This window comes from Microtus oregoni, unplaced genomic scaffold, assembly GCF_018167655.1.
Source record: "Microtus oregoni isolate MIOR12 unplaced genomic scaffold, Mior012 000006F_ref0000085, whole genome shotgun sequence".
In the NCBI taxonomy this organism is placed as follows: Eukaryota; Metazoa; Chordata; class Mammalia; order Rodentia; family Cricetidae; genus Microtus; species Microtus oregoni.
The window spans coordinates 47400219-47472307 of NW_024543065.1; the positions used below are offsets into that span (position 1 = coordinate 47400219).

Below are 72089 nucleotides of genomic sequence, written 5' to 3' on the forward strand. Positions count from 1 at the left end.
ATTAGGAGAGAACGATTGCAGACTTAATGATTTTCAACGATTGTTAGGAGACGTTTCCAGTCTACGATTGGCTTCAGGGATAACACCTGATCTAATAATTCATTTAAATAAAAACCTTAGATGGTAACAAAGACTTAAATAGTGCCATGAAATTAACAGCTGAAGCTAAAAAAATATTTGACTGTCATTGAAGAGAAATTATATTAGGCACATGAGGATAAGTTGAGTCCAAATTTTAACTGCATTCTAGTCATATTGCCTTCTAGAAATTTCCCTACAGGAATTTTAATACAGAGGAAAGGTATTATCTTAGAATGGATCTTTTCCCCACATAAACCAAGTAAAAAATTAAAAACTTATATGGAAAATGTCTCTGAATTAACTATAAAAGGAAACTGAGATTTTGTCAATTAGCAGAAATAGACCCAGCAGAGATTATAGTGTACTTTACTACTGATGAAATTATAAAGTCATGGAAAGACAATGAACCCTGGCAAAGAGCTTGTGTTAATTTTTAGGAGATATTAATAACAGTTTTCCCAAAAGTAATAGAATCAACCTTATTAAGAGAACTACTTGGAACCTTTACTGAATTGTACACAACACACCAATAACTGGAACCTGTACAATCTATACCGATGCAAATAAATCAGGAAAGGCAGGTTGAAAATCAGAATATATAATTAAGGTGAATCAAAGCCCTTATAATTCTGTCCAAAAAGCATAATTATATTCTATTCTCTTGGTACTAAGGGTTTTTGAAGAATGGCTAAATATAGCTACTGATTCGCAATATGCAGAAAGAGTCATCTTGCATATTGAAACTGCTGAATTTATATTGGATGATACAGAATTGATTTAATTATTGAGTTAGGTTCAAAATATAATTGGGAACAGGCTTAGTCCCATATACATAACATACATCCTATCCCATATGGGTCTGCCAGGTCCTCTAGCACAAGTTAATGCAGAACTTGACTGATTATTGTTTGGAAGTGTGCTGAAGGTCTTAGAATTTCATAAATAAAACATCATGTCAATAGCAAAGGTTTTTATAAAGAGTTTTCTATAACATGGTAACAAGCTAAGGAGATTATAAAGAAATGTCCTGCTTGCTCTTTCTATAACCAAACACCACTACCCACAGGGAGTAACCCAAAGCGTGCTCAAAAGAATAAAATCTGGCAGATGGATATGTTACAATTTGCTGATTTGGGAAAATTAAAATATATACACCACACCATTGACACTTATTCACATTTACAATGGGCAACTTCCTTGAGGTCAGAAAGAGCTGCTTCAGTAATCATGCACTTATTAGAATCTATGGCTACCACATCAACTCAAGTGTCGTCTGCATGACGTGACACACATCAGTATGTCAGACGGGAGGTACATGACCTATGGGACTAGGCTTCCTGGAGGTCAATGGCAGATGGCCCAGTATTGGCTGCCGATGAGGCATAGACAGGTTTCTAGATTAGCTGGCTATATGAGATATGGGCTTTGCACAATCTGTTTTAATAATGAGATTCTTTATATCTACAAAACAAGGATTGTCTCTTCAGGAACAGCTCTGGGATAGGGAAGCACAGTATGAGAATGTATAAGACTCCAACAAAACAGTTGTCATACATGGGGGTGTATGATGAGCAAGAGAATAGATGGATTCATGTTGATGGAGAAAGACTGTTATATTATATTTTGAATTTTATGGATAGGATTGCTAGATCCCGACTCCCATAGTGTCTGCTGCATAAGAAGTTACAAAAAAGTATATTTTGGCAGGTGCAGAGAGCTGTCAGGCATATTTGGTCACTAGATGACATAAAGAAAGGGTTAGCCTGGCAAAATTGGGATCTTGGGGGTGGGGTGGGATGGGGGTAAGGGGAGATGGGGAAAGAAAAATGAGAAGGGGAGGATGGGGGGAGCTTGGGAAAATAGGATGGTTGGGATAAAGGAAGGGTGGATATGGAAGCAGGGAAGTATATATCTTAATTAAGGGAGCCATCTTAGGGTTGGCAAGAGATTTGAACCTAGAGGGGCTCCAAGGTGCCCAGGGCGATGTCCCCAGTTAGTTCCTCGGGCAGCTGAGGATAAAGAACCTGAAATGGCCCGATCCTATAGCCATACTGATGAATATCTTGCATATCACCATAGAACCTTCATCTGGCGATGGATGGAGAAAGAGACAGAGACCCACATTGGAGCAATGGACTGAGCTCCCAAGGTCCAAATGAGGAACAGAAGGAGGGAGAACATGAGCAAGGAAGTCAGGACCACAAGGGGTACACCCACCCACTGAGACAGTGGGGCTGATCTATTGGGAGCTCACCAAGGCCAGCTGGACTCTGACTGAAAAAGCATGGGATAAAACCAGACTCTCTGAACATGGTGGACAATGAGGGCTGATGAGAAGCCAAGGACAATGGCACTGAGTTTTGATCCTACTTCATGTTCTGGCTTTGTGGGAGCCTAGCCAGTTTGGATGCTCACCTTCCTAGACCTGGATGGAGCGGGAGGACCTTGGACATTCCACAGGACAGGGAACCCTGACGGCTCTTTGGACTGGAGAGGGAGGGGGAGAGAAGTTGGGGGAGGGGGAGAGGAGTGGGAGAAGGGGGAGAGAAATGGGAGGCTGGGAGGAGGCAGAATTTTTTTCAATAAAAAAATTAAAAATTAAAAAAAAGAAAGGATTAGAAAGAGGAGCTCTCTATTCTTAGATAAGATGAAACCACTTGTCTGAGGTTTACATTCCCAGGGACAAGAGTTCCTCTTCAAAGGATTTGTTTTATGTCTAACACCTGTTCCTGATAATATGCTCTTCTTAGAAATCGCTGATGTGACTAAAAGAAGCTTTCATACTGTGCCAACAGATGATACATGACCTTCTGATTTGTTCTTTGTTTAAATACTATATAATGAAAACATGAATTTAGTAAAATTGCAGCAGATTCCAACCGCTCTTTTGTGTGTTGTGTCTGTCTGTCACTGCCGACTTTGTGCCTTCCTGAGTACCAAGCCCCTGCTTCTCCCATGGTCTAGGTGAGCCAGTCCATGGTAGGTGGTGCTTGAACAGGGACTTTTGGACAGGTAATTTCTCTCTTTTCTTTTCAAGGTAATGAGTAGGCTCTTGCCAGGACTCTGCAGTTCCACTGATAAAGGATCATCAGTTAATTGCAAGTAATCTTGAACTAAACCATGAGGTTCACTGAGTCAAAGCAGGAAAGAATGTTTTATTCAGTATTTAACATATGATGACAAGTAGAGGACTGAAAGTATCAGAGCAGTCTTTAGGGGATTTCTTCACCTTCATTAAGGTGAGGATTTGGTTCCCTGTGGGTGGTTCACTCACGTTACCAGATTGGATAACCTCTAATGCTGTCTTAGCATGGAGAAAATTACCCTCACCTGGAACCAAGGGAACTACCCTCTCAGGGGTAAAGCAAACGAATGAGGAATCTTCTTAGGATCTTATCTCACGCCTTGAAGAGGCTGTACAGAGAATGATGCCTCCTTCTGAAAGTACAGACATGCTCCTTAAACAATTGGCATGGAAAAATGCCAATGCTCTATGCCAGGACCTTATAAGGCCCATCAGAAAAACAGGAACCATGCAGGACTACATTAAAGCCTGTATAGACGCCTCACCAACCATAGTCCAAGGGATGGCCTGTGCTGCAGCAATGAAGGAACAGAAGTTCAGAGCCTATGTTAAGCAAACCTATGAAGGAGATCAAAAGAACCCCTCAGCTCCCACTTGTTATAAATGTGGGGAATCAGGTCATGTACAAAAGAATTGCCCTGCGGAAAGGAAGGAGGGCAAAAGATGCCCTCCCCCAGGTAATTGTCCAAGATGTCAAGAAGGGAGACATTGGAGAAATGAATGTAAATCCAAGTTACACAAGGATGGACTGCTCTTAGATACGAGTAAAAATGAAGAGAAATCAGAAAACTAGATCAGGGGCAGCCTCTCAGCCCCTTAACAAGAGAGGAGAAAGAACAAGAGTCTAAAAATCAGGGTTTGAATCCTGAAGCTCCAGAATTTACCATAAATGATCTGCCTAGGGCAACCTCAGAAAGTGCGGGCTTTAATCTTGCAGTTACTCAAGACATTATTTTATCATCATGGGAAGGAGTCGCCCTTATATCTATGCTGGTTAAAGGACCTCTCCCTTCAAGAACATTTGGACTTATAATAAGAAGAAGCTCTAACTATAGGAAGAATTTTGAAGTAATACCAGGAGTATTACAGTCTAGCTAAAATAAAAATCATGATAAGACCCTTAAAAGAGACTGTTCAACAACATAAGGGACAAAGAGTTGCCCAGATCCTATTGTTGCCCTATTTGAAGGTGTCAAATCCTGTTCTTGTTAAGAACAGAGGATCAGGTCAATTTGGATCCTGTGATGTCATTGCCTGGGTACAAGATATTAATTCTCAAAGACCTTTTAGAACTGTAAAGATAAATGGTAAACCTTTACAGGGCCTTTTAGATACTGGGGCTGATATAACATGTATAGCAGGGAAGGATTGGCCTTCTTCTTGGCCGAGTCAAAAGACAACCTGTTAGGATTAGGGATGGCTTCTAATGTAGCACAAGCCCAGAATTGTTGCGATTGCAACTAGGAGGTAAGACAGGGTTGATACAACCATATATTATCCCATCTTTACCTTTCTCTTTATGGGGAACAGATATCACTAAAGGAATGGAACTCCAATTAATAACCTCAGATAACCTTAATGAGCCGCATTTTTCATAGGAGCTACTGGGAGCTTTCTCTATGCAGATAAAATTAAATGGAAATCTGATGAGCCTGTATGGCTCAAACAATGGCCCTTACAGAAGAGAAAATACAGGCTGTTCAGCAATTAGTTCAAGAACAACTACCAACAGGACATATAAAGTTTGCCTTAAGTCAGCTCATACATTTTTCTCTCCTCATCATCTTTTAGTTCATTCTCTTTTTGTTTTTAATCATCTCAATATGGATGAAAAGAGAAATTCCCCTTCTATAAAACATTGGGGAGGTTTGTCTAGTGAACAATTTTGTATGGTAATGTGGAAAGACTTGCTTTCCGGAACCTGGAAAGGACTGGACCTTTTAATTTCCTCTGGAAGAGTATATGCATGTGTGTTTCCACAAGATGCAGACTCCCCAATCTGGATCCCAGATAGACTCATCCAACCAGTGCCTCTCAAAGCAGCAGATTGCAACCACTATCTTGTGTGTTGTATCTATTTGTCATCAGCCAACATCGTGCCTTCCAGAACACCAAGACTCTGCTTCTCCCACTGTCTGAATGGCTCCACTGAGCTGGTCCATGGCATGTGGCCATCATGGGTATACCTACACAAATAAAGACAAATAATGGTCCAGGATATGTATCTAAGAAAATGAAACAGTTTTGTCCTTATTATATTATACAGCATATTACAGGTTTACCAAACTATCCTACAAGTCAGGCAGTTATAGAAAGTTCAAATCAAACTATAAAGGATATGCTTAACAAACAGAAAGGGACAGAAAATATCCCCAGAAATAGATTGCAAAATGCTTTATTAACCTTGAATTTTTAACACTAATGAGAAAGGAACAACAGCAGCAGAGAGACATTGGATAATAGAAATATCTTTTGAATTAAATCTGCTGGTGTATTTCAAGGAAGTGTTGACCTCACAATCGAAACCAGGAGATGTGCTATGTTGGAGAAGGGGTTTTGATCGTTTGTTCACAGAAGAAGAAAAGCTATGTATATCATCAAAATTGGTAAAGATTCAATTTGAAAAAGAGAAACCTCTTGAAAAAGAGAAATGATGGCTTATCCACAGAGGTGACAACCATACTATTGGTAAGGAAACCTTATACGGGTTGGACAGGGCTCTCGTCTTGTCTTTGCAGGAAAATACTCATCTTCAGTAAGTCAAGAGACCCTAAACATTTAAATGCCTAAAGAAGAAAAGATAACTATCCAGATAGGATCACCAAGCAAAGAGAATTATGACTTACAAAGACAGATCATCTAAGGCTAAAAATCACTAAATAGATGAGAGAGAGAGAGAGAGAGAGAGAGAGAGAGAGAGAGAGAGAGAGAGACAGAGAGAGAGACAGAGAGAGAGAGACAGAGACAGAGAGAGAGACAGAGAGAGAGACAGAGAGACAGAGAGAGAGAGAGAGCAGCATGCATTCATATATGCATATATGGAGAGAGAATAATAGTCATGAATCACTTAAAAATCAAGTTGTATTTGGAGTTGGATGATGGCTCTATCCTTCTCTAAATCCAAGCATGTTGTTAAAAGAAAAATTCAGAGCTTCTCTCATGTCAGGTGTCATCTGGTATGGGATATAAAGAAGAAAGAATTTGAGAAAATTTTTACTTTTCTCCATACCTATTTATGTCTCTGTCATATCTTTGGTTGAATATATATCTATAAAAATAATGTTTAAGTCTTTCACAATGAAAAATAAATTTTCCTGCAGTAATCTTTGAAATTTCCAGGAAGAAGATGGGGCCCCACAACAACTACTCCACCTGATTGATACAACATCATGATACTGACAGCACTTTCTATAAGACTAGTTTGGGTACCAGATGCTCAAGAAGATTCCAACTTGGTTAGTTGAAACGGTGCACTTTCTTCCAATGTTCTGGCCAGAACTTCAAATAGGAACCTCAGAAAAATTCTATCGAATTCTCAGACTATTTGCAATTATACCAGACAGTAATCTTGAAACTTAACCATCATTTTACATTTACAGATCCCATAGAAAGAACATTGCCCCATGATAGCTGCAAATAATTCCAGGATACAATGTCCCCTCTCCCAACATAGTTGTCTTCAGGATTAGGGACAACAATTAGGGGATGATTATAACTGGTACAGGGTTGGGGGTTGGGGTGGAATTTATGTAGGCTCAAGGATCTCTTTGAAAAAAAAGGGAAATTAGATGGAATAATAGGTAGATTAGTGCGAGCTTATTCACACAAGTAATAATAGTGAGGAATAGAGTAAATACTTGTGAGACATTATTTTTTTTGATTTATTTATTTATTAAGGATTTCTGTCTCTTCCCCGCCACGGCCTCCCATTTCCCTCCCCCTCCCCCAACTAAGTCCCCCCCCTTCCTCAGCCCGAAAAGCAATCAGGGTTCCCTGTCCTGTGGGAAGTCCAAGGAACCCCCACCTCCATCCAGGTCTAGTAAGTTGAGCATCCAAACGGCCTAGGCTCCCACAAAGCCAGTGCGTGCAGTAGGATCAGAAACCCATTGCCATTGTTCTTGTGTTCTCAGTAGTTCTCAATGTCCGCTATGTTCAGAGAGTCCGGTTTTATCCCAGGCTTTTCAAGAACTGGCCAGCTGCCCTTGGTGAGTTCCCAGTAGAACATCCCATTGTCTCAGTATGTGGGTGCACCCCTTGTGGTCCTAGGTTCCTTGCTCGTGCTCTCTCTCCTTCTGCTCCTGATTTGCTTTGTCATGTGAGATATTATTTTTAGGCAATTCACATTGGTATAGATTTTTGCACATTGATACAAATTCAAATTATATTTGTTATATTGAATATGGCCCTATTTATGATTACAATATTTGTACACCTAGACAAAGTTATTTTGTCATATTGTATTCATGGCACTTCTACCTCTGCTTAAGACATTTTGTATATTGATATAATTTAGGGTATATTTATTATATTGCACTATACATTTCTACCTCTGACCAAGATACTTATACATTGTTTACATTTTGAGGACACTATCCTCATTTGTTGCACAGTTGTTTAAAGATTGTTTAATATTCTAATATAAAATCTTAGTCTTTAAGATATGTAGGTATTAAGAATTATAGGTCAAAAGTCATACATGTTTATCATACTTATAATCAGACTAATCAGTTTCTTTAGATACATAGAGATTATATTCTGCATAGATGATGTAATCTTAAACAACTTCCAAGAGCTGCAGAGTATGACATTTAAATAGCTTAGGGTTCTCTTGGTGTGAGACACAATTGCTCCTGGCAGAACCAATCTATTCCCAAGAGAATGTTGAACACTGAAGACACTCAACTTGGAGCTTGTCTTTTTCTTGCCAAAACTGGCCTTTGGGCAAGAAAATGCCCATGCCTCAACCACTGACAAAATGCATAGTGTCTGGACTGGACCAGCAGGATACAAGAAAAAAAGACTGTCAAATCTTGCCAAGACAGAATAAGATGGTTTTGAAAAATTTCCTGCCTCTGAAAACAGTCTGTCACTTACTCTAGGCCTTAGCCAAAGTTGGTTCCTCCAACATTGCAAGTGAGACTTTGAATGATTGCCCAGGCAGCCAGTTGTCTTTGTCATTTATTGCACATTTTGGAAGTTGTTTGAGTGCACTTCTGTTTACTCAAGTAACATTTTTTCCCTTCTCAGATCTTCGATGGGGTTGAAGACTAGATAGTCATAGTTACTTTCTTCTCATGACCTGGCCAAGCTATTTTTTTAAAAAAATTATTTATTTATTAAGGATTTCTGCCTCCTCCCCGCAACAGCTTCCCATTTCCCTCCCCCTCCCCTGATCAAGTCCCCCTCCCTCATCTGCTCGAAGAGCAATCAGGGTTCCCTGACCTATGGGAAGCCCAAGGACTGTCCACCTCTATCCAGGTCTCGTAAGGTGAGCATCCAAACTGCCTAGGCTCCCACAAAGCCAGTACGTGCAGTAGGATCAAAAACCCACTGCGATTGTTCTTGAATTCTCAGTATTCCTTATTGTCCGCTATGTTCAGCTAGTCCGGATTTATCCCATGCTTTTTCAGACCTAGGCCAGCTAGCCATAAATAAAGGACATTGAGCTTATAATTCATGTTCCTAGAGAAGCTAAATAAGAAGGTGAATCCAAAGACAAACACATAGGCATCCCCAAGCTATTTCTAATACAAGACTTAGACTACTTAGAATAGAATAATTATTGAAACATTTAGCATATGTTTCTTTTGTTTCTTGCCATATAATGTTTATGCTGGTTGTAATTATAATTTTTATACGTGATATTTGTTCTTATTTTATTTAGTTTTGTATTAGGCTTAGAACTCTCTTATTTAAACAAAAGGAGGAGGTCCTGTATTAGCCAGTAACCTTTAAGATACCAGCCCACTTGGGCATGGCTTCTTATACTATAAATGCTGATGTAAAGTAAGTGCTCACTCTCTCTTCTGGCGGACATATTTGGTTTTTGTACGCAGAGAATTCTGATCTGTGAGTCTACCCCCAAATAAATAGCCCTTTATTATACTCAATTCTGAGCTATTGTGGATTATTTTATAACTTCCATCATCAGCCTGGCCATTGACTGTATAGACATGTCTTCCTTGCAAATGAGATTTTTTTTTGTTATATTTCACTCTATAAATTGGGTTGGACACAAAATCACAGTGAATCCGTATCTTCTGCCTCCTTGGGGCTGAGGTTGGTCACCCAATTTGATGGGGAAGGGCCTGCTCATCATTAGAACTACCTGTCTCTCAGTCTTTCAGCAATGATGACCCCAACCAATCCATCTTCCAGAATCATTCATCGAGAATCTCACTCTGGTCCTGCAAGTCAATGGAATTCCAGGTATCCAGAGATGCCTCCTGGAGAAAGCTACATGCATAGGCCTGGTGGTAGCTTAGAGTCTGTTCACAGATTGGCCCCAAGCTAAATGGGTATTTAGTAGACAAGACTGGTGGCTGTGTGGGGAGCTGACCTGCAATTAATCAGTAACAACGAACCCTCAGTTCTCTTCCCAGGGTAAAGCTACTCCCGTTTTTATAAATACAGATTCACCAACTGACTTTTTACTTATTCAGGAAGTCTGTGTCAGTACAGACCAAGTCCCAGAAAGCTATCTTGACATCTACAAATGATGTGAATTAACTACACAGTCAGATGCAAACTTAACCAAGCAGTCCCAGGTGAGACTCATTGACAAAGCATTTGTTCACCTTCTTAAAAGATCAGTAGTTAAGCCCATTTAATGATTCTACACACCAGGTTGTTACAGCATGTCTGTATTGGCAGAAGTGGAGAAAGGAGTATCAGGACTTGAAGGCCAAGCCTGCCTACAACAAAGCAGCTCCAAAGACTGTCTGGGTTACGGGAGACCTTACCTTCAAAGAAAACAACAACAACATCAAGAAACAAGAGACAAAAATATTTATGTGAGTATCTCGGTGTTCAAATGAGAAGAATAATCCCACATTATTAACATTATCAAAGGCTACATAACAGTCAGACCTGGGTCTAAAGACCAGTAATGATAGCTACTTAGGAAGTTGCACCAGCAGAGATGCACCTTCAAAACAGCCTAGGCTACAGAGTGACTTGAGGTCAACCAGAATTGTGACCAAAATTGTCATTTGATAAAAGAAAGGGTGCAGATGTAAAATTTCTAAGTTGGATACCACTTACCATTTTTTCTACAGACAGGTATCTGGTTCAATCTCTAGTCTTGAGGAGACAAAGAGAAAGGAGAGAAAATGGCATAAGATTAAGTTATTATGTGAGGAAGTAATACCTTATGGCAATTGAGGGCACATATCTGGTGAGTGTGGAAATGAATCTTCAGGTCTCAACCTTGTTCTCATGAGTGAACCATACACCTCAGAGACACACCCAGTATGAGGGGAGTATGTGAAAACTTTTAAATTATATTTTATCTCACGTAAGTGTTGTGAATTCACAAGTAGATGACAGTGAAAATTTGCAGAATAATTTGTTCTGCTAATGCTGCCACCTGGTCAGTCTGTTTGGGTTACACAGAAAAGTAATTACTGGCTTTAGAGAAAAATATTTTATACAATATATTTTAATAACCTTGGCATATGGTTTACTTTTAATCATAAGATTCAAAAGACAGAAGCATTAGGAACTCTTTGACATTCTAGCTGCCATTGTCTACATTACACTTCCCTGAACAATTGGAGCTACACAGAAAAAAAAAGCCCCTAAATACTCACGTGTGCATTTAGGGACGTGTATATATGTAATTTCATTCTTCCAGTCTCCCAGTTCCACCCCACATTGTGTTCCCAGTTCTTCTCTACACTGTGGTCACGCAACTTTGGGGTTTTTCTCCTAATAAAAATAAGTAATTGGGTATTGCATTAATAAATTCCACACACATACACATGCAAAATCATATGGAGTACAGTTAAGCCAACTACTTTTAACTTGAACATTGTACCTACATTAAGCTATGATTGTTTTCTTCAGATTTAGCACCTTGTAAAGGTCAGGTAGTAGTAACACACACCTTTAACCCGAACACTGTAGAGGTAGGCTGATCTCTGAGTTCAAGGCCGGACTATTCTACAGAGTGAGTTCCAAGACAGCTGTTGGGGACAAACCTTAACAAAAATACCTCTTTCCAGGGTAAAGGCACAGGGATTTAGAAAATATTAGTAAAGAATATGAAAATACTAATGTAAATAATAAAATGGAGAAACATATAGAATAGCATCAGGATGGAGTTCAAGTGAGTACTGGAATTCACCCGTGTTTAATTTCCAATTGCTTAAAATAACCCTGACCTCAAATGGTAGGTGTAAGATTAAAACTACATTAACATTATACAAGAAAATGAGCAAACCAGTTGAGTTTGCAGGCTATATTCATAGTTAAACTTTCTGTTGCTAGAATAAATTAAGTCCTTCTCATACCCTAGACCAAAGCATTCTGTTGGCAAACCATTCCCTAGGTGGAATCCAAAGTTATCTCCTTAAGGGAACTGAAATTTGCTTGGATCCTTAGACTTTTGTTTGAGGTAGTAACATATATACTTCTATATGCTCGAAATACAAGCTCTGGCTATTAGCCACATCTGTTGACAAAAACCTTGAGAGAGGAGAACTCTCTGATCTAAATCTAGGTGGGATCTTTGTATGAAGTAGAAGCACCTTGAAGAACTAGAGGTAAGTTCAAACTCTCTGATCATTGGTCAGTGTGGAAACATGCTCACATTGTTGGGCCTCCACAGACAGTCAGAGTCACACAGAGAAATTCTGTCTCAGGGCAGAAAAACATTACATGGGATGTTAAGAGTAGAACTGATCTTCCAGGGGACCTGAGTTCAATTCTCCACACCGACGGCATCACACAGCGGTTGGCAACTAATGCCTGGAAATCAGGCTGACTTCCTAGAAAAAAAAACCACAAACAAAACACCAAAATATTAAAATTAACTTACCTTTCAAAGGTGGTGAAAATTGGCTGTAAGGAACTCCAATAAAAGTCCCTATTCACAGTTTGGATTTTGGTGGTACTGTGCTCTTTTTGTATCACAGGTTCCAGGCCTAGAGTGTGAAGACATTGGTGTGCTACATCGCCACAAGAAAAGTGTTGTCACAGAGAAAGATCTGACAGTAAGGTAACATTTAAAATAGAAAACAAAGTGGTGCATGCCTTTAATGCCAGAACTCAGGGAGACAGAGGCAGGTGGATGGTGTGGTATTTCCCTCTGTATGCATATTTATGTTTTATTACCATTGGTTAATGAATAAGGATGCTTCAACCAATGGCTTAGCAGAGTAAAGCCAGGTGGGAAATTCAAATAGAGATATAGAATGTAAGTAGGGAAACTCAGGGAGTTGCCACATAGATGCTAATAAAGAAAAACATGTGGGAACTTAACACAGTAAGCCACAGCCTCGTAGTAATATGCAGATTAATAGAAATGAATTAATTCACGATATAAGAGCTAGCTAGAAATATGTCTGAATCATTGGCCAAAACAGTGTTATAATTAATATGGCTTCTATATGATTTTTTGGGGCAGGCAGAACTTTGTGAATTGAGGCCAGCCTAGTCTATAGAATGAGTTCCATTCCAGTACAGCTAGAGATACACAGAGAAACCCTATCTTGAAAAAAACAATAAAGAACGAGCATCCATAAAAAAGTGTGGTAACACACAAAGCTTTAATCCTAGTACTAGGGAGGAAGAGGTGAGTGGATTTCTATGGGTTCTATGCCAGCATAGTCTACTTAAGAGTTCCATGAAAGCCAGGGATACAAAAAGAAAGCCAGTTTAATGAATAAAAGAAAGAAAATGTAAAGTCAAGTTTTAAACCTAGTATAGTACAGACTATATATACTGCACTTGGATTAACAGGCTGGGTGTGGTGGTTAACACTTGAATCCCAACACTCAGGAGGCAGAGCCTAGTAGATCATTCTGAAGGTCAATCCAGCCTGATCTATACAAAGATCTCTGTAACAGCCAGGTCTATTTGTAGAGAGATCTTATCTCAAGACAAACAATAGGCTGGGCAGTAGTGGCTCACACTTTTAATCCTAGTATTCCGCAGACAGAAGGAGGCAGGTCTCAAGTTCAAGTCCAGCCGTGTCTACCTGGTTTATAAGACAGTCAAGGCTAAACACAGAAAGTCTATCTCAAAAAATAGATATACACCATATTTAGCAAAAAGGCCAATGCAAATTAATACCATTTTGAGATTTTACCTTACCTAGTCAGAATGGCCAAGATCAATTTAAAAAAGACATCCTATGCTGGTAAAGATTCTAAAAATAGAATCTATTGTACTAGGGGGAAAAAACCCAGAAACTCTTCTAATTCCTCCCTAACACTCAGCAGCTAGTAGTACAGTATTAAGGGGAGAAAAAAGAGAGTTCAGTAAAATGGTCATCCATCCATGCTGAAATAGAGTTGGAATTAATGTCAGAAAATAACTGATATGCATGCAGTAGCAACTTTTGCTTTTTACCCTACTGTCTGGAAGGGGAAGGAAGGAGAGACAGTAGCTCTAGGAAAGCCCCACCCATATAAAATAAATAAAACCTCAGTGAGTGAACAATTAAGTCATAAGGTAAAAATTGTCTAAAGTACACGTGAGCATTGAATCTATTTACAAACCAAAACAAAAAATGATCAGTAGTATTTAAGATACAGGAGCACCCAACCATCAACCCCCACACATTCAGAAATCTGCTGAGCCTTGAATACATGGCTGCCTTGTCCTTAAAATCAAGATATTTTAGCTAGAACCAAGGGTTCTTGTTCCATGGGTAAGAGGGGCTGTGTGACAGCAGAAAGTAACTCTAAGTCTGCAAATCCCCTGAAGGGTTCAGGTTTCAAAGGTGTATTTCTAGAGCTGCTCAGAAGATGGTTCAGAAAGGCGAGCAACCTTCTGAACTGGTGCTAGAGCACCTGTTGCAACTGGAGCTTCAGCTAATGCTGGATCTTCAGTTACTGCATGGGGCAGTTGGAAATAGAGTTGTTTTAGGTTAATCAAGCTCTGGAGCTGCAGATGGGTCTTGAAAATCAGGCAGGTCCCTCTGGAGACAATACCTGGAACCCTCCCTGGTCTGATCACGATAGAGAAAAGTTTCCAGGCTGTGGTTCACTTTGGGAATAGAGCCCAGAGAGAATGTGCCTGGAGACATGGACTCTACACTGAGAGAGAAAGAGACACTTGAGCAACCACAGGAACAGATTGACCCAGCAGCTGTTTGTGAGCTTCCACTTATCTCTGGCAATCATTACAGAACATTCTGGAAATTCTTTTGTTTGTAATTATGCCTTGGTTCCAGAACTAGGTCTGCAAAACAAAAAAAGACAGTGGAAGACCTGAGTGTTCCAGACTTGGCCATAAGGTGAAGATATTCAATGGAAAAAAGAAAACATGGTTAAATCAGTACCTACACACACACACACACACACACACACACACACAGGTCTGGAGCTCTTGATGCCAAGAAGGAGGTAGGAAGGAAAGTTGAGTAGAACTTGACACCAAAACACTAGGGAAGCTCCAGCTAGAAAATTTGGGTGTTTCACTTGTATCTCTGATGTCTGGGTCCTTAATACTCTATTGAGACATTAATGTGGATCCATTAGTTACCCCATTGAAGAAGAAAACTACTACAGCCTCAGATGCACATTGTTCACTATCCCCAACTGTCCCAAGCTGCCTCAAGCACAGTAGATATGTTCAGGGTGGGACATTATAAATGTTCAGGTGACTTATGAAGGATATCTATTTCAACAACAGGAGAGAGGGACTAGAGACAGACCAGGGTCTGGTACTCCATCACTCAAACTTTCATACAATTTCCACATGTTTCTCCAGGCTAGAGTGTATGCAAGAATTAAAATATTTTTGCACAAGGAGCTTTTGTTCTTAGTTGTACACACTATGCTACTTTTACTCTTTCCTGGGACTTTTGAAAAAAATTTCCAAGTGCTCACCTCAGAATACATCATATACAAACAGAACTAAATGGACTCAGTATGTTATAATAACATGTGATTATATGCTTGTTTCAATAAATATTAATGAACACATAAATATGGGAAATAAAGGGATGGTTGTATGGGGAGAGGGCGAGGGTTGGAGTCATACATGCAGCTAATTAAATATCAGTTTCTGAAAAGACAACCACTATTTGAAAAAGAAATTGCTTGTTGCAACATTTTGTATGATCTCTGTAATTTTTTGCACATTGGAAACCACCTTGAAAGCTAAATTGAATTAGAAAGCATGATAAGTGAGTCCCATTTCTATGACCTAGCACTTATTATTGAGTTTCTGGTTTGGAGTCATGAACTCAGGCTCAGAAATGCTGGAGAATGATCTCTGTATGTGTTCACAATTGCTTAATAAAACAACATTTGACTTACTGTTGCAATATCTCTTTCTTCTCAGTAGTTAATTTTGGAATTCACTACGGGCTATTAATGATTTCCTTCGCTGTACTATAAATATTAGCTCTCAACATTAGCTAGAAGCTGCACAGGTGGCTAAAGGTGGAATCCTAACAGCACCCACAAAGAGCTCTTGGCCATGTCAGACTACCTTTGGTTTGAAGGAATACCTTTCCCTGGAGTAGGGACTGACAAAGGAATACTTGAAGAAATCGGTGATAAGTTTGTGGTTAGAGATGAAGACACAATCATACTGACTTACCCCAAATCAGGTAAGGACTGTTAGTGAGAATGATCTTGAACTGTATGAGGAAGGTTGGGACATTGATCATCATTAATTTAGGCAATGAGTAGAGTGTCCTGTATATCAGATGTTTAAAATGCTTTGTGGGTTAGGAGAGCTTTCTGTCAGCACATTTACACTCAGAGAAAGACTTTAGCCTGCTCTTTGAGGTCGCAGATCAGTTAAGGCAGGGTTATTTGGGGGTGGGGTGGGAGTGTGTGTGAAGGAAATGGTAGGAGGGGAGGGAGTGGGAATTTTGGTTGGTATTTTGTTAAAAAAAATCTAAAAATTATTTTTTTAAAAAAGGAAGAAAGAAAGAGAGCAATGTCAATGGATCCTAAGGCAGACTCTGGCATTGCTGTGTCTCTGTGTAGAAGAGTGACTGAAAAGTGAGAATCGTGAGAATCAAGAAAGGAAATAACATCAAGAGAAAAAAAGGCATGGATAAATAAATATGTGATGGAGAGTAAAACGTCATGTAGAGATTTACCATGGTTCTTGTTCAGGTTGTAGAAAGAGTCTCAAACTCAAGGAACCAAAAAGAAGCATCAAGACTTTTGGAGAAGGGATGTTTACTGAGTAGAGGAAGCATTGACCATTAGGAAAGTATTAGGTTGCTGACAAGGAATGTGCAATAACTTGGAAAGTGAAGGACAGTGGAATTCAGGATAAAGATTCAGACAATCGCCCAGGGAAGAAAGGTAGATCAATATCCACTGATAAATGAGCATGCAAACATGGATAGAGTGTGTGTGTTAAATAGACAAGAGGGCATTTATTTACCTTAAGGACAAGCAGTACTCACAGACACACTGCAGGATGGATGCATCTCAAGGGCATTGTATTAAAAGAAGGGAGCTCTTCTAGATCTTTTCGTGCAAGCTAGAACAGATTTTATAACTTCATCCCTGTGAAATATCTGGGATATTCAAATTCACTGCACCAGAATGTAGACTGATGATGGTCCAGGACTGCTGGGGATGTTCAGGAGGCAGGTGAAGTATACTGAGTGTAATCTCAGTTTTTCCAAGTGAAGCATTGGGGATGTGCTAGATCAATATACTTTGTGCTAACACCATGTAGACATTGTGAACACCACACGTCTGTGTACTTGGAAACAGCTGCACTGTAAATAGTGTAACTGTAAATTCTACTTGAGGCTTTTTTAACAAATAATGTTGAAATTAGTGACCATCAATTTTTCTTCTTGTTCAGGAACTAACTGGCTGATTGAGATTGTCTGCTTAATTCAGACCAAGGGGAATCCCAAGTGGATTCAATCTGTGCCCATCTGGGAACGCTCACCCTGGGTAGAGACTCAAATAGGATATTCAATTTTAATCAATCAGGAAGGACCACGCCTCATCAGCTCTCATCTTCCCTTCCATCTTTTCCCCAAGTCTTTCTTCAGTTCCAAGGCTAAGGTCAGTATCCAGTGATTGAGAAATGCTTAGTCAAATGCTCGTTGAACTTTTTCTAGCATGACTTTTTCTGGAGCTCTTGTTTAAATGGACTCTGATTTGTTTAGGTTGAGTTAGTAAAGCTGGGATTCTCATGCACTAGGTGATATTGATGTGTTCCCTCCTCAGACTAAATCAAAATACCATGATGTCAATCACCACACCGTGATCCTGGCAGAGATATGACAGAAAGTGGAACCACACATTAGAGCATCAATGAACTACCTACACAGGTCAAATAGAGTTAAAATTCTAGTGTACAGTAGATATTACCCTTTTGCTGTCACCAAAGTAATTAATTAATTAATTAGCTAATCTTGATTCTATAAATACCCTATGCACAGTGGGTGAAACTCCCAACACAGACTACCTCATAGATGAAACAACATGAACAGGCATTGAAACATGTAGATGTTCAACAGTTATGGCTCATCTGTATCCACTGTGTCTTGCTGGGTCTAGCTGTCCATTGAGATCCGTAACCACAGGAATCACCCATGTTCCTGATAGAAGAACTACAGAAAGGATCAGAAATATTCATAGCTTCTTGTTAGTAAGAAGGTTTACTGGAAGTCCCTCCACCACAGAACTTAATATTATTTTATGCTTAAACTGCAAAGACACTCGTAGAGGAACTATCTCTCCTAAAAATACCACAATTCAGTTATGACCATTCAAAAATATGTGTTTGTGTCTTATCTGAATTTGGAAAACTCTTGTCTGGAGAAATTGAGGCATGAAGAGATATATTCTAGAATAATTCCACAAATGCATTGGTTCAAAATATAAGTATCCTTTTATTAAATTTATTTACTTTTAACTTATTTCTTTTATTTTTGAGATTACAATTTAATTGTATACAACACTCTCCCAAAACCTTCCTCCACACTCATTTATATAGCTCTCATTTTCCAGATTTATGGTATCTTTTTCATTGATTTTTATTATATATGCATATTTATACATATCTACATATGTATAAATACTTAAGTATAATCAATCATCTCTCTCTGTACAATGTTCCTTGTCTGTATGTTTTCTCTGATGAGCATTCAGCATTATGTGACCAATAGTTATGCTTTTCACAAAGGAAATTGTTTTCTCTGACTCTCTTCATTACTTAGTTTCCTGTAAGTCTTTGTTTTCACCATTTTGTAATGGCACATTGGATTTAAGCTCTGCACCATGACTGTTTTGAGGGTTATATTAGGTAGTTATAGTTATAGAAACCAAAAAGTTTGTCATATCGCAGATTGATTGAGCACAGGACTCAGTATTCTGTGTAGATAAGTTACTCTTTCACAGCAGATGGATGATATTTCACACTGTGAGATATTGTTTTTTACAATTATAGAATCAGTGTTGGATTTTTATTATTGTTTTTGTTTTTTACAGTAATAGTGACCTCAGTCATTTGGCTGTTATGTATTTGTATATCAAATTAAAGTATGAAAGAGGATCTCAACTGTATCGTACTTAAGTATGGTTTTTCCAAATAAAATTAATAAATGATTTTGGAAATGTCATGATATTTGATTGACATTTCATATAAATCGTAACAGGTAAAAATGAAGAATGACTGTATTGACCCTCATATACATGTTTTTCCATTTTAGATGATCTATGTCATCAGAAATCCCAGAGATGTTCTTGTGTCTGGTTATTTTTTCTTTCATAAGACAAACCTTGTGAAGAATCCAGGTTCCCTGATAAAGTATTTTGAATGGTTCCTCAAAGGAAATGGTGAGCGGTCTATTAAATATAGCAGTTGCTATTGGCTCAAAGGCATTTCTTTCATTTTATTACCTTAAAAATTACCATCCCAAATTTCCACTTCCTCTCCTCCTCCCACTTCCCTTCCAGTCTTCCACACATTCTTCTCTCACCTTCTCCAATATTAAGAGAGGACAAGGCACCCTGACCTGTGGAAGGTCCAAGTCTCTCCCCACTACATCCAGCTTGATCGCTGTATACATGCAAAGAGAAAAGGATCCCAAAAAGCCAGTACATGCAGTAGAGACAAATCCCAGTGCCATTGTCCCCTCAGTCTGCCACAACTGTCAACCACATTCAGAGAAACTCGGTTGATCCCATGCTCATTCATTGCCCAGTCAGTTGGAGGTGGTGAGGTCTCATTAGCTCAGGCACATTGTCTTGGTGGGTGAACCCCTCGTGGTCTTGACTTCCTTGCTCATATTCTCCCTCATTCCACTCTTCAACTGGACCTTGGGTGCTCAGTCCGGTACTCTGATGCTGGTCTCTGTCTCTGTTTTCATCTGTTGTTGGACAAAAGTTCTATGGTGATATTAAAGATAATCATCAGTCTGACTACAGGGCAAGGACAGTAGAGACACCCTCTCTATTGCTAGGGTCTTAGTTGGGGTCATCCTTGTTGATTCCTGGGAAATTTTCTAGAGCCAGGTTTCTTGCTGACCCCAACATGGCTCCCTCAATCAAGATATCTCTTATCTGTCCTTCCTCCATCTCAACTATGCCATTCCCTCAAGCTCTCCCTAAAACCCCCCTTCTCTGCTCCTCTTCCCCTTTTTTCCTTCCCTCTACTTCTTTCCCTCATGCTCCCAAATGTTATCAGGCAATATTGCCTGCTTCCAATTTCCAGGAGGATCTATATATGTTGGTCCTTGGATTCACCTTATTACTTAGCTTCTCTAGGATCATGAACTATAGGCTCAAAGTCCTTTTGTTTATGGCTAGTATCCACTCATGAGTGAATATATACCATATTCATATTTTTGTCTCTGGGTTAACTCACTCAGGATAGTGTTTTCTATTTCCATCCATTTGCACACAAAATTCAAGATGTCATTGTTTTTTTTGTTTTTTACCACTGAGTAGTACTCTAATGTACAGATTGCCACACTTTCTTTATCTGTTCTTCCATTGAGGAGCATCTAGGTTGTTTCCAGGTTCTGGCTATTACATATAGTGTTGCTATGAACATAGTTCAACAAATGATTTTGTCGTAGAATTGAGTAACTTTTGGGTACATTCCCAAGAGTGGTATTGCTGGATCATGAGGTAGGTTGACTCCCAAATTTCTGAGAAAACAGCACACTGACTTCCAAAGTGGCTGTACAAGTTAGCATTCCCACCAGCAAAGAATGAGTGTCCCTGTTACTCCAAATACTCTCCAGAATAAGCTATCATTATTGGTTTTTTATTTCTGCCATTCTGACAGATGTAAGATGGTATGTCAGAGTTGTTTTGATTTGCATTTCCCTGATAGCTAAGGAAGTTGAACATGCCCTTAAGTATTTTTGGACCATTTGAAATTCTTCTATTGAGAATTCTGTTTAGTTCAGTACCCCATTGTTAACTGGGTTATTTAAATTTTTAATATCTAATTTCTTGAGTTCTTTATATATTTTGGAGCTCAGTCCTTTGTCTGATGAGGGGTTGGTGAAGATCTTCTCCCATTTATTAGGTTGCCTTTTTGTCTTATTGACTGTGACCTTTACTGTACAGAAGCTTCTCAGTTTTAGGAGGGCCCATTTATTCATTGTTGCTCTTATTGTGCTACTGGGGTTATACTTAGTAAGTGCTCTCCTGTGCCCATGCATTGAAAGATACTTCCCAATTTCTCGTCTATCAGATACAGGGTGGTCAGCTTTTAGTGAGGTTTTTAATCTATTTGAACTTGAGTTTTGTGTATGGTGATAGATATGGATCTATTTTCATTCTTCTACAGGTTGACACCCAGTTCTGCCTGAACCATCTGTTGAAGATGCTTTCTTTCTTCCATTGTATACTTTTAACTCCTTTGTCAAAAATCGGGTGTTCATAGTTGTGTGGATTAATATCCAGGTCTTCAATTCTATCCCATTGGTCAACGTCTCTGTTTTTATGCCAATACCAAGCTGTTTTGATTACTGTAGCTCTGTAATAGTGCTTGAAGTCAGGGATGGTAATGCCTCTGGAAGTTCCTTTATTGTACCGGATTGTTTTGGTTATCCTGGGCTTTTTGTTTTTCCATATGAAGTTGATTATTGTTCTCTCAAGGTCTGTGAAAAACTATGTTGGGATTTTGATGGGGATTGCATTGAATCTATAGATTGCCTTTGGTAGGATTGACATTTTTACTATGTTTATCCTTCCTATCCAAGAACATGGGAGATTTTTCCATTTTCTGGTATCTTCTTCACTGTCTTTCTTCAAACACTTAAAGTTCTTGTGAAATAGGTTTTTCACTTCCTTGGTTAGGGTTAACCCAGGATACTTTATGGTATATGGTATATGTGGCTATTGTGAAAGGTGAAGTTTCTCTGATTTCCCTCTCAGCATCTTCAGCCTTTGTGTATAGGAGGGTTACTGATATTTTTGAGTTGATCTTGTATCCTGCCGCATCACTGAAGGTATTTATCACCTGTAGGAGTTCTCTGGCAGAATTTTTGGGGTCACTATCATCTGCAAATAACAAATGTTTGACTTCCTCCTTTCCAATTTGAGTCTCCTTGGTCCCCTTATGTTGTCTAATTGCTCTTGCAAGAACTTCAAGAGATATGGAGAGCATGGACAGCCCTTATTTGGTCCTGATTTGAGTGGAATTGCTTTGAGGTTCTCTCCATTTAATTAGATGTTAGTAGTCAGCTTGCTGTATATTACTTTTATTATATTTAGATATGATCCTTGTATCTCTAATCTCTCCAATACCTTTATCATGAAGAGGTGTTAAATTTAGTCAAATGCTTTTTTGCCATCTAATAAAATGATCGTATGTTTTTTTTCTTTCAGTTTATTTCTATGACAGATTAATTTCTAGATTTTCATATGTTGTACCAGCACTATATCTCTGGAGTGAAGCTTACTTGATCATAATGGATTATTTTATTATGTGTACTTGGATTCGGTTTGCCAGTATTTTTACTAAGAACTTTTGCATGTTCATGAGTGAAATTGGTCTGTAATTCTCTCTCTGTTGAGACTTTGTGACGAGTTTGGGAATGACCCTTCTCTTTCTATTATGTGGAACACATTGAGGAGTATAGGTATTAGCTCTTCTTAAAGCCCAGGGCTCAAAGACATTTTAAAGACAAGATGAGATATAGTTTTGGCTGGTCTTGAACTCTCTATATAGTCAGGGGTGACCTTGAAGCTCTGTTCCTCCTGCATCTACCTCTTGAGTTCTAGCACTACAAGCAACTACAACCATGTTCTGTTTATTGAATACTGTGACTCAAAACCACAGTGTCATGCATGTTATCGAACTTGGCTACATCCCCAGCCTTTAGTATATTATTTAATCTTCAGATGGCTCCATCTTATTCCTCAAAACACAAACAATCTGTGGCTTCCAGACTCATAACCATCTTTATCCTGGTGATGTAGACTTTCTGTTTTAACACACTACTGCATAACAGGGTTCAGGAAGAGCTTGTCCCATGAAAACCCATTCTGGCATCATTTGGAGAGTCTGGTCTTTCCAGCAGGTATTATCTTATGTGGTGAATGAATTAGAAATGACCCACGTTTATAATGGCATTTGAACACTTGTTTTCCAGTTGATGGCAGTTTCAAATTTATGAGACACAACCTTCCAACACATCATTGAGTGTGGGATTTGAGAGGAAATAAATTCTTTTTTAATTTGCTCATTTACTTTATATCATGACCTCAGTTTCCCCTCTCTCTTCTCATCCCATTCCCTCTTTCTACCTATCTCCCAACTCTACCTCCCAATCCACTTCTCCTCTATTCAGAAAGTGACAGGCCTCAGCATGGGTGTCAACATAGAATGACATGGCATGCTGAGGTAGGACTAAACTTCTCACCTTATATTAAGGCTGAGCAAGGCAACCCATTATGAGGAATAGGTTCTTAAATGTCAGCCAAAGCAATAGGGACAGGCCCAACTTCTACAACTAGGAATCCAAGTAAATCAAGCTACACAGTGCCAAACATATAGTGGCCCTAGGTCAGATCCATGCAGTCTCTCTGTCAGTCCAGAGCCTGTGGCCTCCTATAATTCCATGTAAGTCATTTCTGTGGATTTCCTTGTGATAACCTTGACTCACCTGGCTCATCCAATCCATCTCTCTCTTCAGCTGGATTCCCGCAGTTAAGCCCAGTGTTTAACTGTAGGTCTCTGCATCTATTTCCATCCATCACTGGATGATGACTGATGACAAGGTGGGCTGTTATTGTCCTGATTACAAGAGGTGGCCAGTTCAGGCTGTTATCCACTGTAGCTAGTCCTTGATTTGAACATCCTTGTAGAAGCATGGGAGTTTTCCTAGCAGTAGGTCTATCTAACCCTAAAATACCCCCATCAAAATGTATCTCAAATACTCTCCCATTCCATACGTTCTCCCATTAAAATCCATCATGTTCCCACCCCTGCCAGCACCCAGTTAACTCAGGAAATTTCTTCTATTTTCCCCATTTAAGGGACATATCCCTTTTTGCACTCCTTGCTACCTTGCCTCTCTGGGGCTGTTGATTGTTGCATGGTTATCCTTTACTTTACAGATAATATTCACTTATGAGTACATACATACCATATTTGCCTTACTGAGTCTGGGTTTCCTCACTCAGGATGATTTTTTTAAATTCCATCAATTTCCTTTCAAATTTCCTGATGCCATTGTTTTTACCAGGTGAGTAACATTCCATTGAGAAATGGACCAAATGTTCTTTATCCATTCTTTGGTTGAGGGGCACCTAGGTTGTTTCCAGGTTCTGGCCGTTATGAAAATGCTGCTATGAACACTGGGTAGAGTACTGAAAAGGTGGGGCATTTCTGGGTCAGGTAAATCCTTGCACAAGAGAATCCCACAGGAATCTATATGGAAGCTCTAGCTTACACTCCTAGCATATCAGATATGCAGTCTGAACTGGCCATCTCCTATGACCAGACTGGTTCCTAGCCCGACAGTAATCAGAGTGACATCATCAGGTAACAAATGGGAACAGATGCAGATCCATAGCCAAACATTAGGTGGAGTTCAGAGAATCCTGCAGAAAATGATGAGATAGGATTGTAGGTGCCAGAAGGGTCAAGGAGACCAGAAGAAACCTCATAGAACCAACCTGGTCTCATAGAGCTCACAGACACTGAACTGAAAACCAGGGTGCCTAGAGGGGATTGACCAAGGCCCTCTTCATATATGTTACAGTTGCATAGAGTGGCCCTCTTATGGAAATGCTAACTTCTTATAGAATAAAATAGAAACGTCTTTGATTCTTTTGCTGGTTCTTGGTGTCCTACTCCTTTTACTGAGTCACCTTGTTCATCTTTAATACATGGGGAGATGCACAGTCTACTACAACTTGATATGCAATGTTTCGGTTTTTTTTTGGTTTTTTTTTTTTTTTTTTTGGTTTTTCGAGACAGGGTTTCTCTGTGGCTTTGGAGCCTGTACTGGAACTAGCTCAGTAGACCAGGCTGGTCTCGAACTCACAGAGATCTGCCTGCCTCTGCCTCCCGAGTGCTGGGGTTAAAGGCATGCACCCAGCAGATGTGCAACGTTTTGTTGATATTCATGGGAGACCCTCCCTTTCCCAAACAGAAATGGAAGAGGAATGCTTGGGGATGTTAATAGAGGAGATATGTGGGTGAGGGACTGGGAGGAAATGAGTTAGGAAAAACTAAGGCTGTAATGTAAAAGAAAGATAAACTTATTTTAAAAACAAAGGTAAAGCAAACAAAAAATCAAACTATTTCACCCATCCCTCTGGGCAAATGATCTGCTCCTCTCTCAAAGTCAGTCCTCCCTCATACCCATCACATCTGCTGTGTCCAATTTCAGTATACTTGTAGTACTTTGCTACTCCATCATTCCCACCTTTCCATATTTGTTCATCATAATAAATAGCATTGGGAGCTAAGATATGTCATGAAGTATACCCTTTTGCCCAAACAGTTTTACCTATAAATATCCATTGCAATGAGCTGTTTTCGCATTCAGGGTCTCTGGCTTCTGCTACACCATCAATACTGGACCCTCATCTAGATGTGGATGAGGATATTATTGGATATCTTGGATATTCTATTATTGCTCAGACGCATGATTATCCAGTGGGTATTGTTCCACAGGGCTTGTCCTTTCTACCTTCTCCTGAGCTTACTGATAGTGTCTATGTTCAAGTAAACCACTCAGTGCCCTGGATCTTGACCTCAATGTTAGCTGAGTTGTTCAGTCCTGGTCTTTGCTATTCCTTTTCCTAATCCAAAACTGGTGGGCATGGGGCAGGGTCAGGCCTGATTAATTTTAAGGTTCATTTTATTTTATGTGTAGATGTGTTTTGCTTGCATGCATTTGTCTTGCTGCATATGTGTCTGATACCCACAAAGAAGGAAAGAGTACACTGACAACTATCATGTAGATACTGAAAACTGAATCCTGGTCCTATAGAGGAACAGTGAATGCTTTTAACTGCTGAGCCTTCTCCCCACGTATACTGTTTATTTTTTAAACATTTTAAACATTGGAGCACCGGACTGAGCTTCCAAAGTCCAAATGAGAAGCAGAAGGAGGGAGAACATGAGCAAGGAAGTCAGGACCACTAGGGGTGCCCCCACCAACTGTGACAGTGGGGCTAATCTATTGAGAGCTCACCAAGGCAAGCTGGAATGGGACTGAAAAAGCATGGGATAAAACTGGACTCTCTGAACATGGCAGACAAAGAAGGCTGATGAGAAACCAAAGACAATGGCACTGGGTTTTAATCCTACTGCATGATCTGGCTTTGTGGGAACCTAGCCTGTTTGGATGCTCACCTTCCTAGAACTGGATGGAGGAGGGAGGACACTGGACTTCCCACAGGGCAGGAAACCCTGACTGCTCTTTGGACTGGAGAGGGAGGGGGAAAGAAATGGGGGAAGGGGCAGAGAAGTGGGGGGAAGGAGGAGTAGTGGGGCGAGGGGGGAGACGTGGGGGGGAGGGAGTGGGAAACGGGAAGTGGGAGGAGGCAGAAATTTTTTCAATGAAAAAAAGGAAATGAAATTTATCCATATGTTTTAGATTTTCCAGTTTGGTGGAATTTCTTAAGGTAAATTCTAATAATTTTCTAAATTTCACTGGTGATTGTCATAGTGTTCCATTTTCATGTCTTATTGTATTAGTTTTGGACATTGCTCTTCCCTTTAGTTAATTTACCTAAGGTTTGTCAATATTGTTTACATTTTGAAGGAATCACATCTGTTTCATTGACTCTCTGGTTTGTTTTGCTGTTGGGATGCTTTCAAATTTTTTATTTCATTAATGTCTGTGCTTACTTTACAGCTACTGATTTTGGCATTTGACTTTTTCTTTTTCCAGAGAGCCCTCAGGTGAACCATTAACCAATTTATTAGATATCTAACTGATTTCTTAATGTAGGTACATTGACCTTTAAGCATCTCTCTTAGGTTTGTTTACATTGCATCACACAGATTTTAAACTCTGTTGAAATCTCAGTTCTAACAGACCTTCTATTATGTTAGACTTGGTGTTTCTCTCTTGACAATTTCAATGTGCTTTCTTTGCTTACATATACAATTCTGAGGGAAGATTCTTTTTTGTTCTTTGTGGTGCCCCACTTTCCAACTGTATCTGAGTTGGCTTCTGTTCCAACAGAAAGCAACTTATAGAGATGTTGTGGAACATTATTTTAAGATGTGTTACAGTCATTTATGTTGTAAAACATTTATTTTAATCTTTCAAATTGTGTTGCATTCATTTATGTTTAATTGGTTTAACTCTGTGAAGCTGTGAAACTTTGCCTGTCTAAAACACATGATGATCTAATAGAGAGCTAAGCAGGCAATATTGAGGCAGGAAAAAAGGATAGGCAGGGCTGGTAGGCAGAGAGAACCTAGTTCAACACAGCCAGTAGGTCTCATAACTTGATATATATAAACTAAATTGTATGAAAATAATATATCCAGGCTGAGTATCACGGTAAAAGCCTTCACTCATGACATTTATGGGATGGATACAGTGGATCAATAGTTCTAGTAATCCTTTTCTACAAAACAGACAGAGACAGCCTTCTTGACATTTACTTTGTAATCCCAGCCTACAAATAAACACATTATCTTCAAAAATGACCTCTAAAGCAAACCAAATGTTAATTATCAGCAACATATATGTTATTGGCTTATTTTTGATGCTCTCACTAACATGCTTTTGGTTTTTTGCTTATTTTCAGACATGATCAGGTGTTTCTCAAATTGGCCACTAATTCACAATGTAATGGAAAATGACATTGAAGCTCTAGTCTTCTCTTGACTCTAACTCTGAGTTTCAATATTATAAATGTGTGCCACCACTTCTGGCTTGGCTTTTAGCCTTTTTTGATGGGCATAGGTGTGTGTATCCATGATTGTATGGAAACAAATGTGTGACTATGTCTGTTCTTGTGCCAAAGCTTGAATGTGGAAGACCAACAACAACATTAGGTGTTGAACCTTAATTTCTATTTCGTTCAATAGTTCCTGAGGATTCAAACTCAGGTGCTCACACTTACAAGGCAAATAAATTCCACTGAGCCATCACCTGAGACCAGCTTTCAATCTCTTTAAGTGACTTAATTCTGCCAATACTTGTGGAATTCACTTTCTCTCTACAACTTCCCGGTAGGTCATTTACCCTCAGTTTTCAATTAAATCTTAGAATCCTTGAATTCATATATTCTACTGCTCTTACCCTGACTTAACTCTTACCTTCTTTACTGATTTGATTCAGTTATTTCTTCAGATAATAGGTAACAGTGCAAGTGTGAAATGGAGGCTGAGACAAGAAGAGAGTGCACTAGACCAGGATCTATAGCCTTAGGAATGTAAATGAAGTTTGGATGTGAAGTTGGATGTCTATGCTTGGAAGGTCTCTCCTTGTCTTGTTTTGGAGGCTTGGGTGTTGAAGAGTGATATTGAGTAGTGGGGGCAACTTAGAGGGGGAAGCCAATAGAAGGTGATCTGCCTCATAATTACTTAAGATAGTTCTTCAGACCAAGCCTAACCATGTCCAGAAACCTCTGGCTTACTGTATTGGTGTGATTGCTTTCCCCAACACATGCCTCAGTCATTGATACCCAACAGGAGGATGTCTCCTCATGGCATCCGTGGTAAAGCAGTGGGTTGATGAGCTTATTAGTGTTTTTGATTTTATCAGCTCATTGTAGTGTATGTATCATTTGTTACACTGAATATTGTAAATGTCAATTTGATTTTTCTTAATAAAGGTATCTACCATTTGCTCAAAAGTGAAGAATATCAGGCAGTACTCACTTTTATTCTTTGTAATCAACACTTTCTTCCTCCCTTCACACAGTTGTATTTGGATCATGGTTTGAGCACACCCGTGCCTGGCTGTCCATGAGAGAAAGAGACAACTTCCTGCTTTTGAGCTATGAAGACCTGAAACAGGTAACCAATATTCTTATTTCAACCACAAACCCCCTCACACACCCACCCCATGGAGCACCTCACATTCCTCAGTGTTGCCATGTCAGTGTTAGGCTCATGAACACTCAATAAAAGTTAGATTATTGCTTATGTTCTTTATTGACCTGCATCTGACATTTCCTCTCCAGCCTCTTAGTCCATTTTCCATGTCTTCTTTATCCTACTTTACCTTGAGAAAGGGAGGGGTAGCTCACACTTGCACTACAGGTTTTTAATTCTATCTAGGAAGCACATTTGATACATCTGATAATGCAGTGGTCAGTGGTTAGTGGGGATAGTAATGTTATTCTACTGTTTTGCCAAAATGTATGTCATCTACCCTTTACTGCAAAGAAGAAAACCATCAGTGAGTTCTGGGATAATACAAGTGCTGGAGTGTAGGGGATACTCCGCCCAATGGTGGGCGTGTTCACCTCGGGCTAATGGTTACATATAAATCTGGCGGCTTGAGACCAGCTTGCCTCTCTTTTTTGTATCTCCTGCTCATCGCTGGATCCCTGGTGTTGTAAGCTATTCCTTCATTAAAATTTGCTGTTTCATATTAAGGTAGCTTGGTTATTATGCCGTCCACACTGGAGTCACAGGAACAGTACCAAGTGCTACACAAATCTGACTGGGCATCTACAGGGTGTAGACAGTCAGGAAAGATGTTGTCCTGTGCTTTGCAGTACAGGGGTTCTTTAGGATGGACTAGAATACACTACAGATTTCCAAAGTCTTAGTAAAGAATATTTAAAATGTTTCACCATTAAGTAATGCCATATATTTACATAGACTGGTGAACTATACATTTACCTGATCATTGAAGGTTTCATTTCATTAAAATGTCCAATTGATGGTAAAAGTATGTTTAAGTACTTTGGGTGTGTCTCAAATATCTCTTATTTTAAAAATTAAAAAAAATACCTCACCAGTGTGTCACTTGACTGAAAACCTAGCTCTGAGACATAGAGTCATATTCAGGGGCTCTAGATCATCTTTACTTGTATGGTTGGTTTGAGGTCAGTGTTGGCTACAAGAGACATTGTTTCAAAAAACCATTAAGAAAAAATAATTTTGTGTATTTTATGTTCATTTAGTTAAAAATACTCCCTCTTGATGATGGAAGTTACAAAATAATCCCACACTAGTTCAGGATTATGTATTATAAATGTTTATTTATTTAGGGGTAGGATCACAGATCACAGTCCTCTGCACTAATGGGAAACAGGAACTGAAGATAGGAGATAAAAATGAGAGTCCAAAGAGAGAGAGGCAGCACAGTCTTTACAGTTGCATTGATACTATGACACCATGCCCTAGTGAGCTGGTATATTAAAGGTTATTGGATGAAGGAGCTCCCAAAGTACCTCCCACGTTTGTTTAAATAAAAGAGTTCCAAACCTAATACAAAACTAAGTACAATAGGAACAGATATTAAGTATAAAATTAGAATTACAACCAGCATAGACAATATTAAGCAAGGAACATATCCTAATGTTTTAAGAAACGTTCTATCCTAAGGAGTCTAAGATTGTAGTAGAAATGGCTTGACTAGATCATAAGAGAATGGTAATGATGGCTATCTAGTCTTCAACCCCACTGAAGACCAGATAAGGGAGTTAATATTAAATTGAGTAGGCAGGAAGCACAATCAAGCAGCTTCCAAAATGTACAGTAGATGACAGAGATCACTGCCTGCCTAGGCAATCATTCAAAGTCTCATTTGCAATGTTGAATCAGCCAACTTTGGCTAACACCCAGAGTAACTGACAGACCATTTTTAGAGGCAGGAAATTTTGCAGAACCATCTTACCCTGTCTTGAGAATGTTCGGCAGCATTTTTTCTTGTATCATGCTGGGTCAAGTCTGGTGATTGTGCACTTTGTCATTGGTCAAGGCATAAGCAAAAAGCCAGTTTTGCCAAGAAAAAAACAAACTCCAAGTGGAGTGTCTTTGGTGCTCAACACTCTCTCAGGAATAGATCAATGATTGCCAAGAGCAATCGTGTCTCACATTAACAAAATCCCAAGTTGTTTAAATGCCATGTTCTACAGATCTTTGAAGTGGTTAAACTTTACCTAACTATGTGGACAGATACAATCTATCTCTATTATCTAAAGAACCTGATTAGTTTAACTGTACATAGACAAACATGGATGACAATTGATGTATAATACTTAACAGCTGCATAACTTAAAGGCTAAGACTTCATATTAGAATATTAAAAAATCTTTAAACAACTGTACAACAAATGAGTACATTAACCTCAAAATGTAAACAATGTATAAATATCTTGATCACAGGTAGAAATATATAATGCAATATGATAAATATATCCTATAATTGTATCAACATACAAAATGTCTTAAACACAGGTAGAAGCATGCATGTATACAATCTGACAAAATAACTTTGCATAGGTATACAAACATACAGATAAATATACAGTTAAGCAGAAATCAGATAATATTCAATATAACAAATAGAATTTGAACTTATATCAATATACAAAAATTTATACCAATGCAAATTGTCGGTAAATAATAGCTCTCAAGTATTCACTCTATTACTCACTATTATTATTATTAGTGTGAGTAAGTTCACACTAATCTACCTATCATCCCATTCAGTTTTCCTTGTGTATTTTTTTCTGAAATTTTCTTTTAGATGTCTGAGGCTACATAATTTCCACCCCAACTCCCAACCCTATATGAATTATAATCTTCCCCAAAATGGTGTCCCGAACCCTAAGGACAAAGTTTCTTGGGGAAAGGGGATGTCATCTTCTAGAGTTGCTTTCAGCTTTCATGGGGGCAATGTTCTTTCTATGGGATCCTGTAAAACTAAAATGACAGTTAAGTTAAAAATTACTGTTTTATATAATTGTGTAAGGTCTTTGAGTAGTCGATAGGGTTTTTTTTTTTTTAAAGTTCTTATTTGAAGTTCTGACCAAAGCATTGTAAGAAGGCTCACCATTTCTGGAGCTGGTCCCCAAAAACTGGTCTCATAGTAGCACTATCAGCATCATGATATCTTAATTAACCAGGTGGAGTCATTGTTGTCGGCACCATCTTCTACCTGGAAATTTCAAAGATTACTGCAAGAAAATCTAGTGTTCATTGTTTAAAACTTAAACATTATTTATATAGACATGTATTCAATGAAAGATATGATATACACAAAATGGGCAAGAAGAAAAGTAAAATATTTCCTTCAAATCTATCTTCTTTCTGTCCCATACCAAAAGGCTCCTGACATGAGAAAAAATTCAGAATTTTTTTTTTAGCAACATGCTTGGATTTAGAGAAGGATAGTCATTGTCCAACTCCAAAGTGAGCTCTTATTTTTAATTAGAGGTGTACACATGTCTGGATAATCAAATTTTACCATGCAAATGATGTCAGATTTCTCTAATCTTGGTGATTCTTTCTTCATAGATATCTTTTCATCTTTAGTCATGTAAATGTCCAAGTTCTCTTGATTCTATGAAGATGAGTATTTTCCATTTTTTCATTTATTTATTAATTTATTTTGAGTTTCTTTTTTGTTATTTATTTATTTATATATTTAATTATTAAAGATTTCTGTCTCTTCCCTGCCACCGCCTTCCATTTCCCTCCTCCTCCCCCAATCAAGTCCCCCTCCCTCCTCAGCCCAAAGAGCAATCAGGGTTCCCTGCCCTGTGGGAAGTCCAAGGAACCCCCACCTCCATCCAGGTCTGGTAAGGTGAGCATCCAAACGGCCTAGGCTCCCACAAAGCCAGTACGTGCATTAGGATCAGAAGCCCATTGCCATTGTTCTTGAGTTTTCATTAGTCCTCATTGTCAGTTATGTTCAGCGAGTCCGGTTTTATTCCAGGCTTTTTCATACCCAGGACAGCTGGTCTTGGTGAGTTCCCAATAGAACATACCCATTGTCTCAGTGTGTGGGTGCACCCCTTCGGTCCAGAATTCCTTGCTCGTGCTCTCTCTCCTTCTGCTCCTGCTTTGGACCTTGAGATTTCTGTCTGGTGCTCCAATATGGGTCTCTGTCTCTGTCTCCTTTCATCGCCTGATGAAGGTTAATATTCAAGAGGTTGCTTATATGTTTTTCTTTGGGTTCTCCTTATTTAGCTTCTCTAGGATCACTAATTATAGGCTCAATGTCCTTTGTTTATGGCTAGAAACCAAATGTGAGTGAGAACATCCCATGTTCCTCTTTTTGGGTCTGGCTTACCTCACTCAGGATAGTGTTTTCTATTTCCATCCATTTGCATGCAAAATTCAAGAAGCTCTTGTTTTTACTGCTGAGTAGTACTCTAATATGTATATATTCCATACTTTCTTCATCCATTCTTCCATTGAAGGGCATTTAGGTTGTTTCCAGGTTCTGGCTATTACAAACAATGCTGCTATGAACATAGTAGAGCATATACTTTTATTGTATAATAAGGACTCTCTTGGATATATTCCCAATTGTGGTATTGCTGGGTCCAGGGGTAGGTTGATCCCGAATTTCCTGAGAAACCGAAACACTGCTTTCCAAAGTGGTTGCACAAGTTTGCATTCCCACCAGCAATGGATGAGTGTACCCCTTTCTCCACAACCTCTCCAGCAAAGGCTATCATTGGTGTTTTTGATTTTAGCCATTCTGACAGGTGTAAAATGGTATCTTAAAGTTGTCTTGATTTGCATTTCCCTGATGGCTAAGGAAGTTGAGCATGACCTTAAGTGTCTTTTGGCCGTTTGGACTTCTTCTGTTGCGAATTCTCTGTTCAGCTCAGTGCCCCATTTTATAATTGGGTTGATTAGCCTTTTATGGTCTAGTTTCTTGAGATCTTTATATATTTTGGAGATCACACCTTTGTCAGTTGTGGGGTTGTTGAAGATCTTCTCCCAGTCAGTGAGTTGCCTTTGTGTCTTAGCGACAGTGTCCTTTGCTTTACAGAGGTTTCTCAGTCTCAGGAGGTCCCATTTATTCAATGAGGTCCTTAATGTCTGTGCTTCTGGGGTTATACGTAGGGAGTGGTCTCCTGTGCCCACGTGTTGTAGAATACTTTCCACTTTCTCTTCTATCAGGTTCAGTGTGTTCGGACTGATATGGAGGTCTTTAATCTATTTGGACTTGAGTTTTGTGTGTGATAGCTATGGATCTATTTTCATTCTTCTGCAGGTTGACATCCAGTTTTGCCAGCCCAATTTGTTGAAGATGCTCTCTTTTTTCCATTGTATACTTTTAGCTCCTTTATCGAAAATGAGGTGTTCATAGGTTTGTGGGATAAAATCCGGGCCTTCTATTCGATTCCATTGGTCGACTTCTCTGTTTTTATGCCACTACCAAGCTGTTTTCAATACTGTAGATGTGTAGTAGAGTTTGAAGTCAGGGATGGTAATGCCTCCAGACAACCCTTTGTTGTATAAGATTGTTTTGGCTATCCTGGGTTTTTTGTTTCTCCATATAAAGTTCATTATTGTCTTCTCCAGATCTGTGAAGAATTTTGATGGGGTTTTGGTGGGGATTGCATTGAATTTTATAGATTGCTTTTGGTAGAATTGCCATTTTTACTATGTTGATCCTCCCTATCCAGGAGCAAGGGAGATCTTTCCATTTTCTGGTGTCCTCTTCAATTTCTTTCTTCAAAGACTTAAAGTTCTTGTCAAATAGATCTTTCACATCCTTGGTCAGAGTTACCCCAAGATATTTTATGCTATTTGTGGCTATCATGAAAGGTGATGCTTCTCTAATTTCCCTCCCTGTGTCCTTATCCTTAGCGTATAGGAAGGCCACTGATTTTTTGGAGTTGATCTTGTATCCTGCCACATTACTAAAGGTGTTTATCAGCTGTAGGAGTTCTTTGGTAGAGTTTTTGTGGTCGCTTATGTATACTATCATATCATCTGCAAATAATGAGAGCTTAACTTCTTCTTTTCCAATATGAATCCCCTTGATCAACTTATGTTGTGTTATTTCTTTTGCTAGAACTTCAAGCACTATATTGAAGAGGTATGGAGAAAGTGGACATCCTTGTCGTGTTCCTGATTTTAGTGGGATGGATTTGAGTTTTTCTCCATTAAATTTAATGTTAGCTGTCGGCTTGCTGTAAATAGCTTTTATTATACTTAGGTATGACCCTTGTATCCCTAATCTCGCCAAGACTTTTATCATAAGGGGGTGTTGAATTTTTTTCAAATGCTTTTTCAGCATCTAATGAAATGATCATATGGTTTTTACTTTCAGTTTATTTCAGTGGATTACATTGATAGATTTTCGTATGTTGAACCAGCCCTGCATCTCTTGATGAAGCCTACTTGATCATGATGGATAATTTTTTAATGCGTTCTTGAATTCGGATTGTCAGTATTTTACTGAGAATTTTTGCGTCGATATTCATGAGTGAGATAGGCCTGTAGGCCTGTAGTTCTCTTTCTTGGTTGGGTCTTTGTGTGGTTTTGGTATCAGGGTAACTGTAGCTTCCTAAAAGGAATTTGGCAATGACTCTTCTGTTTCTATATTGTGAAATACATTAAGGAGTATTAGCTCTTTTTGGAAGTTCTGGTAGAATTCTGCTTGAAACCATCTGGTCCTGGGCTTTTTTGGAAGGAAGATTTTTGATAACAGTTTCTAGTTCTTCATGACTAACAGGTCTATTTAGATCGTTCACCACGTCTTGGTTTTGCTTTGGTATATGGTACTTATCTAAAAAAAATGTCCATTTCCTTTGCATTTTCTAGTTTTGTGGCATACAGGCTTTTGTAGTAAGATCTAATGAGTCTCTGAATTTCCTCTGTGTCTGAGGTTATGTCCCCCTTTTCATTTCTGATCTTATTTATTTGCGTGTTCTCTCTCTCTGTCGTTTAATTAGTTTGGATAGGGGTTTGTCGATCTTGTTGATTTTTTCCAAGAACCAACTTTTTGTTTCACTGATTCTTTGGATTGTTTTCTGTGTTTCTATTTTGTTGATTTCTGCCCTCAGTTTGATTATTTTCAGTCTTCTACTCCTTGTCGCGTCTGCTTCTTTTTTTTCTAAAGCTTTCAGGTGTGCTGTTAAGTCCCCGATGTATGCTTTCTCCGTATTCTTTAAGTGGGCACTTAGTGCTATGAACTTTCCGCTTAGCACTGCTTTCATTGTGTCCCATAGGTTTGAGTATGTTGTCCCTTTATTTTCATTAAATTCAAGGAAGACTTTAATTTCTTCCTTGACCCAGGTGTGGTTCAGTAGTTTACTGTTCAGTTTCCATGAGTTTGTCGGCTTTCTGGGGGTAGCGTTGTTGTTGCCTTCTAACTTTAATCTGTGGTAATCTGATAAAACACAGGTGAACACTGATATTTTTTTGTATCTGTGGAGGTTTCCTTTGTTTCTGAGTATGTGGTCAATTTTCGAGACGGTTTCATGCGCTGCAGAGAAGAAGGTATATTCTTTCCTATTTGGGTGTAATGTTGTATAGATGTCTGTTAAGTCCATTTGTTTCATTACCTCCAATAGTTCTCTTAATTCTTTATTAGGTTTCTGTCTGATTGACCTGTCCATTGCTGAGAGAAGTGTGTTGAAGTCTCCTACTACTAGTGTGTGTGTGGTTTGATGTCTGCCTTGAGTTTTAGTAATATTTTTTTTATATATGTGGTTGCTTTTATATTAGGGGCATAGATATTCAGGATTGAGACGTCATCCTGACGAATTGTTCCTGTTATGAGTATAAAGTGTCCATTTCGATCTCTTCTGATTGATTTTAGTTTAAAGTCAGTTTTGTTAGAAATTAATATGGCCACATCTGCTTTTTTCTTAGGACCATTTGCTTGAAAGACCTTTTCCCAACCCTTTACTCTGAGTAGGTGCCTGTCTTTGTGGTTGAGATGTGTTTCTTGCAAACAGCAGACTGTTGGATCCTGTTTTCGTATCCAATCTCTTAGCCTGTGCCTTTTTATAGGTGAATTGAGACCATTAATATTAAGTGATATTAATGACCAGTGGTTGTTTACTCCAGGTATTCTTATTTTTTTGGTAGTAGAATTTGTGTGTTTCCCTTCTTTGAGTTGTGCTGGTGAAGGGTCGCTAGATGCCTCAGTTATTGTAGGCAGTGTTGGCAATGTTGGATTCCTTGGGTTGCAATTTTCCTTCTATTACTTTCTGTAGGGCTGATTTATGGCTATGTATTGTTTAAATTTGTTCTTATCCTGGAATGTCCTGTTTTCTCCAATATTAGTGAACAATAGCTTGGCTGGGTATAGTAGTTTGGGTTTGCATCCATGGTCTCTTAGTTTCTGCAGTACCTCTATCCAGGACCTTCTGGTTTTCATGGTTTCCATAGAGAAGTCAGGTGTAAGTCTGATCGGTTTACCTTTATAAGTTACTTGGCCTTTTTCCTTTGCAGCTCTTAATATTCTTTCCTTAAACTTTATATTTTGTGTTTTGATTATTATATGACGAGGGGATGTTTTTTTTTTTTTTTTGATCCAGCCTGTTTGGTGTTCTGTATGCTTCTTTTTTTTTTTGTTTTGTTTTTCGAGACGGTTTCTCTGTGGTTTTGGAGCCTGTCCTGGAACTAGCTCTGGTAGACCAGGCTGGTCTTGAACTCACAGATATCCGCCTGCCTCTGCCTCCCAAGTGCTGGGATTAAAGGTGTGCGCCACCACCGCCCGGCTCTGTATGCTTCTTGAATATTCAAAGGAATATCTTTCTTTATGTTGGGAAAGTTTTCTTCCATAATTTTGTTAAAAATATTTTCTGAGCCTTTGAGCTGTGACTCTTTTCCTTCTTCTATTCCTATTATTCTTAGGCTTGATCTTTTTATTGTGTCCCATATTTCCTGAATGTTTTGTGATGAGAATTTGTTGGCTTTGCAGTTTTCTTTGGTCAGTGCATTTATTTTCTCTATGGTGTCCTCAGAATCTGAAATTCTTTCTTCTATTTCTTGTATTCTATTGATTATGCTTGTTTGTAGGCTCTGCTCATTGACATAGATTTTCCATATCCAGCTGGTCCTCAGTTTGTGTTTTCTTCCTTGCTTCCATTTCAGTTTTCCTACATCATTCACTTTGATCTTTCTATAACTAATTGACCTGTAAGATTGTTTGATATACCTGTAATATACTTTATATTATAATAAGCAAAAAACTATTTCATTCCTTAGAGACATATCCTGAGTCATTATCTGTCTTTATTTGTACATGTATAGTAATGATAGCCATAACTTCTAACAAATGTGTGATTACTAAAGAAGCCTTTCCTGAGCTAAAGGCAGTTGCCAATAGAAAACCTGGATAAGTGTCAATGGTGTGGTGTACATATTTTTATTTTCCAAATTCTGTAAAGTGGAACATATCCATGTGCCAGATCTCATTCCTTTGAGCACCCTTTGTGTTACTCCCTGCAGGTAATGGTATTTGGTCATAGAAAAAGAAATTAGGACATGTCTTTATAATCTCTGTAGCTTGTTGACATGTAATAGAAAACTTTCTTTAAATCTTTGCTATTAACATAATGTTGCTTGTGAAACTCTGAGGCACACAGCACACTTCTAGCCAATAATCAGTCAATGTCTGCTTTATTACCTTGTGCTAGAGGACCTGGCAGACTCTTATGAGATCAGATGTGTGTGATGTATATGGGACAAAGCCTTGTAGGGATAAGTCCCGCCCCTTAGGGGGCGTGTTCGCCTCGGGCTAATGTCTGCCTATAAATTTGGCGAGCAAGCTCCGAGCGCTTGCTTCTGCTTTCCTGGTCTCCACGGGAACGGTGGTTCTGTAAGTCTATTTCTACATTAAAGCTATATATATATTTTTACACTCTGTCTGCATTCATTTACGCCGTTACATTTTGGCGTCCAATGTCGGGCTATTTTGCCCCCGACTCAAGAGGGTAGCCCGCTAGCTAACACAGCACCCTCCCCGGTGCTGTTTTTCAGTTCGTGACTCCGGCCCCAGTGCCGAGTCCGAGACACACTGGGCGACACAGGCCCATTCTGCCTGCCTTGGCTAAGTTTTGCAGCGGAACCCCACTGCCTGAATTAGCAGAAGCTCAAGTACTTGCGGTTTTGCAACAAAAGCTGCCACAGCGTCAGATTTGGTCTGTTACAAAGTGACTTGGCCGGTTGTGGTGGCCCACGCCGGTAGGATTTGCTGAAGGAGGCAGAGGCAGGAGGATCACAAGTTTGAGGCCGGCCAGGCAGTGGTAGAGCACGCCTTTAATCCCAGCACTTGGGAAGCAGAGGCAGGCAGATCTCTGTGAGTTTGAGGCCTGCCAGGCCTTGGTAGTGCACGCCTTCAATCCCAGCACTTGGGAGGCAGAGACAGGTGGATATCTGTGAGTTCAAGGCCAGCCTGGTCTACAAGAGCTAGTTCTAGGACAGGCTCCAAAAACACAGAGACCACCACTGGCAGGAACCGATCTTTGCAGGTAAAAAAATTTTCTTTTATAAATAAAATGTCTGAACACATTACTGTTCAAGAATTTAATGATTTTTTTAATTGTACCATGTGGGAGATTTTACAAGAGGTGTCTATCACCCCACATATATGGATCCTTCTGGGATTCGTAGTTTTCATTGGCACCAAATGGTTTGATAATAGAAATATGATAAAGTCTTTACGAGACGAATCCAGGATTCTTAAGGTAGAGATTGAACGCTTAAAAACAATTGAGAATGACAACAATCTTCTCAAGAATCAGTTTGAAGTTCTCCAGGCTGATAACAATCTTCTCAAGAATCAGTTTGAAGTTCTCCAGGCTGATAACAATCTTCTCAAGAATCAGGTTGAAGTTCTCCAGACTGATAACAATCTTTTCGAGAATCAGTTTGAAGTTCTCCAGGCTGATAACAATCTTCTCAAGAATCAGGTTGAAGTTCTTCAGGCTGATGTTAAGGAGAAATTCATTACTATGGAAGAGGGAACAGCTGATCTGGACCATAAGATTCAGTCCCTTTCTGTAGGAAATGAAACATTAACTGAGAGAATCAAAACTGCTGAATGTGACAATCGGATTTTGTCTAAAGCTTATGAAAGCTTGACGGAAAGATTGTCAATACAAGAAGGCACGGTTTATGCCATAAAAATTATGTCCAAAGATGAGATGTAATCTCTAACGGACAAACTTCATATTTTAGAATCCTCAATGAAGGCTTTGGAACATAATTCTGGACAGGAGATTCAGACATTGCAGAACGCAATGGTGAATAGAATTGAAAAGATTGAGGAATTTCTAAATTCTGATGAGGAAGAGCAAAGGGTAGAAAGGCAAATTTTAACTACATCTGTGGGTAAGTCTCTCCGGGACAATTTCCACAAAGCTCTACCTACAGCTCTACCTGCCTTTCCAGTAATAACAACAGAGAAGGTGATTGGTTCCAAAAACCCTAGGGTCATCAAGGAGGATACATGGGAGCCTGTGCGTATGAATGATCTCAAGGAAATAAAACAGGCTGTCATGACTTTTGGGATGCAAGCCTCTTTTGTTAAAGAGATGCTAAGATCTTGGGCCATGACAAGCAGAGCAACCCCCTCAGACTGGCTCCAGCTGAGCTCTGCGGTACTGGAGAGTGGACCGCAATTGAAATGGAAATGCTTATTCAGGCAAGAGGCTAGACTCTTAGAACAGCAGGAAAAAGCGAAGGGAATTGACATTTCCCTAGATCAAATTCTAGGTGAAGGGCTCTTTTCTGATCCTCAGGAACAAGCTAATTTGGATGAAAACACACTCTCCATGTGTACTACAGCAGCCTTAAGGGCTTGGGACAGGGTACAAGACCCAGGACAGAGAATGGAATCATTTGTCAGAGTTAAACAGGGTCAGAGAGAACCCTTTAGTGACTTTTTACAAAGATTAACTAAGGCTGTACAAATAGGAATATCTGACCCAGAAGCAAGACGTATAATGATTGAGTCTTTGGCTTATGAAAATGCAAATGTGGAATGCAAAAGGATTTTGGGGCCTTTAAAGCTCAGATCAGCACCGTTGGAAGAATGGGTCTTGCATACACTCAATGTTGATACATTTGATTATGGCACTGAAGCATGGGTAGAAGAAGCAATTTCCAATGGTAAAAGGAGACACCAGAATACCAAATGTTTTAATTGTGGAAAAATGGGTCATATTAAAAGGAATTGTAGACAACGGATTTTCAGAAATAATAATAATAATAATAATAATGCATCTTTCAGAAATAATAATAATAATGCATCTTCTAGAAATAACAGAAATAGGAGGACTCAGCCTTCAGGTTTATGTAGAAGATGTGGAAAGGGCAGACATTGGACGAATGAATGCAGGTCTACAAGAGATAGACAAGGCAACCTGATACAGCCGGGAAACGTGAGGGGGGGGCCTCACAGGCCCCCATGGCAAACATGGTTCAGTCATATCCAGTTTCTGCAGAGAACGTGCCTCATCAGGACAATTAGGAAGCCCCATGCCTACTGTTACAAGCAATAATGATCAGAAAGATAAGTTACGTGTGTTTTGGCAAACTTCTATAAATGATCAAAGACCGAAACTGAGAGTGTGTGTAAATGGCATTTTTATTACTGGCCTGCTGGACACAGGTGCTGATGTAAGTATCATTACCCCAGAATCTTGGCATCCGTATTGGCCTCTTCAAAATGTAAATGTTCAGCTCCTGGGAATTGGAACCCTATCTTGAGTAAGGCAGAGCACGAGATGGGTTGAATGTATAGGGCCAGAGGGACAAATAGGAAAATTAAAGCCATATGTAGCCAATATTGCAATGAATTTATGGGGTCGTGACCTATTACAACAATGGAATACTGAAATTAACATTCCTGCTAAATCTAGAGCCTATATTTCTGAGAATAATATTAAAAGATATTACAAACTGAGAAAACCGGCCATTCGGGCTGTAAAAGAACAAGCAATTGATGTCCCTTCAGAGATACCAACAGCCTTGCCTCTAAAATGGTTGACTGAGAAACCAATATGGACAAAGCAATGGCCTTTAGCTGAGGAAAAGTTACAGGCTTTAGAACAGCTGGTACAAGAACAATTAGATGCTGGACATATAGAAGAATCTACCAGCCCTTGGAATTCTCCTGTATTTGTGGTTAAGAAAAAATCAGGTAAATGGAGAATGGTGACAGATCTCAGGGCCATCAACAAGGTTATTCAACCTATGGGCCCTCTGCAATCTGGAATTCATTTGCCCTCTTTATTACCAAAAGGATGGCCTCTCATAGTTATTGATTTAAAGGATTGTTTTTTCACTATACCTTTGCAAAAAGAAGATAGAGAAAAACTTGCCTTCACAGTGCCTAGTTATAACAATTCTCAACCTTCGAGGAGGTTCCACTGGACCGTTCTCCCCCAGGGTATGTTAAATAGCCCCTCCCTGTGCCAATATTTTGTGAACCAACCATTGCAAATAATACGCAAGAAATTTCCCAAATCTATAGTATACCATTACATGGACGACATCTTGTTATCCGATTCAAACATGGATACCTTGAACAGACTGTTTGAAGAAATAAAGATACTTTTACCTAAATGGGGATTGCAAATAGCTCCTGAAAAGATTCAGAAGGGAGATTCTGTTAATTATTTAGGTTATAGAATAGGTTTGCAAAAAATTAAGACACAAAAAGCACAAATTAGGAGAGATCGCCTACGGACTCTTAATGACTTTCAAAGACTGTTAGGAGACATTTCCAGTCTACGACCAGCTATTGGAATAACACCTGATTTAATAATTCATTTGAACAAAACCTTGGATGGTGATAAAGATTTAAACAGTCCCAGAGAATTAACAGCTGAAGCAGAAAAGGAACTGACAATGATTGAGGAAAAATTACAACAGGCACATGTGGACAGGGTGAATCCAGACCTTGATTGTATTCTCGTCATATTACCATCAAAAATTTCTCCTACAGGAATTTTAATGCAGAGAGATGATATTATTTTGGAATGGATCTTTTTACCACATAAACCAAGTAAGAAACTGAAAACTTATGTAGAAAATGTCTCTGCGTTAATTATAAAAGGCAAGCTGAGACTTCGTCAACTAGCAGGCATAGACCCAGCAGAAATTATAGTGCCTTTCACTGCTGATGAACTAAAGAAATTATGGGAAGATAATGAACCATGGCAAAGAGCTTGTGCTAATTTTTTGGGAGACATTAATAACAACTATCCAAAAAGCAAGTGGCTTAACTTCATAAAGAGAACTTCTTGGATTCTTCCTCGAATCGTCCGTGATGCTCCAATAACTGGAGCCCGTACATTCTATACTGATGCCAATAAATCAGGGAAGGCAGGTTACAAATCAGAAGACTTGGATAAGGTGGAACAAAGTCCATATACTTCTGTCCAGAAGGCAGAATTATATGCCATTCTTATGGTGCTAAGGGATTTTAAAGAACCTATTAATATAGTTACAGATTCACAATACGCAGAAAGAGTTATTTTACATATTGAAACTGCTGAATTTATACCTGATGATACTGAACTAACCTCATTGTTCCTCCAGGTTCAAGATTTGATCAGGAACAGGCTTTGCCCTATGTACATAACACACATCCGATCCCATACGGGTCTGCCAGGTCCTCTAGCAGAAGGTAATGCAGAAATTGATCAATTATTGATTGGTAGTGTGCTACAAGCCTCTGAATTTCATAAAAAACATCATGTTAATAGCAAAGGTTTGAAGAAAGAGTTTTCAATTACATGGCAACAAGCTAAGGAGATTGTAAAGAAATGCCCTACTTGCTCTTTCTATAACCAAACGCCACTGCCTGCAGGGGCTAATCCAAAGGGCACCCAAAGGAATGAAATCTGGCAGATGGATGTGTTCCACTTTGCAGAATTTGGCAAATTAAAATATGTACACCACACCATAGACACGTATTCAGGTTTTCAATGGGCTACTGCCCTGAGCTCAGAAAAGGCTGATTCAGTAATCACACATTTATTGGAAGTTATGGCCATCATGGGTATACCTGCGCAAATAAAGACAGATAATGGTCCAGCATATGTATCTAAGAAAATGAAACGCTTTTTTGATTATTATAATATAAAACACATTACAGGTATACCAAATAATCCTACAGGTCAGGCAGTTATAGAAAGATCAAATCGTACTATAAAGGATATGCTGAACAAACAGAAAGGGACTGAAAATACCCCCAGAAATAGATTACATAATGCTTTATTAACCTTGAATTTTCTTAACGCTAATGAGAAAGGAACGACAGCAGCAGAAAGACATTGGATAATGGAAAAGTCTGCTGAACTAAATCAACCGATTTATTTCAAAGATGTGCTGACCTCTCAGTGGAAGCCAGGAGATGTGCTACGTTGGGGAAGGGGTTTTGCTCTTGTTTCCACAGGAGAAGAAAAATTGTGGATACCATCAAAATTAATAAAGTTTCGATTTGAAGAGGAGAAACCTCTTGGAAAGGAGAAATGACAACTCATCCACAACGATGATATTCATACAGGTGGTAAGAAAAACATATAGAATGGGGGCAGGGTTCTGTTCTTATCTCCACAGAAAAACACTCATCTTTGAGAAATTCAAGGGACCCTGGATGTTTGGATACTGACAGATGGAAAAATACCTGCCCAATAGGAAATATCAAGACAACTGAATGGGTTGTGTAAGTAATATTAAACCATATTTCTAAATTTATAAAGCTGGTTTTGAAGTTGGACTCTGGCTCAGTCCCTCTCCAATTCCAAGCCTGTTAGTAAGAGAAAAACCCAGAGTTTCTGGAGTTTCCGTCTCATGTCAAGAGCCATGATATGGGACAGAAAGAAATATGAGTTTAGAAAACATCTTTGCTTCTCTTCATATCTATCATACTTTTCATTGAATATATCTATCATGTCTTTCATTGAATATATATATATATATATGTCTATATGATTAATGTTTAAGTTTTTCATAATGAACAATGAGTTTTTCCTGAAGTGACATTTGAAGTTTCCAGGAAGAAGATGGGGCCCCATAACAACAACTCCACCTGGTTGATATGACGTCATGATACTGATAGCGCTACTACAAGACCTGCTTTTGGTACCAGCTGCACAAGACAGTTCCAACTTGGTTAGCTGAAATGGTGCACATCTTATACAACATTTTGGCCAGACCTGCACGAAAATACTCAGAGACTATTTGCAATTTTAAAAGACATTATCTTGAAATTTAACCATCATTTTACTTTCACAGGATCCCCCAGAAAGAACGTTGCCCCTATGACAGCTGGAAGTAATTCTAGAGAATGACGTCCCCTCTCCCAGTAAAGTTTGCCCTTGGGTTTAGGGACATCATTTAGGGGTTGATTATAATTAGTATATGATTGAGGGTTGGGGGAGGAATTTTATAAGCTCAGGGATCATTTTGAAAAAAAAAAGAGGGATGATGGGATAATAGACAAATATATTGGTATAGATTGACTATTGTACGCATGCATGTTTCTACCTCTGTTTAAAACATTTTTATGTATTGACATATATTGTATTGATATATATATATATATTGTATATATTTACCATATTGCAGTGTACATTTCTACCTCTGATTAAGATAGTTATATAATATTTGTGTATTGATATATATTTACCTACTGCAATGTATATTTGTAAACTGTTTATATTTGGAGGTCATTGTCCTCATTTGTTTCACAGTCGTTTATTGTCTTATGCTTTAAGTTAGATAGATATTGAGAATTATATAGACTAATTGTCATCTAAGTTTGTCATTTATAATTAGACTAATCAGGTTCTTTAGATATATAGAGATTATACTCAGTATAGATAGATAATCTTCAACCTCTTCAAAGAGCTGTAGAAAATGGCCTTTAATCTAACTCAGAGTTTCGTGATAGTGAGACACAATTTCTCCTGGCAACACCGCTCTATTCCCGAGAAAATGTTGAGCACCAAAAACACTCCACCTGGAGCCTTTCTATTTTGGCAGAACTGGCCTTTGGGCAAAGAAATGCCCATATCTCAACCACTGACACAGATACAGAGCGTGCATCAATGGATAAAACAGGACTGTCATATCCTGCCAAGACAGGGTAAGATAGTTTTGAAAAGTTCCTTGCCTTTAATAATGGTATGTCAGTTATGTTAGGCCTTAGCCAAAATTGGTTGACTCAACATTGCAAACGAGACTTTGGGTGATTGCCCAGGTAGTCAGTTGTCTCTGTCAATTGTTGCAAATTTTGGATATATCTCGTTTGTTGAGTAGTGTTTATTCCCTTCTCAGATCTTTGACTGAGTTGAAGATTATATAATTGTAGTTACTCTTTACATTATTTGGACTCCTTGAGATAGAATGTTTAGCAAAGCTTTTGTTCTCAATATTGTTTGTTATATTTATTATTTGTTGTTATTGTATGTAGTTGTATTTGGTTTAGTTCTGTCTTATTTAGACAAAAAGGGGAGATGTAGGGATAAGTCCCGCCCCTTAGGGGGCGTGTTCGCCTCGGGCTAATGTCTGCCTATAAATTTGGCGAGCAAGCTCCGAGCGCTTGCTTCTCCTTTCCTGGTCTCCGTGGGAACGGTGGTTCTGTAAGTCTATTTCTACATTAAAGCTATATATATATTTTTACACTCTGTCTGCATTCATTTACACCGTTACAAAGCCTATTCCTGATTATGTCTCGTACCTGAATGAATAATAAAGCCAGTTATAAGGTATAAGTTCAGTGGTTTCAATATGCAAGACAATTCTTTCTGCATACTGCAAATCAGTAACTATATTAAGAGGTTCTTTAAAATCCTTTAGTACCATGAGAATAGCATATAACTCTGCCTTTTGGGCAGAATTATAAAGGCTTTCTTCTAACTTACTTTTTTTTTTCTGATTTGCAACCTGTATTTCCTGATTTTTTTAATTTATTTATTAAAATTTTCCACCTCCTCCCATTTCCCTCCCACTTCCTTTCTCCTCCTCCCTCTCCAGTCCTAAGAGAATTCATGGAACCCTATCCTTTTGGAAGTCCAAGGCCCTCTCCCCTCCATCCAGGTCTACGAAGATGTGCCAAACAGTCTAAGCTCCCAAAAAGCCAGGAGAATCAAAACCCAGTGCCATTATCTTTGACTTCTCAGTCATCCCTCATTGTCAGCCACATTTAGAGAGTCCAGTATGATCACATGTTCATTCAGTCCGGGTCCAGCTGGCCTAAGTGAGCTCCCATTAGATTAGTCCTACAGTCTCCATGGGTGGACACACCCCTCATGGTCCTCACTTCCTTGCTCATGTTCTTGCTTCTTCTATATTTCTTCTAGACCTTGGGAGCTCAGTCCAGTGCTCCAATGTGGTTCTCTGTCTCTATCGACATCCGTCACCAGATGAAGGTTCTATGGTGATATGCAAAATATTCAACAGTGTGCCTATGGGCACCCTCTCCTCTGCTGTCCAAGGACCTAAATGGGGACATCTCCTTGAATACCTGGTGTTGTAATATGAGTGGCGGGGCTGCGTCCCCAGCACCCCAGCCACCTGCTAGCTTATGCCTGAAATAACACACAAACTGTATTCATTTAAACACTGCTTGGCCCATTTCTATCTAGCCTCTTTTAGGCTAATTCTCACATATTAATTTAGCCCATTTCTTATCATCTGTGTAGCACCGCTAGGTGCGCTTACCAGGAAGATTCTAGCCTACGTCTATCCTGGGTCCATCCTGGGTCTGAACTTCATGTGTCTGCCTCAGAAAGCAGAGCTATCCCTGCGTCTGCCCGGGAGAGGGGAGCATGGCGTCTCTGAGCTCACTTCCTCTTCTTCCCAGCATTCTGTTCTGTTTATTCCTCCCACCTATGTTTTAACCTATGAAGCCAAGCAGTTTCTTTATTACTTAACCAATAACCTTCCTCCATCATTTCCCCTTTTTCTGTTTAAACACTCTGGCCGGACCTTCTCAAAACACTCAGAGACTAGTTATAATTTTCTTAGGTCAAAGGTTAATTTGGGAATTTTACCATCATTTACTTTCACAGGGGCCCCTAAGAAGAACATCGCCCCCATGTCAGCTAGAAGCAATCTAAGAGGACAATGTCCCCTCTCCCAACAGAGTTTGCCCATAGGGTTAGGGAAATCTTTTAGTGGTTGGTTTAGGGTTGAGGGGTGGGGAGATATTTTATGGAATTAGGGGTATATTCAAAAAAAAGAGGGGATTAACTGGTTTGATGTGATGATTGGTATTTGTGACTTACTGTTTTTAGAAAATTATATTGGTACTGTTTCTTGTATATTGATATATTGAATATTGAATGTGAGTGTTCCTACCTCTATTTTTGTATAAGAGTATGCTTGTATTGATACATCTACCATATGACAATGTACATTTCTACCTCTGATACTATTTATGTAATAACATTGTTTACATTTGATATGTAATGACTTTGTTTACAGATGAAGATCATTGTCTTCATATATTGCATAGTTGTTTATTCTCTTAGTTTTCAAATTAGATAGGTATTGAGAATTATATGTTTGTCATATTTATTTTTAGGTTAATCAGGTCTTTTAGATTCATAGAGATTATATTTAGTATAGATAATATAATCTTCAGCCTCTTCGAAGAGCTGTAGAAAATGGCCTTTAATCTAACCTAGAATTCTGTGCCAACGAGACACAATTACTCCTGGCAATGCCACTCTACTCCCGAGAGAACATTGAGCACCAAAGACACTCCACTGGGAGTTTGTCTTCTTGGCAGAACTGGCCTTTGGGTTAAGAAAAGCCCATACCTCAACTACTGACTAAGATATGAAACAGGATTGTCTTATCTTGCCAAGACAGGGTAGGATAATTCTAAGAAAGTTCCTTGCATTTGATAATGGTATGTCAGTTATGTTAGGCCTTAGCCAAAGTTGGTTGACTCAACATTGCAAACGAGACTTTGAGTGATTACCCAGGTAGTCAGTTGTTTCTGTCATTTGTTGCACATTTTGGATATCTCTCATTTGTTAAGTAATATTTATTCCCTTCTCAGATCTTTGACGGAGTTGAAGATTATTAAATTGTAGTTACTCTCTACATTATTCAGACTCCTTGTGATAGAATGTCTAGCAAAACTTTTGTTCTCAATATTGTTCGTTGTATTTATCATTTGTTATTATTGTTTATAGTTGTATTTGGTTTAGTTCTGTCTTATTTAGACAAAAGTGATGTGGGAGTGTCATATATCAATCTGTTGATTTCATTGGCTAAGTAATAAACAAACTGCTTGGGCTCATAGCTTAGAACATAGGTGGGTGGAGTAAACAGAACAGAATGCTGGGAGGAAGAGGAAGTGAGCTCAGAGACTTGACAGCTCTCCTCTCGGGGGCAGACTCCTCAGAGAGACGCCATGCTGCCCGCTCCCGGGCAGACACACGTGATGAAGCTCCGACCCAGGATGGACGTAGGCTAGAATCTCCTTGGTAAGCCACCTCGTGGGCTACACTAGAAATGGGCTAGTCCAGGTGCGAGAGTTAGCCGAGAAGAGGCTAGATAGAAATGGGCCAAGCGGTGTAGTGATGTGGGAGTGTCATATATCAATCTGATGATTTCATTGGTTAAGTAATAAACAAACGGCTTGGGCTCATAGCTTAGAACATAGGTGGGTGGAGTAAACAGAACAGATTGCTGGGAGGAAGAGGAAGTGAGCTCAGACTGACAGCTCTGCTCTCTGGAGCAGAGACGCCATGCCCCACTCCCAGGCAGACAGACGCGATGAAGCTCCGACCCAGCATGGACGTATACTAGAATCTTCCTGGTAAGACCGGTGCTCACAGATTATTAGAGATGGGTTGATCAGGATATCAGAATTAGCCAGTAAGGGCTAGAGCTAAAGGGCCAAGCAGCGTTTAAATGAATACAGTTTGTGTGTTGTTATTTCTGGTATAAAGCTAGCCATGTGGGAGCCGGGTGGGATGAAAAACAGGCCCACAGATCCCAGTACAAAATGGTGCCCGACGTGATGGACTAAATCCACTTAAAAAACCTGAGAAGGCTTAAAAATAAGGGAGAAAGAGTTTAACACAGATTTTTGCTGTTTGTTGGTGGCTTGCTGTAGAGAGATTTCCTGATTCGGCAACAGCAGCAGAAAAAAACGCTATGTCATTTTAAAGCGCAGCTTCTTGGGTCTGTGCTGCCAGCGTGAACCCTGGCTTTAAAGCATTTCAATGGATTTTATGGGACTGGATGTTTGTATTCCCACTTGGGATGGGAAGGAGAGTGCTCTGAGATGTGCTGATGGCTCAGTGCTCCTTGCCTGCACCTGGGCAGAAGGCCGAATCAGGCTTAGGCAGGCGGGGGAGCATGGCGGGTTCCTGACAGAGACATGTTTTCAGACTGCGCCGTGCTCTGCATGTCAGATTTGCATGTAAGTTGGATGAAAAGAATTTCTGTGCTGCACACTCAGTCTCAGAATTAAAGTGCTGAGTGCCGCTCCTACCTGGCGGCCCCAGAGCTAGCACAAAATGGTACATCCTCCATTTTGAAATTTTCCTGACTCAGCAGCAGGAAAAAAACCTGTGTTGTTTTAAAATGCCAGCTTTCTGGGCCATCCTGCCAGGGCAAACTCTGACTGTTTGAGGCAGGAGGGCCGGCAACCGAGAGAGGACTTGAGTGTTGTCTGTTGTAGCTCGCTGGCTGGCAGGGACCTTGAAACGCCATAGAGTTGTGGTTATAAACATGCCTGAAGCCTGTATATCTGCCATGAGGCTGGAAAGCAAAGGAATGGACTGGATCTACCTGCCAAAGCCACGGCTTTAATCCTACCCATATTGCTCAGTAATTTAAAGACTCATGTGGTCAGAAAAAGAGAGATACACAGTAAAGAGAGATTCAAAGACAAAGAAAAAATTTTAAATGTTTTACAGTGTTAAAATATATGCAGACTAAAAGTTAAAATTCTTAAAGTAAAAAACAAAAATAAGGAAGAAAGAGAGTAGTTGGGGGTGGTAGTACACACCTTTAATCCCAACACTTGGGAGGCAGAGGGAGATTGACCTCTGTGACTTCAAGGTGTGGTAGCACATGCCTTTAATCCCAGTGCCTAGAAAGCAGAGACAAACAGATCTCTGTGAGTATATTCCCAAGAGTGGAATTGCTGGATCCTGAGGTAGGTTGACTCCCAGTTTTCTGAGAGACCACCACACTGATTTCCAAAGTGGTTGCACAAGTTTACAATCCCACCAGCAATGTATGAGTGTTCCCCATACTCCACATCCTCACCAGCATAGGCTATCATTGGTGTTTTTTGATTTTAGCCATTCTGACAGGTGTAAGATGGTATCTCAAGGTTGTTTTGATTTGGATTTCCCTAATTTCTAAGGAAGTTGAACATGACTTTAAGTATATTTTGGTCATTTGAACTTCTTCTGTTGAGAATTCTCTGTTCAGTTGAGTACCCGATTTTTAATTTGGTTGAATAGAATTTTAAGTCTAGTTTCTTGAGTTCTTTATACATTTTGGAGATCAGACCTTTGTCTGATGCAGGGTTGGTGAAGATCTTCTCCCATTCAGTAGGTTTCCTTTTTGTCTTAATAATAGTGTCCTTTGCTTTCCAGAAGCTTCTCAGTTTTAGGAGCTAGCATTTATTCAATGTTGCTTTTATTGTCTGTGCTACTGGGTTTATATGTAGGAAGTGGTATCCTGTGCTCAAGTGTTGCAATCTACTTCCCACTTCCTCTTCTATCAGATTCAGTGTGGTCAGATTTATATTGAGGTCTTTGATCCATTTGGACTTGAGTTTTGTGCATGGTGATAGATATGGATCTATTTACATTCTTCTACAAATTGACATCCAATTATGCCAGCACCATTTGTTGAATGTAAACCTGCCCAGTGGGTCAGTTATTCCAGGGTCCCGAAGAGGCTCTTTCTGAAAAAGACATGGGCAGGAGGGAGAAATGGAGACCAAGCAAGAGCCAGACAAGTTTCTGTTCTTGATTTGTCAAGGTCTCACTTTATTGGTGAAATGGTTGTGGTTTACATAGTCCTTGGATGAGGAATTGGCTTGTGATGGGGGCAGGGACATGGTAAGGGGAGGAAGGAATCTTGCTGGGACAGCAATGGTCATGAGTTGACACACCTAGTGTTCTCTATGCAAGCAGAATCATTCCTTTTGTGATTCCAACCACAAACAATTCTCTAGATAGTTGGGATGTGGGGCGGGTTCGCTAGCAGATAGCTCTCAAGATAGTTGGGTGTAGGACACCCCACAAACATTCTTAGGACAATAGTCCCTACTATACTTTTTGGGGAAATGGCTCCTAACAGTTGAAGATGGTTTTTTTTTTCTTCCATTGTATAATTTTAGCTCCTATGTGGAAAATCAGGTGTTCATAGGTTTGTCGGTTGATGGCCAGGTCTTCGATTTGATTCCATTGGTCAACATCTCTATTTTTATGCCATTACCAAGCTGTTTTCAATACTGTAGCTCTGTAATAGAGTTTGAAGTCAGTGATGGTAATGCCTCCAGAAGCTCCCGTATTGTATAGGATTCTTTTGGCTATCCTGGGTTCTTTGTGTTTCCATATAAAGTTGATTATTGTTCTCTCAAGGTCTGTGAAGAATTTTGTTTGGATTTTGATGGGGATTGTGTTGAATTTATAGATTGCCTTTGGTAGAATTGCCATTTTTACTATGTTGATCCTAACCATCCAAGAGCATGGGAGATCTTTCCATTTTCTGGTGTCCTCTTCAATTTCTTACTTCAAAGCCTTAAAGTTCTTGTCAAATAGATCTTTCACATCCTTAGTTAGAGTTACCCACAGGACACTTTATGCGATTACTGGCTATTGTGAAAGGTGAATTTGTGATTCCAGTTTATGGGTATCTGGAGGAAGAAGATTATGTATATGATGGATATATGAGTTATAGCATGATAACCTAACTCAAAACAGAATAAAAGCTCCCTGAAATACCCATAAGTAATGAATATTGACATCATTCTTATGAAAGTGCTACAAAACCATATTATTTTAGTTGCCCATAGGAAACAATATTACATGGTGTAATCATTAACTTCTCTCAAAATCTTTGTGCACACTGCCTTCATTCCCATGTATCACTATCTGAAAGTATCTCTTTAAGTCTCTTTACATGCTCAGGCAAGTGGGGTATGGTGGTGAACACCTTAAATGCCAGCACTTAGAAAGCAAATTCAGGTGGTGGATTAACTATTTGAGCTTGAGGTCAGTCCAGTCTCCATATCAAGTCCCATCCCACCAAACAAGGCTGCATAGTGAGACCCTATCTAAAGGAAAAAAAATATCCCAGTGCATTTAGTGGGCGTGTTGGCATGCATCTGTGAACACAACTTTACAGAATTAGAAACCGGAGGACCACTTGTTCCAGGTCTTCATCTACTACAAAGTAAGTTTAAGAACAGCCTTGGTATGTGAGATCCTGTCTCTAGTATCCTCTCCTCCCGAAAAGAAATCAGTCTCTGTCTTTTAGGTCCAGACATCAGACAAATTGCCAGCCCAACTCATTATAAAATACTGTGTGTGTGACTTCTGCCATCTGTAAATGCCCTGTTTCTTTCCTCAAATCTTTCAATGCTTTTCATTTCATGGTGTCATTTATTTCTCCATGCCCCCTTTTCAGTGTCCATCCACAGTTAACTTCTCTGCATCTGTTCTCTCAGATCTCTCTGTTCATTGGCATCTTTTTTTGTTTCTTCTATTTTAGGACACAAGAGGAACTATAGAGAAGATCTGTGACTTCCTAGGAAAGAAATTAGAGAAAGATGAGCTGGATCTGGTCCTCAAGTACAGTTCCTTCCAAGTCATGAAAGAAAATAAAATGTCCAATTTTAGTATTGTCCGAGAAGATGTGATTACTAATGGTTTGAAACTCATGAGGAAAGGTGAAGAAAAATACATCTAACTTCAAAATATATCAGAATATGTGGAGAGTTTGTGGTTTCAATGAGACTATAAGAAAGTTGGGAATGTTTCAAAAGTCATTGTTCATTACAACATAGTTTCATACAGACCTTACAATTTGAATCTTTCCATGTTGATGATGTGGCTTTCAGGAACTCTGAAAAAGAATTGACTTGTTGTGGGAGAGTATCTTGGCATTGCATATGTCCAGTACCCTCAATATAAAATGAAGTGCAGACATGTTGCAATGAGGCTCTGTAAGGCTCCCTATATCTTAGAACTCAACTCTAAAGAAAATTTCAATTCATGGGACAAAGATATATCTGGGATGATAAGCACTGAAATCACTTCCTTCAAAATGATTTGAAAAGCTGTTGAATATGTCAAGATTGCTGACTCATAGCAGGCTGACTCCAGACCCCATAAAGACAATGCAAATTATTCACCACTGCTACAATATAATGGTTTTATTCAACTTAAATTTGTATTGTTTCAGACTCAGGGCTACTCAGTTGGTTCTGAATTATCTCTCTTGGAATAGTAATATCCATCTTCTCTATGTCTGTGTTACCTCTCTATGTTGGAAAGAGATTGTGGGCATGGTTTCATTGCTTTAAAATTAAGGAGTAACTTTGCCAGAGTGAATAACACCTGGAAACTCACCTACACCTTTCTAGCAAATAATTGGTGAGATGGGAGTCAGTGTTGAAGAAGGAATGGGTCAGATGTCAGGTCTCTGGAGATGAGTAAAGAACTAGGGTATAGATGCAGGAAGCAGAGAACAATGGATTTCATTTTCGTCTACCAATAATTTAGATTCTTCAGCCTTAACCTTCAAGCTTTCTCCATCATAGAATGGTGGAGCATGAGACCAAAATAGGATTTTAGCTTTTTCTCTCCCAAAATATAGTATGGCTCCTGTATCATATGTCTCATAGGATATATTTATATTCATTTACACACACACATATGTGTGTGTGATTGTATGTGTGTATATGTGTGTTTGTGTACGAATGTCTAAGACATTAATCTTAGACAGAGACAGAAAAAGACCTACAAGAACAAAGAAAAAGAACTTTTAGGACAAAAGCTTGTTCTAAAAGTGATGATAACAAACAAGCTAAGAGTAGAAAAGGATACTTATAAGTTTCCATCATAACAGATGGCAGTATTATATCCATATCAAATAGTGGTATATTATTTTAATATGGTATATCAATAATTACCATTTAATTATGAATTCTTCATATATTCTTTAATAAATACTACAAGAGGCTTAAAAACTTACATGATTCTTCCAGAAAATAATGTGATGTTCTGGAGATATGACTCAGAAGTTAAGAACAATGACTGTTCTTCTAGAGGTCCTGAGTTTAATTCCTAGCAATCACATGGTGGCTTGCAACCATGAGTAGTAACATCTGGTGACCTCTTCTGGCTTGCACAGATACATGCAGGCAGAATGATATATACATAATTAAAAAACAAACCTTTAATAAAGAATGCAATATGATAAGGAAAAGGCTGACCTTTATTGCCAATCTTTTTCGCTTCACAAGAATTCATCTATATTATGTTGGGTAAAATCTCAAGGACTAATTTTTCTGCGTCAGCAAAATGAAACAAAGCCAATAGCTTCTTCACTCATTCAGGAATGCTTTCAACAAAACCATGTTGAGTATGCTCCCTTAGCCTGATGTGCTTGATTAAAGGAAAGATTTTACAATTTATGAATCATTTTACATTTTAGATATATTAGATTTTGTGCATACATACAAAATAGAAATGAGTAGAGCAGGTCAAAGTATCACAACTATAAAATAAAATACAACAAGGATAGGGGATTCAGAGTTCTGCTTGGAAGAAAGGAAGAAATGATTACAGTAGCATTAATAAGAAAACAAAAGAACAAGACATTTTTATATGGAATATATGAGCACTCCAGTATGAAGGTACACACTATGCATTGTGAACAGTTGGACAATTTAACATTACAACTAGAGACATCTTATAATGCAGTTATCAAAACCAAAGATTGTAAAAAGGACAGAGGATGAAATAATGTAGATATGCATACATTACCAAACACCATACTGACTGAAAACAGGAGTCCTGGGACATTCACTGCTGACTGTTTCTGGGTCTGCTGCATCTTTACTGTCATGTAGTTCACAACTGTGTGTATCTCCAGCTCCAAGAGATACACTGCCTCTAACTTCTGAAGGTACCTGCTTTCATGTGTACCTATACACATAATTAAAATTAATTTTAAAAAATGTTTTAAAAGTTGCTTGCATGCTTTTCAAAGCTTCTCTAAGTAAACACTAAAATGTAGAAATAACAATTGAAATCAGCTTGGATAATTAAGATAAAAAACTCTGTTGGGATGAACAGTGTAGGGCAATCAGGTATAGTGGGGAACAGAAATAATCTGGCCATCTAGAGTTTGAGCTAGTATTGACGCTGTTAGATTTTGTAGTTGACAGGATGGGACAGAATAAGGTGGGTCAATATTTCCATGGAGGTAGAAGTCTGTTTGCATATTATTGCAAGGCATAAGAAGAATTATATAGGGAGTCACTGGTAGTTTCACTTTATATACTGTTTGTTCCTTGTCAAGTATGTGAAGAGAGGATTGAGAGATATGTTAAGCATTTTAAGTTAAGGGGTGATAGTGTTAAGATCATCATTAACCCATCTTTGTGTCTTCTTCACATTTTCCAGGCACGACTGGAGACTGGAAGAATCACTTTACTGTAGCCCAAGCTGAAGCCTTTGATAAAGTGTTCCAGGAGAAAATGATTGGTTTCCCACCAGAACTGTTCCCATGGCAATAAATTCTTAAAACTTTTAAATCATGTATTTGTACTGTGAATGACTATGTGTGGTCAAAAAATAAATCCTATAATTGAATTGTGTAGTTCTTTAATAATTATTAGTAGCAGCATTGATAATAGTAGTAAGAGTAAAGTAGTGCTAGCTTTATCGTGTGTGTGTGCTTACATGTAACATGATCGAGGCCTACTTGTTGGGGTTTTTGTCCCTCCTGGTACCCCACAGACAGGAAGCCCCAATGAAAATCACACAGAGATCTCTATACGTTATAAAGCTGATTGGCCGATTAGGTCAGGCTACTTAATAGCTCTTGTAGCTTATGTAACCCCATTATTCTGATCTATGTTATCCATGTGGGCCAACCTTTTTCAGTGGGGCAGACCACATCCTGTTGCTTCCGTGGTCTGGGCAGGAGTGGGACGGATCAATTTCCTCCTTCCCAGAATTCTCCTGCTCTCATTGCATCACCTCTACTTCCTGTCTTGTTTTCACACCTATACTCCCTGCCTGGCCAATCAGCGTTTATTTAAAACATGACTGACAGAATACAGACAATTCTCCCGCACCATTTACACATTTCTGTGTGTAATGGCTTCAGAGGCCAAAATAGTGCATTGATTCTCATGGAATTGCAGTTACATGATGCTGTTAGCCACCTGCTTTGTGACCTAGCAACTGAAATCAGATCCTATACAAGGGTAGTACAATGCTCTTAACCTCTGAATCATCTATGCAGCCAAAAATCTTTGTGTCTTGAGTCATCAAATAACTGTTTTTCTTCATTTATTACTGGTCTGTTATACATTGTCAGCTAACTCTAATGTGCTTCATGTAATTAGCTTCAAAACAATCATTGTAATATTTTAAACATAGAAAACCTACAATAAAGTGTATTTTTACTCTGTGACTTTTAGGCAAAAGGAATAAATAAATTGTATTTATAGAAATTTTCAAACTCATTCAAATAGCGTATGGTATAAGACTTTTATAAACTTACATTTACTTGGAATATCATATTTGAATTTCACTTTTTCTTCTTTTTGATAAAACTGTTTAGTGGGCATATAAAATTACTGACTTTATTATGAAACTCTGATATATATAACACAACATTGTAATTTATCCAGTATTGCTCCTCCACTGTCAAGTCCCATACTTTTCTTCCTATTATTACATTCTCTTCTCACACAGTACCCTTCTACTTGCATGTCATAAAGACACTTACATTTAAATCAGAATGTGAAAATGGAAGAATTAATACATTTTTTTAATTTTTTATGGTTAAGGGGAAGATTTTCCTGATAGGTAAAATGGAGAATACAGAAAGAGGAATCTGGGAATGTCTAGAACAGAGAGAGAGAAAGGAATAGACTAAACATGACAAGCAGAATTGGCCAGACCATGATTTGGGGAGCAAGAAACGAGGATCAACCGAGAGAAAGCCAAGAGTCACCAAGAAGACCAAGAGAGTCTGGGGAATAACAGAGATATATAGGAATCAGAATCTGGAGAAAGAAATGTATAACCTGGAGAAATTTGGGGTAGAGGATAGAGTAAGAAGACCTGAAAGGAGCCAAGACACTGAATATCTCTGTGGACTCTCCAACAGGCACTTGGCCAGAGAGCTTGAAGGTCAGCATGCACTGTGGTATGCTAACAGGCACTACAATTCCTTATTTGTCCTGTATGTATTTTGGCCTCATGTACCAGTTTATTGTTGATGATAAGGGCCAATGTAATCTATTCTGTAACTTGCAGAAATTAGAATTTTGTCTGTACCAGGAGATTTTGGAATTTGTTTGACCTGTGACATATGAATCCAAGTTATGACTCCTTGAAGCTTCTATGAATCTTTTAAAGTTTCCAAAAAGAGGTAAAGGTTTTAGATATATTATCAATAATACTGTTTATAGTTTGTACTGAAAACGTGGGTCCTGAGTTCACCTGGAGAGATGAGTGACTGGGATCCTGGCTGGAGGGTCCTGCTCATTAATCCCTAGCCCCCAAAGCAGATCCCAAATCCACTTCCAAACACTGAAGCCCCAGAGACCTGCTAGCAGCCTCCCCCAAACACCTCCCCCATTGTCATCTGAAACCACCAGAGCCTTGACCTTGACTATACCTGGAAAATTGAGTGTCTGTGTTTCTGGATAAAGAGCCCTCCTCTCTATGCCCTAGCACATTCTGTACCCCACTCCCACCCACCAAAACCCCAGAGACCGTCAGCCTCCCCATGACCTGAACCATCGACACCACATCTGTGATTTACAGAGCTTTGATGCCCCTACTTTCTACGCCCTAGACCCTAAAGCCACATGCCAACCCCCACCCCTACTCACAGACACCCCAGAAACATGGGTTCTGCCTCCCATTGCCCCAAAGCATCCCTCACTACAATTGTGACCACAAGAGACTGCAACTGGAGAGGTGAGTGTCTGGGTTCCCAGTTGGAGGGCCATCCTCTCTAGGCTCTAGCCATTGGAGGCACACTCCAAGCCCCACTCTCAATCACCAAAGTCCCAGAGACCTGAGAAAAATCAAAACACACTTCCAACAGTCCCTCACCACATCTGTGATCACTTGACTCTAGGCTGGCTCCTACACTTGGAGGAGCAACCCTGGGGCCTTGGCCCTGCATACACATGGGTGAGTGACCACCGGAGCCTTGGCCCAGGGTACACGTTGGGAAGACCAAAAGCTGCATTGGTGACCACCAGCAAGGCCGTGGATTAACCTGGAGGAACAGCAGTCCCCTAGTCCACAGGCCTCACCTGTAGCCATTGGAAGAAGAAATGGGTAGACAACAGTGTAAAAATACATTCAGCAATATAAAGAGCTATTTGGCACACTCAGAAACTAGTGGCTCTACACCAGCAAGAACTGAGCATCCCAATGCTGACAAAGCCAAACAAAATGAGCTAAAATAAAACTTCATGAAGATGATAGATACCCTTAAAGAGAAATGAAAAGTTCCCTTTAAAAAGTAGAAATAAGAGGAAAAGACAAACAAAAAAATTCAAAGAAAACAATAGATTTTAACAGAAAGTCAAGAAAGAACTATCAAAAAGCTGAAGGAAATAGATCAAGATTCGATAACTGAAATACAGACAACATAAAAACACAAACCAAGATAATTCTGCAAATGGAAAAAAGATAGCATCTTCAACAAATGGTTCTGGCATAACTGGATGTCTCCACAAAGAAGAATGAGAATAGATCCATATCTATCCCCATGCACAAGATTCAAGTCCAAACGGATTAAAGACCACAATATAAATCCAACCACATTGAAGCTAATAGAAGAGAAAGTGGAAAGTAGCCTTTAATGCATAGGCAATACATGGGCACTTTCTAAATATAACCCTAGTAGCACAGGCACTGAGAGCAACAATAAATAAATAGGACCTCCTGAAACTAAGAAGCTTCTGGGAATATTGCATATTGTGACCATTAATGAAAGTCCTTGTTGGACAAATAGCAGTTGACCATGGGGCGTCCAGCTCAACATACATATAACACATATATAAAAAATTAAGTTTAATTACACATATATGTGTTTAATAAAATCCAACAAAATAAAATATTCAATAAACAATAACAAGGGCATTGATGGGGACCTAAATATTTGTTCTGATGCACTGACATCTGACTTCTCAATTCCCTGGCATTCTAGATGATCTTGCGAATATTCCTGAGAGTATCTTGTCCTCTGGTCCTTGAACCACACCTGGAGAGAAAAAGAAGAATTGCAGAGGTCAGGAAAAACTGCATCACACACTAGTCTATGACCAGATATGAAGAATCCAGCTGGGGTTAACTTGGGGAATGGAGCCCACAGTGGCTGTGCCTGGAGACATGGACTCTGTATTGGCAGAGGCAAGAACAGATAAGTTACCACGGGAATAGGTTGACCCAGGAGCAACCTTAGATCTTCCGCTAGATTCTGGCAGTCCTTCTTGAATTTTCTGCATATTTTTCTGTTTGTATTTGGCATGGTGGTTCTTGAACCATATCTGGAAAGACACAAAAGATGTCAGAAGACCTGTATGTCTAGGTGGAAATGCTGTGTGGAAATCTTGTCTCTAGTAAGTATGCACATCAACACAAAGGTCTGGGGGTCTAAAAGAAGATTTGAAGGTAGGAAGGTTTACCACTTGACACAAAAGGACTAGGGAAGCTTCAGCTAGAATTGCTAGAAGCCACAACATTATACAGTAATTGTTCAGCCATCTTTTCATGAGCACCAAGGGATCTAGTACTGGCTAAACCAAAAGGCAAGACTTTTGAGCATTATTGCTTTGGGAATAAAGTGGCTGTCCTTTGCTGTAGATTTATCACTGTGGCTAACTCCCATTTCTATTACATATTGGGAATTAATTCCCTCACTTCAGAACTGTTTCATGAGAACAGTTTCCCACTGCTAGATCTTGTTCCTCTCTCCTAGGTAAACACAAAGATCTGCCTTTCCGCAATTATCTTTATCAATGCTTAGGATCCAGGCATAGAGCACCCCATCTAAGATAGTCAGAGATCTCCAAGGACATAGAATTACTACCTTCCCAAGCTTCTGCTCTGGTTTTAACCCACTCCTTTTGCTCACTTTCACCTCAGTTTACTGGTTATTTTAGTTCAGGAATCTCAAGGACAGCAGAAGAGATCATTAACTGTAACGCAGAAAAAGACTCCCAACACCCACGATCAGGATGGCTGATAACAGCATAGTCCGGAACTGATAATTTAAAGGCCTGGTCTCTTCTTCACTTTGAGCAGTAAGTCTACCTCCAGACCTAGGTCCCTAGAAACTATCGTCTGGTGCTATCTGATCAAGAGCCATCAGCTCCCCTTCAGTTACCTGGTTACCTGGTAGCTTCTGTGCCTGGTAGAAGAGAAGTGGTGCACTTATTTAAAGAACAATCCGTGCCCTATTTATGATTTTAATGAAAATAAAACTTTTAGCTCTTTTATCTACCACCTTATGAAGTAGCACACTAACCTTCCCCATTAAGAAACCCAGTGATTTATTTCTTTTCTTAACTATAACTTTCCCCATTAAGGAGTTCACAGGGTATGTACTAGCCACTCCCATGGATCTGGTGTGTGTGTGTGTGTGTGTGTGTGTGTGTGTGTGTGTGTGTGTGTATGAGTGTGTGCGTGTGTATGTGCCTGTGTGTGTGTGAAATCCCTTATCTGTTTTCCAGTGGGGCAAAAGAATTCCTTCCTTGGGACCTGTTAGGGCTGGGGAATAGCTGGTTTATGACTGGGAATATTTATAATGTGTAGGACAAAGAAGAACAAGTAGAACTAAGAACAATGTAGAAGGATGTAGAACTAAGAATATTCTAAAACAAGAACAGGCTATGAGTAGAACAATGAGTAGTGATGGATTGAAGAGAGAAGAAATAGACACGGACAGACGATTCCCATTGTAAGTAGAATTCTTTACCCTTAGATTTCTAGACCCATTTTGCTCTTTGTGGCATCTTTAATTGAGCCCCATCACAGAATATCTGGGGTTGTACAAAGGTTCCTTTTGTCTGTGTCCCTGATACCCTGCCAAGGTGACAGATAACATGGCTCCATAGCAGTACCCCTGTTTGAAGCAGAATAAACAGGTTCAGGCATGAATGCACATAGATCCACCTTACACAACTCTCCCAAACTGCCCCAATCATTGAGGAATTGTGGAGAGTGTGGGATTCTGGTGAGGGTAGAGATACCATGGCTATTCTGGGTCAGGAGACAGAGACGAGAGAGGAGACAGACCTTGATCTCATACTTGGTCACACCAATCTCCAGTGCCAGCTCCACACGTTCCTTCAGTCTGGGGTATATGCACTGATCAAAATGTTCTCTGAGGAGGAACTTCTTTTCCTTAGCGTAAACTGTGTGTTCCTTCCGTTGCCTCCTAGGACCTTCAAGACAAAATTGCTGATAACTATATTTATTTGAAGTAACATAGAGCCTTTGAAACCTTCACAGCCAGAACTCACTGAGAATATTGAGGGTATTTTTTGAATAGGGTACACTGAAACAGTTCTCAGTCTTGGGGGACATGGATGAACTGGGAAATTTGGTTCCGGTGATGGTCCTGGGGTCACCTGGGGACATAGGCTCCTTTCAGTGTCTGAGTGCAGTTGGAGACTTGACTGCATTAGCTTTCCTGGAGGAAGTAGCGGACATTGAGACATTTGAAAACTAATTTTGCTTACATAGGATGGTTGATTTTAGAGGCTTGATTGCATTGGAATTTATAAGTGCACTAGAGGACTAGAAGACACATGCAGACTAATTTTCTTGCAGGATCGTGAGGCATCTGGAAAACTGTTTCCAAGGTGTATACGAATGCAATTGGAAATCTGAATGTAATTTGTGGAACTGGGGAATACAGAGACTTACGTTTCTTGGTTTGTCTGGATCTTTTTGAAGAACTCCAGGCACTGATGAATGTGGAATCATACCTATGTTATCCTATTGAAGTACTGACCTCTACTGGAGAGCCTAGGAAAAAGAAAATGGATAAAATAGCTCCACAGTTCCTAGGGTTTAGTCATCAAATCTTGCCAGCATTTGCAAATTTGTTCGAACTTCCTGTGCAGCAGGGAGAGTGCCTTATACTTTCTCTCTACCTGTCATTCTGTTTCTCGAGTCTCTAGTTTTCTAAACAGTGGAATAAATATACAAACAACTACTGTGTTAATGCAAAACTGTCAATCCAAGTAGGCTGGCAATGGAGAGGACGCTTACCCAGAGTATAAAATCTCAGGTCCCCAGGTGTCCAGGGAGATGTCCCCAGTTAGTTCCTTGGGCAGCTGAAGAGAGGGGACCTGTAATGTTGCTATCCTATAGCCATACTGATGAATATCTTGCATATCACCATAGAAACTTCATCTGGCGATGGTTGGAGATAGAGACAGAGACCCACATTGGAGGACCGGACTGAGCTCCCAAGATCCAAATGAGGAACAGAAGGAGAGAGAACATGAGCAAGGAAGTCAAGACCGCGAGGGGGGCACGCATGCACTGAGACAGTGGGGCTGATCTACTGGGAGCTCACCAAGGCCAGCTGGACTGGGACTGATGGAGCACGTGATCAGCCCTGAATCTCTGAACGTGGCTGACAATGAGGGCTGCTGAGAAGCCAAGGACAATGGCACTGGGTTTTGATCCTACTGCATGAACTGGCTTTATGGGAGCCTCGTATGTTTGGATGCTCATCTTCCCAGCCCTGGATGGAGGGCAGATGGCCTTGGACTATGCACAGAACAGGGAACCCTGACTGCTCTTCAGATTGGAGAGGGAGGGTAAAGGAGTGGGGATAGGGGGAGGAAAATGGGAAGCGGGGAGGAATCAGAAATTTTTTCAACAATAAAAAAAAACTCATGTCCTCTGTGTTTTTCCTGGTGCCTTCTGTCTCCAACCAGAGTGAAGTGACCCAGGGGCATGCAATCACAGACTTCCCTAACACTCACCATTAACACAGGATCGATTTTGGCCAGTTCACCCTGGACATCAGCAGGCTCTCCCATACTGACCAGATCCCTCCAGGCGTTTTAACCTCTAATCCATGAACCTGACATTAAATGTCTTCTCCATCATAGCTCCTCCACCATCCTTTATCCCATCACAGCCAGCAGACATCCCACACTATGGCCACACCTAAGAATCCAATTGAGGACATCTTTCATCAGGTGGACAGATAAACTATATGACAGATTCCCAGGGAGCCTACAAACTACAGGGCCTTGGCCAAACCAAGGGAATGGAGCTCTCTTGAGCATCCAGTCCAGAAATTAACTGGCCTCCACTTACTGCTGTCCTGTTCAGGAGATGTGTTTCTACTTAGGAGTTCTCCACTTTCCTTCCTATTGCTGTCATCCAACCATTCATTCTTTTTTTTCTTTTTCTTTTTTTTATTTAAATTTATTTATTTATTAAGGATTTCTGCCTCGTCCCCACAACCGCTTCCCATTTCCCTCCCCCTCCCCCGATCAAGTCCCCCTCCCTCATCTGCTCGAAGAGCAATCAGGGTTCCCTGACCTGTGGGAAGCCCAAGGACTGCCCACCTCTATCCAGGTCTCGTAAGGTGAGCATCCAAACTGCCTAGGCTCCCACAAAGCCAGTACGTGCAGTAGGATCAAAAACCCACTGCAATTGTTCTTGAATTCTCAGTATTCCTCATTGTCCGCTATGTTCAGCTAGTCCGGATTTATCCCATGCTTTTTCAGACCTAGGCCAGCTGGCCTTGGTGAGATCCCAATAGATCATCCCCATTGTCTTAGTGTGTGGGTGCACCCCTCGTGGTCCTGAGTTCCTTGCTCGTGCTCCACTTAAGGTCATGCTCAACTTCCTTAGCGATCAGGGAAATGCAAATCAAGACAACTTTAAGATACCACCTTACACCTGTGAGAATGGCTAAAATAAAAAACACCAATGATAGCCTTTTCTGGAGAGGTTGTGGAGAAAGGGGTACACTCACCCATTGCTGGTAGGAATGCAAACTTGTGCAACCACTCTGGAAAGCAGTGTTTCGGTTTCTCAGGAAATTCGGGATCAACCTACCCCTGGATCCAGCAATACCACTCTTGGGAATATACCCAAGAGAGGCCCTATCATACAAAAAAGTATATGCTCAACCATCCATTCTTTACATCTTGATTGCTTCCTTATTTCCTTAATCTTTCTTTATTTCTCTCTAAGTGCTCGCTTGCTTCCTGGCTTACCTACTTTCTTCCCTCCTTTCTTTTTCTTTGTCTAATTGATACTAGATTCCTCTACATAGCCCATGCCGCCCTGTATCTCACTCTATAGACTGGGCTGCACTACAAGTGAGAGAACCCACTGCCTCTGCCTCCTTTCTCCTGAGACTGATCACCCAACTTTGATAGGAAAGGGCCTGTTCAGTCTTAGACCTTCCTGGCTGTCACTATTTCAGCAATGGTGAAACCACCCAGTCATCTACCTGGGTCTGTGTCAAGGAAGACATCTGTTTACTGGGCCAAGACCCAGGAAGATTTCTTGACACCTAAAGGTAATTTATATTAACTATTAAATCAAATGCAAATTTAGCCAAGCAAGCCCAGGTGAAACTCATTGTTGGGTTACTTGCCCAGCTTTTTGAAAGATCCTGGCATCAACCACAGACACCAAACGATAAAGAAGAAAAAATAAAAAATAGATTGATTGAAAAAACTGTTACTACATGTCTTTTGTTGCATGTGTAATTGGTCACAAGACTGCCAGGGTCAACATGCAGAGGTAAAAGAAAATATTTGGGAAATAATTTTCCCCTTCTGCCATGTGAACCATAGAAACAAAAATCATGTTCTCAGGCTTTGTGACAAAGGCCTTGATGTTCTATAATCCAAGTTTCTGTGATCTTGAAGGGTTCCATCTCCAGAAAGAGTAGAGGCTGACACCAGCCATCTCATTTGAACTACAAACATAAAACAGGGGTGTAGGCACTTCCAATTAAATGTTCTTTACAATTACTAACTAGCTCTTTGCATCATTTTAGTTGTTGGTCCCATTTAATGCCTCTAAACACCAGCTTGATACAGCATGCCTGTATTGCCAGGGGTGGAGAAAAAAAGAATCAGGACTAAAAGGCAGCTCTGACTACACAGCTGCTCTAGTGACTGTGTTGGTTACAGGAGATCCTCCCTCTGAAGGGGGGGGGATCAAAAAATCTGCATGAGAGTATCTAGGTGTTCAAATGTGAAGAATAATCGTCACACTTAATATTATCCAGGGTTACATAAGAGCCAGACATGAGAGACACAGACCGATAATCCCAGCTCCTAAGTAAGTTATACCCCAAGAACTGCCAATTGAAGGACAGCCTGGGCTACACAGTGACTTTGAGGTCAACCAATACGTGAATAGAACTTTTCATTCAAAAAAAGCGGATGGAGACAAGAAATTTTTAAGAGTAGGGCACCTCTTCCCATTTTTACTATGAACAGGTCTCTGATTGAATCTCAAGTCTTGAGGAGACAAAATAAAAAGAGGGGAGGAAACAGCGCAGGATTCAGTTATCAGAGGAAGTCATGGCTAGAGGTAAATCAGGGCAAATGTCTGGAAAGTGTGCAGATGAATCTTCAGGCCTCAAACTTGCTCTCGGAAATTCACCATGAGCTTCAGAGAAACTTCCAGTACAAGATTACTTGAAACATTTTAAATTACATCTTATATCATGTAAGGGATGTGGAGTCACAAGTGAATTAGAGTGTACAAGTTATTGTTCTTGTTCTACGAATACATTTACCTGGTCAGCCAAATTTTCTGATACACTGAAAAGTGATTACTTGCTTTTGACAAAAATATTATATACATAATATTTTAATCACTTTGGCATGGGGTCTACTATTAAGCCTAGTACTCAAAAGGTAAGGGTATTGGAATTTCTTGGACTTTGTGGTACCCTTGTCTACATAAAACTTTCCAAGAAAACTGAGCTACACAGAAATAAATGCTCCTAAATATTGATATGAGCACTCATGGATATATATATACTTTCTCATTCCTTTCACTCACTCATCTTTTCCCCAGGTTGTGGCCATGCAAACTTTTTCTGTTTCATAGAAATAGATAAATATTAATAAATGTCACATACATACACAAATGAATTGTTATGGTGTCCATTTAAGCCATTTATTCATGACCTGAACTTGAGGCCTACACTATGTTGTGATTATTTTACTCAGTTTTAACAACCTGTAAGTGCCAGGTGGAGTCGATGCACACCTTTAGTACCAGGACTCTGAAGACAGAGGTAGGTGGAACTCGGAATTGCAGGCCACTCAATTATAAAGAGTGAGTGTTAGGAGATACAGGGATATGCAGAGAAACCCTGTCTCAGGGGAAAAACATTATTTGGGCTGCTCTTCCAGAGAACCTGGACTCAATTCCCAACACCCACAATACACTTCATAAATATTGGTTTGGGGGACCTATCACCATCATCAGACATAGACACAAGAAATACACAAGTGAAAATAATTAAGTCATTTTTAAAATAGTTTTTAAAAAGCTGTAAGGAAACTGAAGAAATCGTATTTTGGGATACCTGTTCTTTATTTCTGTCGTTGGTTCTCTAGGGTGACGGAATATTTGTGTACTGCATCTCTACAGGAAACTTTTTGTCGGAGAGTAAGATATGCAACATTGGGGGTAATACTTAGAATATACAACAGAAAATAAATCAATTTTAAGTACAAACATACCTTACAAGGTGTGGTGACATGCATACCTTTAATGCTAACATTAGGGACAAGAAGGCAAGTGAACCTCTTTGTTCTGGGCCAGTCTGGTCTACATAAAGAGTTCCAGGAAAGCCAGGGATACTAAAAGAAACTTGATTTAGAAATGAATACATTATAGAAAACTAGTAGTTAAAAATGGAGTATAAAACTAAGAGAAATTGTCAAGAAATAGAACACAAATGCCTGAGCAAATATTTTGGACTCTGTTAAACAGCCTTGTGTGGTAGCTTACTCCTTTAATCCCATCACTCAGCAATCAGAGGCAGGCACATCTCAGAGTTCATTGCACCCGGGTCTACCTAGTTTACCAGACAGCCAAGACTACATACAGATACTGTAGCCCCCCAAAATATGCATACACCATATTGAGCAATAAGGTCAATACAAACTAAAACTACATTGAGACTTTATTTTACCTAGTTAGAGTGGCCAAGATCAATAAAATAATCATAGCTCATGCTGGTGAAGATATGGCCTAAAAGCAACACCTATTTCTTGCTAGAGGGAGAGCAAACTGGTACAACCACTATAAAATCAATGTGGATATTCCTCAAAAGCTGACAAACCAGGACTTGGGTTGCAGGTCCACAGGTTTATCTTTTATTAACAGTATAAATTACTGTTCATACTGTGCAATAAAATATTAATTTATAAACATTTATGTATATATATATATATATATATATATATTACACACACATATATGGATTTGGAAAAGATCAAGGAGTGGTATATGGAAGGTTTTGTGGGAAGTAGGAACTGGGGAGACAATGTAATAATATTGTAATCAAAAAATAAGGGGAAAGTATCCAGAATTGGAGCCGTAGAACACAGGTAAGACATTAGGGTCAAATACATAAGACGCAGTGTTAAAGCCTCAGTAATCACAGATAAATCAATAAAAATGCCATCTGGAAGTGAGCATCATGAAAGTGAAGCATTAGAAGTGACTGTAGAAAGATGTGCGCAGAGCAGTCAGGAAGAGGTCTATGGTGAAGAAGGACCCAGAGGTTGAGGTTGGGGCTCATGGTAAGTGTCAATAGTGACTAACTATGAAATTACCATACTGAGGGGCTGTAGAGGATGTGCTTCCAAAGGACCTGGGTTTAATTCCCAGTATGGAAGATCATAATTGTCTGTAACTCCATTTCCAAAGAATCTGATACCTTTGCACCAATGCACAAAAAATACACTTAAGTTCATAAAAGAATAAATAAAAATGAATACCATAAAGAAAATATGACTTTGAAATTTGGTTTTCTTGTATTGAAACAATCTCCTATGACATTGCCCTGACTGGCCTGGAACATGCTGTGTAGACCAGGTCATCCTTGAACTCAGAGAGATCCCCCTGCCTCTGCCTCCCAGATGCTAAAATTAAAGGCAAGTATGAAGCCACACCCAGATCCTTTTTTTCCCAGTAACTAAGTCCAATCAGTGCTGTCTCTGTGTTAATAGTAAACAATAAATTACTAAAATCCAAGTTTAAAGATAAAATAAAGCCATGGGGGAAGTGTAGGACCTTGAAGGATATAAGACACCAATCACACAAAACTTTGTAAAACCTAATGTAATTTCCTGTGGTCTGCTACTATCATCCAATGACTTGGGAAATGTAGGAGAGACCCAGCCGATCACCTTACTTGTTGGGCCGGGTCCCCCGAGGATATTTTTTACTTATAAAGATTGTGGGCACGCTCCAGGCTGCCTCTTCTGCTTTCCTGTTCTCCTCTGGAACCTCTGGTTCTATAAGTCTATTTCCCAATTAAAGCTGTATATATTTATTACAATTTCTGTCTACATTCATTTACCCCGGTACAGGGAAATAGAGGCACGCAGAAACAGGAGGAAGATGAAATAAAGGTCATCCTCAGTTTCAGGGTGGCAAGTCTGGGCTGCCTGAGACCTTTTCTAGGAAAAGACAATGAGAAACATTTAACTTTTTCAAAAAAATAATTTATTTTAATTTTATGTGCATTGGTATGAAGGTATCAGATTTCCTGAAACTGAGCTACCCACAGGTGTGAGTTGCCTGTGAATGCTAGCAATGATTGAACGTGGGTCCTCTGGATAGGCAGCCAAGGCTCTTAACTGCTGAGCCATCTCTTCAGTCCCACAAGTAACTTTTTAAAAGGAAATTCAAATACTCTAATAAAACAATACATCTCATAAAAATGGTGTTATTTGTTCTTTTAGTTTCTCTTTTTCTTTTTATTTATTTTCTTGTCCAAAAATGTCCTTAGTCATCTCTCCAGACCAAAGAATATTTTTTAAAGAAGATATTTTAAAAACTAATGATTTGGGTGGATGTTAGAGAACTCTCATGTAAACCCATGACAAACTCTCTATATGGGGAGGATGAACGTTAAATTTTTGATCCTCTGGCCAACTGCCCAACCTCACACAGGATTGGATCCGGGACTGACCTGGAAGCCTCCTCCCTACGAACTGCTTTTCAAAGTTGAAAAGTGCTGTGCAAGCTGCCAAGGGAGGAAAAGAGGCAACAACAGTCCTAGCCAGCTGTGAAGACACTGAGTATAGCAATGTTCAGCTGTTGGGTACCAGTGTCCTCTACCAGGGTTCTCACCTCTGGGTTGTGACCACCTGTAGGGGTTTTAAATGACAATTTCACAGGGGTTAACTAAGACCATAAGAAAACACAGTGTAGGTTCGCGAGCTAACCAGGCAGCGCGGAGTTTCGATCTCGGCACCGAGTGAAACATCATTGTGGTGAGTGAGTGCTGCGGCAGCTGGGAACATACCTCAGCCCGCCCACACTTCCAGGCCATCCTTCAGGGGCTATACTGCCCAAACCGCCTCTCTATTTCTATCCCATTCAGCTTACATCCAGATCCCCACACCCCCTGTCTCCCTCCCTCTCTCCCTCCTTTGGGGCATAGCGCCCCCCTGCCCAGCCTGCTAGGACGCTGGGACCGAATCCGAACCGGGAGGTCAAAGGGGTGGCCGGTAGCTCCTTTGTTCCCATAGCCTGCCCGCAGCGAGCAGGGTGGGCCCTTTGTTCGCGAGCTAACCAGGCAGCGCAGAGTTTCGATCTGGGCACCGAGTGAAGCATCATTGTGGAGAAACATCTCTGGGGAGTGACATCACTAGGAAGGTACATCAGTGGGCAAGAAGACCTGATCCTGTAAAAGAAGATCCAAAGGGGAGTATTGCGAGGAAAAGATGGGCAGACACCAATGCAGGAATTCTCCCAACAATCTGAAAAACAACACGAAACCACCAGAAGCCAGTGACCCCACAACAGGAGGACATGAACACCTTAATCAAGAAGAAGTAGAAAAAACTGACTTCATGAAAGTGATTGACACCCTTAAACAGCATATAAAAAACGCCCTTATGGAAATGGATGAGAAGTATAATAGAAAGTTCGAGGAATTGAGTAAATCAGTGAATGATACCCTAGGAAACCAAGGAAAAACAATCAAGCAGATAAAGGAAACAGTTCATGACTTGAAAACTGAAATGGAGGCAAAGAAGAAAACACAAACAGAGGGCCGGCTGGACATGGAAAATCTAGGTAAACGAATAGAGACTACAGAATCAAGTATAACCAGCAGAATACAAGAGATAGAAGAAAGAATCTCAGATTCTGAGGATAACATAGAGAAAATAAACACTCTGATCAAAGAAAACAGCAAGTCCAACAAATTCCCATCACAAAACATTCAGGAAATATGGGACACAATAAAAAGACCAAACCTAAGAATAATTGGAGTAGAAGAAGGAGAAGAAGTGCAGCTCAACGGTACAGAAAATATACTTAATAAAATTATAGAAGAAAACTTTCCCAAACTGAAGACAGATGTACCTATGAAGGTTCAAGAAGCATACAGAACACCAAATAGGCTGGATCAAAAGAAAACATCCCCTCGCCATATAATAATCAAAACACAAAATATACAGAATAAAGAAAGAATATTAAGAGCCGCAAAGGAAAAAGGCCAAGTTACTTATAAAGGTAAACCTATCAGACTTACACCTGACTTCTCTATGGAAACCATGAAAGCCAGAAGGTCCTGGATAGATGTTCTCCAAAAACTAAGAGACCACGGATGCAAGCCCAGACTACTATATCCAACCAAACTTTCATTCACTATAAATGGAGAAAACAAAATTTTCCAGGATAAAAACAAATTTAAACAATACGTAGCCACAAATCCAGCCTTACAGAAAATAATAGAAGGAAAATCACTAACCAAGGAGTCCAACAATGACCACAATAACTCAGACATCTAGAGACTCTTCACCAGCGCAAATCAAAGAAGGAAAACACACAAACCCTACTACTAAAAAAGTGACCGGAGTTAACAACCACTGGTCATTAATATCACTTAATATCAATGGG

General features: G+C 39.6%; 1 protein-coding gene across 1 annotated transcript; it reads left to right on the forward strand.

Moving 5' to 3' along the window:
* Positions 1-15766: 15766 nt before the first annotated feature.
* LOC121449499 (sulfotransferase 2A1-like) lies at positions 15767-56540 on the forward strand. The gene is made up of 6 exons (XM_041653965.1): positions 15767-15953; positions 17180-17388; positions 19041-19167; positions 28695-28789; positions 53431-53608; positions 56352-56540. The coding sequence occupies exons 1-6, from the start codon at positions 15821-15823 to the stop codon at positions 56462-56464; spliced, it is 855 nt and encodes a 284-aa protein (XP_041509899.1). The 5' UTR covers positions 15767-15820; the 3' UTR covers positions 56465-56540.
* Positions 56541-72089: the final 15549 nt, after the last annotated feature.

Coding starts and splice junctions, on each gene's coding strand:
- LOC121449499 (XM_041653965.1), top strand. CDS start 15,821: ATGTCAGACTACCTTTGGTTTGAAGGAATACCTTTCCCTGGAGTAGGG. Junction 15,954..17,179: donor ACTGACTTACCCCAAATCAG/GTAAGGACTGTT, acceptor CTTCTTGTTCAG/GAACTAACTGGCTGATTGAG. Junction 28,790..53,430: donor GCTATGAAGACCTGAAACAG/GTAACCAATATT, acceptor CTTCTATTTTAG/GACACAAGAGGAACTATAGA.